General features: G+C 45.8%; 1 protein-coding gene across 1 annotated transcript; it reads right to left on the reverse strand.

The window, feature by feature from the left end:
• Positions 1 to 23094: 23094 nt before the first annotated feature.
• ERH (ERH mRNA splicing and mitosis factor) lies at positions 23095 to 48571 on the reverse strand. The gene is made up of 4 exons (XM_073610231.1): positions 48450 to 48571; positions 37519 to 37606; positions 25205 to 25325; positions 23095 to 23538 (listed from the first exon to the last, which is right to left on the reverse strand). Exons 1-4 carry the CDS (start codon positions 48450 to 48452, stop codon positions 23436 to 23438), a joined length of 315 nt encoding a protein of 104 aa, XP_073466332.1. The 5' UTR covers positions 48453 to 48571; the 3' UTR covers positions 23095 to 23435.
• Between the last annotated feature and the right edge of the window lie 22917 nt (positions 48572 to 71488).

A 71488-nucleotide genomic window follows, 5' to 3' on the forward strand; every position in this document is an offset into this window, starting at 1 on the left:
CCAAATATTACATATGTTTTTTAGCAAAGACCCTAGAGAATACAATGGCGGTCACTGCAACTTTTTATCTTGCAGGGTATTTGCGCAGCAATTTTTCGAACACTTTTTTTTGGAAAAAAAACAGTTTCATGCTTAAAAAAAACCCCAAAACCTTAAAGTTAGCCCAATGTTTTTGCATAATGTGAAAGACGAAGTTACATCGAGTAAATAGATACCTAACATGTCATGCTTCAAAATTGCAGACGCTCGTGGAATGGCGCCAAACATGGGTACTTAAAAAAAACATGGTTACATGTTTTGAGTTACAGAGGAGGTCTAGGGCTAGAATTATTGCTCTCGCTCTAACATTCACAGCGAAGTCTGAAATTAGAAAAAAAAAAAAAAACTATCTCGGCTACCCAGACGAGGCGGCGCCATTTGTTTGAATGCAGAGGCTGGGCGTAACGTCATAACATCGTGCTCGGCCTCCGAACGATTACCATCTGGTCCAACAGAAATCTCTATGGTCACCATCCGGGGGCCGGCGGATCCTGTCTCCGACTCGGTCGGTAGAAGCACCGGAGGGCGGCGGGAGGGGGGGACATCCCCTCTCGCCGCCCATAAGAAAGATCAAGCGGTGGAACAGCCACTATGATCATTCTTATGGTGTAGGGAATCGCCGGCTGAAAAAGACGATATCTGAATCATGCCTGTAGCTGCAGGCATCATTCAGATATACCCGCACAAAGTCAAGGACATCATATGACCTACCTTGGGCGGCAAGAGGTTAATTTATAATCCTGAGTTAATAAATCTCTATGTTTGTGTTTTTCATTGTAATATCTGCGATTGTTTAACCCTTTGTAACGTGCAGTATGCCCGAAAAGCTTTTGGATCTAATAGGTCTCACCTGATTATCTGAGGACTTGAATAGAGATACTATTGAGAACAATAGGTCCCAATGAGGTGAAGGAGATTAATTATTAGCGTTAGCGCTACGTGGAGTCTATTATGATAGATTCGATTTCACTGGATAATAGCCGCTGCTAGGTCATGTTGCTGGCAATCGCATGGTATAAAAGGACGTGAGGTGTACTAATGATGGCACCGCTTCTGATGATGTCTGTGCGACGAAACGTGCAGGGAGGAACTTTCAGCGTCACTACGTCACTTCTGGTTTTGGAGTTTCCGGTCAATTCTGTTTACAGTCGTGTATTACTCTGTAGCACTACTGGTAGTGCTTTTAAAATATTTTTTACCTATATAAACTTTTAATTACGGATTTACACAATGGGATCCCTTCTTTTCTTATCCATCTATATGTGTGTGTATGGAACAATCGTGGATGCCAAGGAGGAAAAGCAGGACAAAGAGCTAACTCTATTGTGAGGCTTTTCACCCCTGCAGGGGTACATCCCTTTGGTGAGTGTGGAGGGGGAGAGCACGTGTGAAGAGTCTCCATATCCGCTGATTATAACTTTTTTTACTTCACCGTCACTTTTTATGAACTTTAAAAATTGAATGATTTTTGTATACATGTCATTTTATGTTTATATTTTTTGTTGATACATTGGAGTTGATTTTTTGCTGATTTATGCACTTTTGAAACTTTGAAGAATTGGACACATATTGGACATATTCATTGATCAGCACTTGAGCACTTTATTTATTGTGTATGCACACAGAACACAGTTTGCACTTTATATGATGATGTTTTAAAGAGACAGCACATTACATTATTTAATTTTTCTAAATAACACAAGTTGCCACGTTGTTACCATTTAGCTGCACCAATTCACCCATATACCTTTCATTAATGTGTTAAATCAGTTACCAGAGGTTCCTGAGCAGCCAGCAAATGTGTCTGAAATACTGTGTCAGCATCAGCTGTTTCGGGTAGGAGCTTTGCTAGGGCTGTGTCAGGACAGGGAAATGCTACTACTGGAAGGGGGCCAGTTGTGGGGCTTTCATTTAAATCATCATCTTCCTTTAACCACTTCAATACAGGGCACTTTCCCCCGTTCCTGCCCAAGCCAATTTTCAGCGCTTTCACTTTTTAAATGAGAATTGCGCAGTCATGCTACACTGTACCCAAACAAATTTTGTTCCCACACATAGAGTTTTCTTTTGGTGGTATTTGATCAGGGATTTTTATTGTTTGCTAAAAAAATAAAAAAAGATGGAAAATTTTGAAAAAAATACGTTTTTCTTTGTTTCTGTTATAAAATGTTGTTAATAAGTACGTTTTCTCCTTCACTGATTGGCACTGATGATGGGCACTAATATGCAGCACTGATGGGCACTGATATGCAGCACTGATGGGCATCACTGATAAGAAGGCACTGGCAGGGATTATGGATGGGCACTGATTGGCATAATTTGTGGGGTACAGATTGGCATCCCTGGTGGCCATGGGTGGCATACCTGTTGGTCAGTGGTGGGCATCCCTGGTGGTCCTATGTGGGCATCCTGGGGGGGGGGGCTGCGCTGATAATCAATCAGCACAGACCCCCTGTCAGGAGAGCAGCCGATCGGCTCTCCTTTAGTCACATCTGTCAGACGCAATAGAGGAAAAGCCAACACACGGCTCTTCCTGTTTACATCGTGATCAGCTGTGATTGGACACAGCTGATCACATGATAAAGAGCCTCAGTCAGAGGCTCTTTACTGAGATCGGTGGTGCGGTGTGTCAGACTGACACACCGCACCACCGATCGCCATGCTGCGCGCCCCCAAGGGGTGCACCAGCTCTTTTTCCTGAAGACGTCATATGACGTCCAGGCAGGAAGTGGTTAAACATAGAAATGTAGTACAGCTCAGATGGGAAGTAGGGGGTATTCCACATATCAGGAGGGTGATTGTGGATAGGATACTAGCCATAGGATTTAAGGCAGAGGATACATATGCTTTAATTAGTCTGGCACATTCTAATGAATACAATCTGTTTTAGGAACAGTATGAGCACAAGTAGAGGAGCCTGCCGGTCTGGTAGGGGTTTGTTTCCAAGGTAATATCACCACAACCCTTGATAAAAAAAAAAACATGACTATCCTGACAAGGAATGAGGCTATTGCCCCAGAGGATCTATGGGTGGAGGTTTTGTGAAACGTGTGTGTGTGTGTGTGTGTGTGTGTGGGGGGGGGGGGGTGCAGATATGGAGAGTCTGCACCTGCTGCTGTGTACCCGCACCTGCCAGTCCACCAGTCTGCCTGCTATCCTGCACCTGCTGTCGTGTATCCACATCTGCCAGTCCACTAGACTGCCTGCTGCTTGGCACCTGCTGCAAGTACCTTTCATCCAGGATCTCCAACCAGGCACCCATGTCACTCAGTGCCCTATTATATCCTGTCACCATCTTCAGGAAAACAGGACAGGATGTGTAAAGGAAAGCCCTCCCATCAGCTTGGCCTCAAACAGATATGTGACAACTCCCTAGTGTCTGTGTTTCATCAGAATTTGTGTCTGTGAGGCCACATCGTTATCCCCCAGTATGTGGTCTCCCAGGTGGTGTTGGAAAGTGTGAAGGTCTGTGTCTGAAACTGTTGTTTCTTCTAGAGTAGTGGGGGCAGTGAAGGGTGTTGGATCAGCATGTATGATTGCACCAACCCGCCCCTTCCTTGGCATCGCAGAAGTGTGACTGGAGGTCAGCAGACACTGAGGGGTGGAGTGGGTGATGCATTGAATGATGATAGGGGAGAGGTGGGAAGGATAAGGGGAAGAGAGTAACTAGTGTAGAATGTGAGGTTAGAGTTGTGGAAGGTGGGATGATCAGTATGGGGAAAGGGGTAAATGGGGGGTGATTTGGTTGAGAATGTCCAGGGGGGCAGGGGGTTTTGCCATCAGGTTTATTAAGTGAGAATATGGAATGGTTGGATGCTAAAAGGAAAATGGGTAGGAGACAGAAGAGGAAAGATGTCAATTTTCTAGAGCTGGTAAGAGTGGAGGTATCAAATACATTTGAGATGTATTCTGACGTGGAGGGTAAGGGTTCGTCGGGTGAGGAGTTGGTGATTTCTATGGAGGAGGAATCACAAAGGACATTGAAACATGCAGGGATTCTGAGTACAGAGGGGGGTTCTGGCCCCATACCTTGTGGAGGTTTTTAATGGCTGTCCGAGAGAGGGTTCGCTCTCTCACTCCATGTGACAATCTGCAGTGATTCTTCTGTCAAAAAGTAAAGATTATTTGAGAGTTGGAGGCCCATCGATGTTGATAAGAAGATACTGGCAAAAATAATTTCCTATGGTAGAAGCTCTTTTTCGGCAGTATTAGCTATCTGGGTGGCTCTGGGGTGGTGCAGGGCTGCAGGTTGGAGAAAGTACCTACTGGCATTGGATAAGGCTAAAGTTTTTGATCGGGACAATCATGAGTGTCTGTGGCTGCTTCTTGGCAAGTATGGCCTGATGGAGGCCTTCATTGACTGGCTGAGGACCTTGTACAGAGGGGCAGAAAGCTTCCTGCTTGTGAATGGTTGGATCAGATGGCCCTTTGAGGTTGGTTCAGGTGTGTGTCAGGGGTGTCCTTTGAGTCCGTCTCTGTGATAGAATGCATGAAGGTAAAACACCTTCAGCCTTTAGAACCACTTTAATACCTTTTGAGATTGCTTTATGTTAATGTGTGATGTTTTGCCCGTAATATCATCTAATTTTGAATCACCACTGCAGGGCCCCCCTCAGGCTCTTTGATTTCTGCCACTGTTGTCATAGTGTCTGTATAACAAAGTAATAAAGGTACAAGTCCATGGGTTTATAAAGATACAACTCTTCTTGATGCTTTTTATATCATTCCCCATAGTCCATGCTGTAATAATGTCCAATTTGCTTTGTACATTTCACAATATTGTTTATTGGATCTCCTTGTCATATGATATGCTGATATTTATTGCATATATCCTCCTTGGATTTCTCATTGTGTTTAATGGTAATGTATGCAATGTTTTATATCCATAAAAACTGGACTTAGACTTACCGGTAACTCTATTTCCAGTAGTCTTCCAGGACAGCCCTTGAGAGAGAGAGAGAGATGGAGCTCCTCCCATCGCCACATTGCCAGTTCAAGGCAGCCCCTCAGGAACATGGCCAGTCATAAGCAAAAACCAAAGGATGGAACTGAAAAATATAATTTAGAAAAGGTAATATCATCAATTCACAATTAATTTTAAGGGTGGGATCGTGCTGTCCTGGAAGACTACCGGAGATAGAGTTATCGGTAAGTCTAACTCTGGTTTTCCCCAGTCATCGTCCAGGACAGCCCTTGAGAGGATCCATAAGTACTCACCAGATTAGGGGGGGCACAGCTTGGAGGACTTTCCTCCCAAAAGCCTGGTCCTGACTAGATAACAGATATAGCCGATAATGTCTTGTAAAGGTGGAAAAGCTTGACCATGTAGCTGCTTTGCATATCTGCTACGGGGTGGCACCAGCCTTTTCCACCCAGGAAGCAGAAAGAGCCCTTGTGGAATGTGCTCTAATACCCTTTAGAGGTTCTCTATTTAGAACTCTGTAACCCTCTGTAATAGCCAATCTGATCCATCTGGCTAGTGTAACTTTAGAGGCCTGCCTGCCTACCCTTACCGCAAACTAAGACGAATAGTGCATCTGACATCCTAAACTGCTTGGTAGTTACTCGATAAGCTATAAGGCATCTCCTAACGTCCAACATATGAAATTATTGTTTGCTGAGCTCCTGTTTGCCTCTGTCCTATTACTTAACCATCCGTTAAACTTTTTCCAGATCTTGCCATAGGATAGCTCTAATGACCGGTTTGTGACTCTGGAGTAAAGTTCGGATAACTCTTTCTGATAAGCCCTTGTTTTTTAAGATCTTTTCTTCAGTAGCCACGCTGCTAATTTTAGTGTGGCGGTTTGTGGATGAACCCTGCGAGAGAAGATCCCTCCTGGGGGGTAACATCAGAGGGGGCTGGTCTGCTGGTTTGAAAAGTGTTGTAAACCATGGTCTCTTGGGCCGGAACAGAGCCACCAAGACTAACTGTGTCTCTTCCAAGAGAAATTTGGCTAGAACCCTTATGATGAGGTGGAGGGATGGACGAGAAAGTTACAGTATAAAAATATAAATTTATTGAAGGTTACAAATACATAAAAGTAAAAATAGATAAAGATTATAACATAAATGCATCTATGAATAATGTGCAGTGAGCCCTTGTATGTCTACTCTTTTCGCCACTAGGCTTCCTCAGGATACGGCCAAGGTTCACAGACGAGACAGATAAGAGAATATGTTTCTCTATCTGAAATGAGATATAATGTCATTAGACACACATAACTTACACATAAACAGACTGTTCAAGATAAAAATCATGTTTATGTATAAGTTATGTGTGTCTAATGACATTATATCTCATTTCAGATAGAGAAACATATTCTCTTATCTGCCTCGTCTGTGAACCTTGGCCGTGTCCTGAGGAAGCCTAGCGGCGAAACGCGTAGACATACAAGGGCTCACTGCACATTATTCATAGATGCATTTATGTTATAATCTTTATCTATTTTTACTTTTATGTATTTGTAACCTTCAATAAACTTATATTTTTATACTGTTACTTTCTCTCCAGTGTTTCTTAGCCATTAAAGTCCGCCCCCCTGGTAATACTTAGTATTACTTATTTGTTTGTCTTCATATATTTACGGACGTGGCCTGTCTTTGCACTTTCTTTTTTTGACTTCCTGAAAGGCTAGCAGTCCTTTGGAGATACCTGTCAGTTCTCTCCAATTGGAGGAGAATCTTCTCTCCCTCTGGGTCCATCTGCCCTGAGCCCAGCGGTTGTTGAGATGGGCTCCCCAGCCCCAACTGCTGGCATCTGTGGTTCTGTATGCAAGATATGGGTAATATCCAGTGTACCCCTTTCTGAAGGTTCTCTCTGTTCCGCCACCATAGGAACCGTTTCAACCTGGAGGGAATTGTTATTTCCTCTTCTAGGTCTTTGTCTTTCAAATCTCCCAGAAGGAAGCTCTGCAGGATCCTTTGGTGGAGGCAGGCCCAAGTATTGAGGCCGTCATTAGGTCCAGGGCTGACATCACTTCTCTTACTGTGCAACCGTGGTAGGATTGGAGGTAGGACATTTTCTGCTTCAGACGGGCGATCTTTTTCTCTGGAAGTACTATCTTCTGTTCCCTGGATTGGATGGATCCCTGTACTATTACAGGTGTGATACTGGTTGAGGCTGCTGATGTGCTTGTATCGGAGATTACCTTCCTGAATGATTTAAATGTAAAAGCCACTTCGTCCTTAAAGGAGCTGAGAAACTTGGCCAGGGGCGAGTCTGACTCAGACTTCAGAAGATTAGTGAAGCATTGTTTGCCTAAGGCTCTATTGTAACTTGAAGAGAGCTTAGTACCACAATTAGGGCATTTCTTCCAACATGATTTGTCGTCCCTGGAGGTTTCTTTTGCCTGGAACAACAGAATGGATGGGGAATTTAAACCGCAAGTCTTGGTGTGCGATGATGACGCCAGTTCCGCCGGAAGTGGCGTGTACAGCGTCTCCAACCCAGAGACGTCCAGCGCGGCTCACCCCCTCCCGTCACCAGGGAAATTGCTGCCATCATGCCACTGGCCTTCACCGGGCACTGGAAGGAGGCGGGATTGGGTCTGGTCTGATCAGCTGGATGGTACCCAGGCCAAGAGTGGGTAAGGATCTACTGAAAGAGCCATTTGCTGGATAGGACCCTGTCCCCCTGCAAGGTTTCCGCTTCCCTTCAGGCAGCCCCTGAGAGATGTAGTCTTCCCAAAAAAAAACTGGTTCCTCAGCAACATGCTCCTCCGACGGAGGAAACACAAATGACTAGCCATGTTCCTGAGGGACCGCCTTTTAAACTATTTTTTTCACCAAAAATATGTAGAAGAATATATATCGGCCTAAACTGATGAATAAACTATTTTTTTTAAATATTTTTTTTTGGATATGTATTATAGCAGAAAGTAAAAAAATAGGTATTTTTTTCAAAATTGTTGGTCTTTTTTTGTTTATAGCGCAAAAAAATAAAGACCACCAAAAGAAAGCTCGGTTTGTGGATAAAAAGGACATAAATTTTGTTTGGGTACAGCGTCGCACGGCCGCGCAATTGTCAGTCAAAGTGATGCAGTGCCGTATCGCAAAAATGGCCCGGTCATTAAGGAGGCAAATCCTTCCGGGGCTGAAGTGGTTAAAGGCACAGAACACTTGTTTGGGTAAAAGGACACTTTTATGTTTTTTTTAAGGGACACAACACTCATACATTTATGCTTTTTTAAGCACTTGCCACTTTTTTTTTTTTTTTTTAAATAAAATTTTCCCCAGTCGTCTTCCAGGACAGCCCTTGAGAGAAAGAGATGAAGCTCCTCCCATCACCACAGGAAACACATTGCCATAGATATACTGTCTGCTTATGTTTTTTATATACCATCCTGCACTCCCACCACCCGAATCGCCTGAATTACTGAATGGGACCCATGCTTGCTGGTGATTTGTTATTGGATTACAAGCTGTTGTCTTGCAGCAGTAAGGTGAGCTGCGTGCAAAAACAGAGGTGTCCCCACTGAAGACTTTTTTCCCTTTCCTGTGGCTTGTGGACTTGCCTTTTTTGGAACTGATGACTCATTGTTTGAGCACTTTGTATTACAAGGTGGTGGGACTGTTCACCAATTATTTTAGTTACTTGAAGTCACTAGTAATAATTTGCTGAGTTACCACATATGTGCTGGTATGATACTAGCCCTTTTGCACTGAGATTCTTTTTTTCTGTTTCAGTATTTACAATATTTTTTATGTGCTAGTATGATACTAGCCCTCATGCAAATGGACTTTTCTTGATTTATATATTTTTATTTGGTTCATTTTTTTTGTACCCACACTGTATTTGTCACTCATGTATAGCTTTTTATACGTTTTAGGTAATTTTGTTTCCTCAGTCTATTCAGATTTAGTGCCCATGAGATAAATGAGATAAAAATAATAAAGATTGGGACTTTAGATGAGACACTAAGTCTCCATCCCTGTGCGTATAAGGAAATAGGAGGTTGGGACTTTGAGTGAGGTGGGCAAATGAGACCAGAGGGACAATCACAATTGCGTAAAACATTTATTGATACATAATAACAATTGGACACAAATAAATTACAAAAAAGATAATAATATCCAATCATGTAACAATCCCATCTTGCCTGTTGAATGGGGAACATAATGAGCAGCCCCCAAATGGTACAGGATAAAACAACTGAGAAAAATTAATTCATAGCAGTAGCATGAGGTCGCAAGATAAACATTAAAAGCTTGTAGATCTATGGACCTAATAAAGTCTATAATTAATATGGTGCTTGTCGTAGGACCGACGCGTTTCGTGTATCAAACACTCTTCAGGGGCAATATAGCACCAAAGTATGTTACAGGAATGCGAACTCCAAGAGGTCCACAAGCAGCTGGCCACCCAATAACTCAGGTCTGGGAGCTGAGGGAGGAGCTTAGAGAAAGGAGCCGGGAGGTGAAGAGGGCCACATACATAGGTGTTCAATGAATGAAGAATCCACACTGGTAACAAGTAAGGTGAAGGTTCTGGGGTAAAAAGAGTAATGTATGTCAAGTATAGCCCCATATAAAGCTGGAGCCCCTAATAGCAGAGAGGTGTATAGTAATCTAAGGAATGTCCCCCTTACCTAAGGGTGGTATGGAGTAGCCAAACATGTCTGACCCAGTGATGGACGTGTCGTATAAGAGCAGGCTAAAACAAATGTATGGGTCCTATCTATACAGCCAATCCCCGCCCCAATCAGAGAAACTCCCCCCAGCATCACGTGGTGCAGACAAAGACTGGCGGGAAACTCCTACCAACGCAGCGGCCACCGCCACTCACAGCTGCTGGAGAAGTCGCCCTACCACGTGTCCGCACAAGAAGGAAAACACAACGTCAGTGCCGGGACGCTCACGCAGAGGTCACGCGCATGACGAGGGGGCGTGATGCCGACGCACAATGGGAAACCCGCCCCGGACACCCGCACCCGCCGTAGCGGACGAGGGGGGAAAGGGGAGGGATCCCAGGTGTGCCTCGCAGCTCCCGGACACTGAACAGAGGGCAGCCAACCAAAAGCAGGCTCTATGGGGACACATACCACATGATCGCTCCAAAATGGAGGGAGGGAGCTGGAAAGAGTGGAAAAAGTATAAAGAAACTGCCAAACGAAAAAAAAAAAAAAGACAGAATAAGTAAATAAACACACATGGGAACAATATAAAAATATTGTAATAATCTTAAGCAATCCCCCTAATACGGGGGGGAAACCTAAGGGTTCAGGGCAAATGCCTTGTAGGGTAAGTACCGTCGTAATAGAGCTTCCAGATGGACTCAAGCCCGACCTCCATCGCTATATCGAGTAAATAAATGAAGTGGGGACTTTAAATGAGACTCTAGGTCTCCATCCCTACACTAGCATCAAACAGGAAAATAGGGACTTTGAATGAGGGGGGCAAATGAGGCCAAAGGAACAATCCAAGAACATGAACCATTAGGTGAAAATAAATGTGAAACTAACACAATGACATAATCATGCAATAATAGTCCCATGGAGATTATAATGGCAACACATATACAGTTTTATGACTACCCCACGGGTCTCAGAGCACACCTCCATCCCTATATCGGATAAATGAGATAAAAATAATAAAGATTGGGACTTTAGATGAGACACTAAGTCTCCATCCCTGTGCGTATAAGGAAATAGGAGGTTGGGACTTTGAGTGAGGTGGGCAAATGAGACCAGAGGGACAATCACAATTGCGTAAAACATTTATTGATACATAATAACAATTGGACACAAATAAATTACAAAAAAGATAATAATATCCAATCATGTAACAATCCCATCTTGCCTGTTGAATGGGGAACATAATGAGCAGCCCCCAAATGGTACAGGATAAAACAACTGAGAAAAATGAATTCATAGCAGTAGCATGAGGTCACAAGATAAACATTAAAAGCTTGTAGATCTATGGACCTAATAAAGTCTATAATTAATATGGTACTTGTCGTAGGCCCGACGCGTTTCGTGTATCAAACACTCTTCAGGGGCAATATAGCACCAAAGTATGTTACAGGAATGCGAACTCCAAGAGGTCCACAAGCAGCTGGCCACCCAATAACTCAGGTCCGGGAGCTGAGGGAGGAGCTTAGAGAAAGGAGCCGGGAGGTGAAGAGGGCCACATACATAGGTGTTCAATGAATGAAGAATCCACACTGGTAACAAGTAAGGTGAAGGTTCTGGGGTAAAAAGAGTAATGTATGTCAAGTATAGCCCCATATAAAGCTGGAGCCCCTAATAGCAGAGAGGTGTATAGTAATCTAAGGGACATTCCTTAGATTACTATACACCTCTCTGCTATTAGGGGCTCCAGCTTTATATGGGGCTATACTTGACATACATTACTCTTTTTACCCCAGAACCTTCACCTTACTTGTTACCAGTGTGGATTCTTCATTCATTGAACACCTATGTATGTGGCCCTCTACACCTCCCGGCTCCTTTCTCTAAGCTCCTCCCTCAGCTCCCGGACCTGAGTTATTGGGTGGCCAGCTGCTTGTGGACCTCTTGGAGTTCGCATTCCTGTAACATACTTTGGTGCTATATTGCCCCTGAAGAGTGTTTGATACACGAAACGCGTCGGGCATACGTCAAGCACCATATTAATTATAGACTTTATTAGGTCCATAGATCTACAAGCTTTTAATGTTTATCTTGCGACCTCATGCTACTGCTATGAATTAATTTTTCTCAGTTGTTTTATCCTGTACCATTTGGGGGCTGCTCATTATGTTCCCCATTCAACAGGCAAGATGGGATTGTTACATGATTGGATATTATTATCTTTTTTGTAATTTATTTGTGTCCAATTGTTATTATGTATCAATAAATGTTTTACGCAATTGTGATTGTCCCTCTGGTCTCATTTGCCCACCTCACTCAAAGTCCCAACCTCCTATTTCCTTATAGTGCCCATGAGATCGCACTTTATTACATTTTATTATACTGTTATATTTTGTATAATTTTTTCATTTTGCCTTTCTGGAACTGATGACTCATTGTTTGAGCACTTTGTACTACAAGGTGGTGGGATTGTTCACCATTTATTTATTTACTTGGAGTCACCAATAAGTATTTGCTGAGTTACCACTAATGTGCTAGTATGATTCTAGCCCTTTTGCACTGAGATTTTCTTTTAATAAGTATTTGCTGAGTTACCACATATGTGCTAGTATGATACTAGCCCTTTTGCACTGATAATTTTCTTTTCTTTCAGTATCTACAATATTTTTCATGTGCTAGTATGATACTAGCCCTCATGCTCATTATACCTTTTGTAAATTTTTTTTTCATTTTTTCACTCACCTCTCTATACATTTGAGTTAGCCCCTTCCTCTTCACCCCTTCCCCTTTTTATCACAGTGCAATCACCACTCACTTTATTCATACCACTTTTGTCTGTTTGGATCAGCCATTTTAGGTGTTGCAGCAGTGCCCCTTAGCATAGGTATTTCTGACAGCGCAGGAGTTTCTTCATTATTCAAAGTTAATTTACTGCTGAGACCAGACCAGGGTTTAAGGGTTCTGGTCTGGGTGTACTGGCCAATATTCAATGGTGCAAAAATCAGCTACCTATGATTTTAACTTATCTTTCTTTTTCAGGTCCAAAGTGAACATGGCAGCCCCTCCAATATGGAAACATAGGACCATAATCCAGTTCCTGTTTCTCCAAGGGAAAGGTGTGAAACAGATCCATGATGAAATGTCACAAACTTTGGGTGACAGTGGCCCTTCATATGCGACAGTTAAACGTTGGGTGATCAATTTTAAAACTGCCCATTTCGGTGTTGACAGTGAGAAACACAGTGGAGGGCCCGTTTCTGTCTCTGTGCCTGCAAACGTCAAAGCCATCCATGACATGATCATGGAGGACCGCCGAATATGAGCCAAAAAGGATTACTACATATCTGGGAATATCACATGAGAGAGTTGGTGCCATTACCCACAACGACTCGGAAATGAGAAAGCTTGCAGAAAAGTGGATCCCGAAACTTGACAACCGAACAAAAGAGGAAACGTGTGGAGACATCGGTCGCTGTTTTGGAACATTTTGCAAGAAATTTGTCAGATTTCCTTGACAAACTGGTAACTGGTGATGAGACATGAATCTATTGTTATTATCCTGAGACAAAGGAACAGTCTAAGGAATGGAGACACAGTAGTTCCCCCAGACCAAAGAAGTTCTGTGTGCAAAGGTCAGTGCAGAAGCAAATGGCAACATTTTTTTAGGATAAGAAGGGAGTTCTGCTGGTGGACTACCTCCAAAAGGGTTTGTGCTTTATTGACGAAGTTAAGGCAAAATATCAAGGAAAAACATTGAGGAAAGCTCTCCAAAGGTGTCATCCTCTTGCATGACAATACCTCGTCACATGCTGCAGGTGAAACAAAGTCAAAACTGACCTCCTTAGGCTTTCAAGTGATGCCTTATCCATCCTATTTGCCCGACCTCGCTCTTTCCGACTCATCTGTTCCCCAATCTCAAAAAACACCTAAAGGGATAATGATTTGAGAGTGTTCCAGAGGCAACTAATGTTGCAAAATTATTTGCAGGGACTTAAGAAGCTGCAGGACAGATGTCGCAAGTGCATTGACTTCCTGGGGGAATATGTAGAATAGTGTGGCAGTTACAGCTTCCCAACTCAATTTTTTTTCTAGGTAAGGCTCAATACTTATCAGCACCCCCTCGTATTAAAAACAGTTCAATGTTAAAATTGCAACACAATTTTTACTGCAGCCCACTCACATTTTTGTGTGCTGCACCAGCACTATTGTATTAGCATTTACAGTATGTATAATCACAATAGCTCACTGCGTTCACCTATTGTTCTAGAAGGGGTGAGAAGGAAATGAGGGGAAGGGGGGAAAAAAGGGGAGGGAAAATGGAGAAGAGGAAAGAAGAACCAGTGAAGGGAAAGTGTGAAAAGATTATTTTTGTCAACCTATTACAGATAATACTCTCCTGATGAAGCTACAAAGCTCCACGAAACATGTTGAGAAAGAGAAATGCAAGATTTGTGAGGATCCACTATACCTCGGTTCTCCTCTATGGATCACATTCGGTAACAGTGACACACATGTAATGTTGGGATATATTTTCAAATGGCATTAGAACGTGTATTTGTATAACTCTATGTTACTTTGGGATGCCTATTCTAAATTTAAATTTTTTGTATTAATAAAACATTTTTATGAATTTTGTGTATTCTGTTCCAAGTTGGTACGCAATAGTCCATCCCCCTCTTTTTTCCCCCTTCCTTGGTGACAGGTTTTCCTTGTTCCAACTTCTTCAATTAATTTTAGACGATGGTACCCATATATATTTATATTATATATGAGGCTTAAAGAGGAACTGCAGTCTGCTCACATAATTTGTAATAAAAACATTGTTGCCATTCTGAAGCTTCCCTCCAACCACTTTATTATTTTATATATACTGTGATTCTGATTCTTGCCAAATACGCTGCAGAAATCTCCCTCCACCAAGTCTGGCTGCAGCCATTTTAACTGTGGGCAGCTGAAGCTGCTGCCTCTTCACTTCCTGGATTTACACAGACACATAGGAGGCACACCTCCAGCTCTGTAGCCCTGATTGGCTCTCTTATGACTCATCCCCTCTCCCTGGCAAACTTTCACGAGAGTAAGAGCGCTGTGCATGTCATAAGCCTAGGCTTTTTAACAGACAAGAAACAGAAAGTGGCCTGTATAGGTTGTTTACTGGTAGAAAAAAACAAATGTTTTACTACTCAAAGTTAAAGTGGCGTTCCACTCATAAAATTAAGTTTGTATTATTCAGCAGCATTAAAAACAATTAACATTTGGAAAAAAAAAATATTTTTTTTTTTACTCACCCTTTTATGTCTGTTGCTAAGGGGTCCCTCGTAATCTGCCTCTTCCTGGTGCTTGACGTAATTTCCCTCAGCGCCTGTGCTCGCTAGTACTCCTGGGAGATGTCCGTCATTTCCCAGGATTTACTGGGCAGCGCCGAGGGCTGCTTCGTTGCCATCACAATGGGGCAGGCATTCCTGATGACGACGCCCGTTGTGATGGCGTACATACAGCGCATGCGCAAGAATGGGTGGTGCATGCTGGTTGCCCAGCTGCACCAGAGCCCGGAAGATAGTGCTTGTGGGCTTCACATGCCCACAAGCAAGATGGCAATAGCCAGGAACAAGGATTAAAATAGATCTTGCTAAATTAAATCGGCAATCGAGCACCGTTTAAACAGACACACGTGAGTGCTGGTAATAAATTTTTAAAAATTAAGTTATTCATTCAAAAACCTAGCTTGCCACACTTCTAAATCTCACTCGTAGTCCATACTTACAGTGCATTCATAAAGTATTCAGAGCCCATTCACTTTCTACAAAATCGTTATGTTGCAGCCTCTTACGACAGTTGTTTAAAATTAATTTTTTCCCCTCACGAACCTACATTCAGTACCACATAATGACAAAGTGAAAACAGAATTTTAGAAATGTCTGCATTTATAAAAAAGTAAAACTGAAATATCACATTGGCATAAGTAATCAAACCCTTTGCAACAACACTTGAAATTTAACTCCGGTCCTTCCCAATTCTCCCAATCGTTGCTTAGATGTTCCTACACCTTGCTTGGAGTCAACCTGTGGTAAGTTAAAATATTGGGAGATGATTTGGAAAGGCACATACCTCTATAAAAGGCCTCACAGCTGACAATGCATACTGTATTAGAGCAAAAGCTATCTGTATTGCAAGACACGCATCTGGGGAAGGCTACAAAAAAAAAATTCTGCTTCACTAAAGGTTTCCAAGAGCAGAGTGGCCTCCATAATTCTCAAATGGAAGAAATTTGGCACAACCAGGACTCTTCCAAGAGCTGGTTGCCCATCAAAACTTAGCAATCAGGGGGAGAAGGGCCTTAGCAAGAGAGGTGATTAGGAACCTGATGGTCAATCTGACTGAGCTTCAGAGATCCTGTTTGGGACAAAGCTCCAGAAGGACAACCATCGCTGTGCAGCCCTACACCGATCTGGGCTTTATGGCAGAGTGGCTAGGCAGAAGCCTCTCCTGTGCAAAACACACAAAAGCCTGCTTGGAGTTTGCAAAAAAAAGCACCTGAAGGACTCAGACTGAGAAACAAGATTCTCTGGTCTGATGAAACCAAGGTTGAACTGCTTGGCCTCAATTCTAAACATTATGTCTGGAGGAAACCAGGCACCGCACATAACCTGCCCAATACCAGCCCAACAGTGAAGCATTGTGGTGGCAGCATCATGCTACATGGGGTATTTTTTAGCAGCAGGGACTGGGAGACTGGTCAGGGTTGAGGGAGCAAACTACTGACAAACTGTCCTCTGAAAAAAGTGAAGGTGGGTCTGAATACTTTATGAATGCACCGTATAATGGGTAGCCTTTATGGTCAGGCCACTGGGGAGGCCCTGAAAGTCTTAGCATTAGGCCAGGCTCCCAAAATGGGATGCTGGTTAAGAACTCTTCTGAATTTAAGCCACTAGGGGTGCTGGTTTGCTTTAATTGCCTTATAATATTATCCATAGCTCAAGTTTTCTTTTGCTATAGCTGGTCTGCATCAACACTGAACAGTTACGATACAAAGCCTTGAAAAAGTATTCATACCCCTTGAAAATTCACATTTTGTCATGTTACAACCAAAAACGTAAATGTATTTGATTGGGATTTTATGTGATGGACCAACACAAAGTGAAACATAATTTTGAAGTGGAAGGAAAATTATATTTAAAAAAAAAAAAATTAAAAACCATTTATTTGAAAAGTGTGGTATGCATTTGTATTCAGCCCCATTTACTCTAAAACCCCTAACTAAAATCTAGTTGCGCCAATTGCCTTCAGAAGTCACCTAATTAGCAAATAGAGTCCACTTGTATGCAATTTAATCTCAGTATAAACACAGCTGGCCTGTGAAGCCCTCAGAAGTTTGTTAAAGAACCTTAAGGAACAAACCGCATCATGAAGGCCCAGGAACACACCAGATAGGTCAGGGATAAAGTTGTGGAGAAGTTTAAAGCAGGGTTAGGTTATTAAAAAAAATATCCCAAGCTTTGAACATCTCACGGAGCACTGCTCAATCCATCATTCAAAAATGGAAAGAGTATGGCACAACTCCAAACCTACCAAGACATGGCCGTCTAACTAAAATGACAGGCTGGACAAGGAGATCATTAATCAGAGAAGCAGCCAAGAGGCCCATGGTAACTCTGGAGGAGCTGCAGAGATCCACCGCTCAGGTGGGAGAATCTATCCACAGGACAACTATTAGTTGTGCACTCCACAAATCTGGCCTTTATGGAAGAGTGGCAAGAAGAAAGCCATTGTTGAAAGAAAGCCATAAGTCATCCTGTTTGTGGGAAGCCATGTGGGGGACACAGCAAACGTGGAAGATGGTGCTCTGGTACGATGAAACCAAAATTGAACTTTCCCAAGGCGTCTTTCAGGACAGCACCTGAGAGATAGTGACTCCTCCCACCGGATCATAGGAAACACCTTCTTCCTCCAGAACTTTAAAGGGAGGCACCTCTCTACCATACCTCAGTTTCTGTGTTTCCTCCAGGCCCGGAGGGAACATCTTTTGAGAGGGGAGTCAATGTCTCTCGGGAGCTCCTGAGAGACGGGGCTTCCTTTTTTTTTCCTCCTCTAGAGACCCGCTGTCCTCCCGGCATACCCAGGCATCAGCAGCGGTAGCAATCGGGCTCCTCTTCCCCTCCTAGTGCTCGGTGAGAGCCGAGGATTCGGTGGCCCGCGCGGCCGTAGGAAGCGGCGGTGCGCGCACCATATTGGCCGGCTGCCGCGCCAGAAATGACAGAGCGGGTCACTGGGTCAAAGACGTCATTTCCGTCGTGGACGCAAGGGAGGGGGGGGGGCCAGGAGCTGGCGCCTATTTCCGCTTCTGCTCCGGTGCAGATGCACTATGAGAGTCTGGAAGCGTATGAAGCCACGAGTAGAAAGCTGCACACCAGACATGGAGGAGTCAGCGTCTGCAGCGGTGGGGACAGGCACAGGCGCCAGCAAAGCTTAGGTAGGAGCAGCGGTTAAAGTCTGCTTTGTTTCCTTTACCTGGTGTTTGGTCTATCTCTTTTTTCTACCCCCTAGTGGCAAGGGGCCTGTCTGGGCACTAGAGGCTGACTGGTTTCTTCTTAGTGCACCTGTGGGTGATCCTTGTGAAGCAGAGACAGGGTCTCACTAAAAGGTCCCCTGTTTATTTTTTCCCCCTTTTTGTCTTTTTCTCACAGGCTAAAAGCTCTGCCCTAAAAAAAGAGATGTCCTTGCAGGGCCAAAATGGCAGAGAATTTGAAAAAAGCCCTGTGCAGTGCTTGCATCACTTTAGTCAGGGAGGAATCAGCTTCAGTTTGTGATGACCTGGTTGCCTCTGTAAAGAAGGTACTATATGCCACGAGTCAAACTTTTTGTGACTCTTTAGTTAATCCAGCTGCTAGTCAGCCATCCACTTCTGAGTCTTCCCAGGGTTCCCTTTCTATCCCGGTGGTGGAAGCTTTACTTGAAGAGCCTTCAACCAGGGAAGAGCAGTCCCCTGCTCCTTCCATTAAAGATTCGCAAGAGGAGGGTGAGGAGGCTGAGGTGGCCCCCTCCAAATTTAGGCTATCCCTAGAAGAGGTAGACTGGCTCCTTAAAGCTATTCATGTTACGCTTGGCTTAAGTGAGGAAAAGAAGGAATTATCTCTTCATGACCGCATGTATGCAGGGTTAAACGAACCTAAGGGACGAACATTCCCGGTCCATTCGGTCATTTCTGACGCCATTGCTAAGGAATGGCAAGATCCAGAGAGAAAACCCTTTTTTTCTAAAGCCCACAAAAGGCGTTTTCCTTTTGAGGACCCTTCTGCGGTGTGGAATAAGGTGCCCAGGTTGGATGCTGCATTTTCCCAGGTCTCAAGATCCACAGACCTGTCTTTTGAAGACATGGGGGTTCTGAAGGATCCAATGGACAAACGTATGGATCTTTTGCTCAAGAGATCGTGGCAATCAATCATGAGCAATTTAAAGCCAGCAATGGCCACAACATGTGTAGCCAGGAATCTGGAATACTGGGTGAACCAACTTAGATCACATATAGTGGCAGATTCCCCTAAACAGGAGATCTTAGATTCCTTTCCTACCCTGATCTCTGCAGTTGCTTATATTGCAGATGCTTCGGCTGAAGCAATCAAAATGTCAGCTAGGTCAGCAGCTTTGACAAATGCTGCAAGTAGAGCTTTATGGTTAAAAACCTGGCCAGGTGATACAGCTTCAAAGAGCAAGCTTTGTGGTATTCCCTTTTCAGGTGACCTTTTTGGCCCTGATCTAGATAATATCCTAGACAGAACTGCCGATAAAAAGAGGTCCTTCCTGGTCAAAAAGAAAAAGCAGGTCCCAAAACGTCTTTTTTCGACCTCAAAAATCTCAAGAGCAGGACAGCAAGTTTGAGGGGAGGAAGAAAAGTTGGTCCGCACAAAAAGCGAGGGGTAAAGGCCGAATTCTCTTCCGTCCTCCTTCACAGGCTGAGAAATCGCAATGACTCGTCCCTGCGGGTTGGCGGAAGATTGCAAGAGTTTCTTCCGCAGTGGTCAGGGATAACTTCAAATCAGTTTATTCTGACCACTCTCTCGCAGAGCTATACTCTCGAGTTTTCCAGAAGACCCCCAAGAAGGCAGGAGGGGTTCTATTCTCAAGTCTTCCTGGTAAAAAAAACCAACAGGAAGATTTTGATTCATTCTCAATCTAAAGCCTCTAAACGTAGCCATCAAATACAGAAAGTTCAAGATAGACTCAATTTTCGATGTCAGAAATCTACTAAATCCAGGTTGCTTCATGGCGTCAGTGGATTTAAAGGATGCATACCTGCATATTCCAATCTCGTCCCATTCCCAGAGGTATCTCAGGTTGGCGGTAAGGATGGAAGGCAGGATTCATCATCTACAATTCAGAGCCTTACCCTTCAGGCTATCATCCACTCCCCGAATTTTCACCAAGGTGATGGCAGAAGCCCTAGCTCAGCTTTGTCTTCAAGGAATCGCAGTAATTCCTTATTTAGACTATCTGCTATTTTTCGCCCCCTCAAGAGAGGAATTGCAGAGCAATTTAGGCAGAGCATGCAGCCATCTGGAGTCTCTCGGATGGATTCTAAATCTCCAAAAATCTTCCCTAGACCCATCTCAGGAGATTCGGTTTCTAGGGTATGTAATAAATTCTGTAGATCAAAAGATCTTTCTTCCTTCAGAGAAGAAGGAAAAAATTCAGGATACAGTGTCTTTACTGCAGACCAACCAGCATCTGACGGTAAGACGGGTCATGTCAGCTCTGGGTGTTCTGACTTCATCAATGCCGGCTGTTCAGTGGGCAAGGCTACACTTCAGACGTCTGCAGGCCTTTCTTCTGAGATCTTGGGATCACAATTTGGAATCCCTAGAATCAGAGGTAAAAATTCCAACTCAGGTAAAGAGGTCACTATGGTGGTGGAAGAGGCAGAATATCCTATCTGAGGGGTTAGTCTGGTCTTTTCCGATCGAGAAAAGACTGACAACTGATGCCAGTTCCTGGTGTTGGGGGGCCCACCTAGGAAAGGGTTTCACTCAGGGAAACTGGTCCAGGAAAGAGGCAACAAAGTCCTCAAACTGGAGAGAGCACAAGGCGATCGACTTGGCTCTGAAGTCGTTTGCTCAGGATCTTCAAACTCAGCATGTTCAGATACTAACAGACAATGCCACGGACGTGGCTTATATAAACAGGCAGGTACAAGGAACAAGTTACTGCAGGTACTAGCCATGAACATTCTTCGGTGGGCAGGAAACTTGCTGTCTCTATCAGCAGTCCACCTAAAGGGGTCTCTGAACAGGGTGGCGTATTTCCTGAGCAGGAACCCCATTCAGGAAGCAGAATGGTCTCTGAACCCAGAAGTTTTCCCTATGCTTGCCGAAAAATGGAGGCTGCCAGGGGTGGACCTGTTCGCCTCAAAGGAGAATGCCCTGGTTCCTAATTTTTTTTCCCCCCTAAACAATCACGACGGGTCACTAGGGACAGATGCTTTGGCGTATCCATGGAAATTCCATCTTTGCTACGCTTTCCCCCCATTCCAGTTAATTCCGTTAATATTAAGGAAAATTCAGAAGGAAATGGTACCAGTCATCCTAATCACGCCCTTTTGGCCAAGAAGGGCCTGTTTTTCAACCGTTCTGAGAATGGCGGTCAAGCCTTATTGGCATCTGCCCCACAGGCACGATTTACTTTTACAAAGTCCCATAAATCATCCAGAGGCAGCCACTTTGGCGCTCACAGCTTGGTATCTGAAGAGCAGCTCCTAAAAAGCAAGGGCTTTGCCAACCGGTTGATTTCAACATTATCAAGTAGGAAAAAGGTTTTTTCCAAGGTCTGGAAGGTTTATAATACATGGTGTAATTCATCTGCCCAGGACCCAGGAGTCTTGTTACCCTTCTAGAATTTTTACAAGTTGGAGCTGACAAGGGGCTAGCAGTTAGTACCCTGAAGGTGCAGGTTGCTGCGCTAGCAGTGTTCTTAGAAAAATCTGTGGCCTTGAATCCGTTGGTAATCAGATTCTTTGGAGCTCTTACAAGATCCAGACCAGCACCACTTAAATCTTTTCCTAAATGGGATCTGTCTGTAGTCCTTCAGTCTCTAACAAAGAGTCCCTTTGAGCCTTTGCAAGAAGCGCCACTCAGGTAACTCACTTTTAAGTCTATGTTTCTGATTGCCATTGTCTCTGCACGCAGGATCAGTGAGCTTAACGCTTTATCAATTAGACCCCTTTCACACTGGGGTGTTTTTCTGGCGCATTAGCGTTAAAAAAAAAAAAAAAGCGCCTGAAAGAAGCCTCATCTGCAATCCCAATGTGAAAGCCTGAGTGCTTTCACACTGAGACCCCTTTCACACTGGGGTGTTTTTCAGGTGCTTTAGTGTTAAAAAAGCACCTGTAAAGCACCTGAAAGAAGCCTCATCTGCAATCTCAATGTGAAAGCCTGAGTGCTTTCACACTGGGGCGCTGCGTTGGCAGGGCATCAAAAAAAGTCCTGCAAGCAGCTTCTTTGCAGATATTGTCTTTAATATGCTATGCTGTGACTAACGTATGTGTCTGTATGTTCCAGCTGGGGCCGGAGGTTTCTCTTCTACAACTGATGTATGGCAGGGAGGTGCCTCCCTTTAAAGTTCTGGAGGAAGGTGTTTCCTATGGTCTGGTGGGAAGAATCACTATCTCTCAGGTGCTGTCCTGAAGGACTTCTGGAAAACAAGTTACCGGTAAGTCTAACTTGTTTTTTTTTGGCCTAAAACCAAAGCGTTGTGTGGCCGAAAACTAGCACTGCACATCATCCTCAATACACCATCCTCACTGTGAAACATGGTGGCAGCTGGTGACAGGTGGAAGCTGGTCAAAGTTGATGGAAAGATGGATGGAGCCAAATACAGGACAATCTTAGAAGAAAACCTATTAGTCTGTAAAAGACTTGAGACTGGGAAGGAGCTTCCAGCAGAACAACCCTAAACATACAGTCAAAGCTACAATGGAATTGTTTAGATCAAAGCATATTCATGTGTTAGAATGGCCCAAAGTCCAGACCTAAAGCCAATTGAAAATCTGTGGCCAGACTTGAAAATTGCTGTTTACAGACGCTCTCCATCCAATCTGAAAGAGCTTGAGTTTTTTTGCAAAGAATGGGCAAAAAGGTCTCTCTAGATGTGCAAAGCAGGTAAAGACATACCCAAAAAGACTTGCAGCTGTAATTGCAGCGGAAGGTGGTTCTACAAAGTATTGACTTAGGGGGGCAGAATACAAATGCACCCCACACTTTTCAGATGTTTGTAAAAAAAAAAAAAAAAATGAACCATTTATCATTTTCCTTCCACTTCACAATTATTTTCCACTTTGTGATGGTCTATCACATAAAATACATTAACGTTGTTGGTTGTAACATGACAAAATGTGGAAAATTTCAAGGGGTGTGAATACTTTCAGGGCACTGTAACCTTTAACATGATAAACAGTTTATGTCATTTATAAATTAACAGCATAAAGAAAAAACACAACACATTTTAACTATCAACTTAGGATTTTATTAATGGTTTCTAAAATAACCGATGTAGGGCATAACTTAACTTGCCAGAACAAGGGGGTGATAAGATCACTGAGCAGTCTAGCTCTACACCGCCAATGCTGCTAAACTGAACAGTGACTGGTAGGGGGGATTGTACAACCAGACAAACTGGTTGGCTCAAACAAGGTTGAATAAAAAAGGAAACGCATTCAACATATGACAAAATTTGATCTAAAACTCTGTCCCCTAAAGCATAAAGAAAACACAAAACCACTATATTACAAAACAAAACACCCTCTGGTGCCCGCTGTACACGTCAGCTCGCCTCACTGCCTCCCTATTTTCCGGCTTGCTGAGCCTGTCGACGGAGCAGAACATAGATCTTCTCTTTGATCCAGTCTTTATTGTAGGGCTGGTATGTCTGAGTGTCTGCACGGTACCTGCAAGAGAACAGAAAATTGGGGAACATATTTAATTTATTATTGCTGCTAGCACTGCAAAGGCTTGGAGCTTGAGGCATGAGCTATCAGAAACATGATAAGTCTGTAAAAATTCAGATATTAGTCAAAGGGAACAAGGATAATAATTTGTCAGATGCTCACTTGTTATGCAAGTGGCATTTTTAACTGAAGACTACTACAGCTACAAAAATGCCAGTGAAGGGATGAAGCCATTATTTTATACCATGCTGCTGTGTTCATGCTACTGAAAGACCGCATCAATTATGATACGTTTTATTTTATTTTGCCCAGTTAACTTGAACATTAAACAAAATACAGAGATACAACTTTTGGGGTCTTCTTTATCCATGTTGCTTTAAAACTGTACAAGTAGTTGCAAAACAACCATCTTAAAAAAAAGTATACAATAAAAAGAATTATTCAGTTCCTGATGGGACAATGTATATGTACTAATCTGTACATTCTCATAGGTGCCCTGCAAGACTTGCTGTGCTGTCAGACGGGGTGCACAGCCACCCTACTTCAAAACTAGCAAGATGACCGTTTTGATAACAAGTGCTTGAGGCAAGAGGAATGGAGAAGGTGGTGAGGCAGGCCAGCCTGCAATTTGTGCCACGAGGAAAGGAATAATATAAAATAACTCTTCTTTTAAGAATTACAGGTTATCAGTTTAGAGTCAGCATGAATGGCCCTGGGTTTATAGCATTTACTCAGTTTCCCCTATGTGACAGCATTTCTCTGTGACAGGTTCTCTTTATTGAGACATCTGGGGTCTTTTAGACCATTGAGGTCTTCCCTGCCACCCGCTGAAGTAGCTTCTCTTCTGGCCACAGCAACCTCCTGGGATAACATCACACTACTCCCTAGTACTGGTAGCTGCTGACTTCATTTTTGTAAAAGACAAGTGAAGTTTTTCTTTAAAGTGATTGTAAAGTCTTGTTTTTCCCATAAAAACAAACATGTTATACTTTCCTACTCTGTTGCAGTGGATTTGCACAGAGCAGCCCAGATCCTTCTCTTATCGGGTCCCTCTTCTGTGATCCTGACCCCTCCCTCCTGTTCAGTGCCCCCATAGCAAGCAGCTTGCTATGGGGGCACCCGAGCCGAGTCACAGCTTCCTGTGTCTATTCAGACACGGAGCCCGACCCCTCTCCCCCTGATTGGCTAGCTGACTGATTGAAAGCAGTGGCACCACTTTGTCTCAGCCAATCAGGTGGGAGAATCTTGGATGGCTGAGACACTCGTGGATATTGCTGGACAGAGAAGGACCTCAGGTAAGTGTTAGGGGGGGCTGCTGCACACAGAAGGCTTTTTATCCTAATGCATTAAGATAAAAAAACCTTCTGCCTTTACAACCATTTTAAGTAAAAAAAAAAAAAGAAATCCTTCCAAACATTACACTACCAATAGGTGTGGAAATCAAGCTATATTTTAACAAAGGTACAATTGTGTAATCTATAGAAAATCTAGTATAGTATTTAGCATATGTTGGACACAATGTGATTCATTTTATATTACTACACACCTGGTAACCTATTTGCATCCTTGTAACATTCATTTTTACCTACTTAAATCTTTCTGTAATCATTTACATACATACCACAAGATTCTCCACAAAAAAAAAAAAAAAATCAAAAATACTTACACCAAACAGCTAAGATCTGCTAAGTCATCAATAAAATCAAACAACTGACTGATGTCATATGTTATGGACGGACTGTTCGGATTCATTCTCTTTAAGTGTTCTTCATACATTTTACAAACCCCTAAAAAAAAAAAAAAAAAAAAAAAAAAGAGAACACACGACATGAGATCAGCACACGTTTGTATTTCACACTTATCTATGCACAAAGTGTAGAGAAAAAAAAAAAAGCAGAACATTTACTTTCAGTGGCGTTGCATTGTATTTTAAGATTAAACAGACAAGCTTCAGCAAATGTCACCATATTTTTAAAGGGTTTACCATTACCAAAAAACTGCCTATACAGATAAAAGGTGTCTTTAGATAACCACAAACAGTGCTGCTCCGATTAAAAGTTTAATGCCCATGCCATTTATATACCACCTGAAGCCTCACTGGAATACTCCTAGGACATTGCCAAGTGAGGCCTAGTGATTACTGCTCGACCTACTCTATCACAGGAGTGAGCTCTCAAATGTTGAACTCAGAGCTACTGCATCAGGGAAAGAAAAAGGGGGTCTGATTTAGAGAAAAGGCTCACTCTTGTGATGGAGGTGGTGAACCGTAATGGTTACGCTTCACTTAGCAATGTCCTGGGAACACTCAGTTTTCGGAAGGTATGCAAACGGCCTATACCTATAGCAGGGGCATTATTCAACTTTCGTCAGAGTTGCATAGTTTGTTTTTATCTACAAACACGCCTTACCTGCATAGGCAATTTTTTTGTAAGGATGAATTAGCCCTTTAAAGAGCCACTAAAGTCAAACACACAAGCAGGTCCCAGAAAAGTAAAATAAAAAATTAAAAACAAAGAGAAGACGCCACTATCAGAGTATATATTTGATCTGCTGGCGGAGGTCCAGGAAGGATGGATAGAGTTGTTGTGTCACCCCTGTGGTCGGACACTGGTCATCACAAGGAGACACTCCACCTGCTCACCTGAGTGCATTCCTTTTTAAACTTGTTTTTTAACAACAAATATATACTCTCAGATGGCGGCGCCTTCTTTTTGTTTTTAATTTACAGTTTACAGAGACACCCAATATCCTCATTCAAGAAGAGCTGCAGCCATTTTTCTTAGAGAGTTTTTTTTTTTAATACAGTTTACTCTCCTTCATTCTCATTGATCCCACACACTAAGGCATACGAGTTTTAAACCCACTCTTTAGCTGCACTTAAGGTTTTATTCATCTTCCCAGAAAAGTAACAAGCTGTGTCCAGTAACACACTGGGCCACTGCTGGTCATGACCTTGTAGACATAACTTCACAAGGGACTTTCAGCATCAGAGCCGACCCACGCAGGCATCACATAACTACCCAAGATGGATAGATCAAGGTTGGTTATAGGGATTTCAGTTAATTCCAAGATGGTTACACAGCATCTTTCAGCAGTTTACCATAGAAAAGCAAGGAACTCTACATGGTGAGCTGAATATACAGCGCAAGCGTGAACAATGTGATGTTCCCTGTTGTACACCGCACTGCAGTTTAAACCCAGCCACAGCAACAAGGCATTTGCGAGCACGGGAGCGTAATTGAAAGATTCCATTGCGATGGTACAATAAAACTGACTGCGCTTTGCTGGCCTTATTTCTCAGCAAAGAGACACTTCATACCTCCATAACAAGAACATATAAGAGACCATAAAAAGGGGGGGGGGGCGCTACATCAATTTCTGGCTGCAGTTCGCACCGATCACTAGAAATTGAGGCTTACAACTTCCAGTCCAATATGTGAACCAGTCTGTGTCAAATTGAACAAATGCTCCCCCAGGACAAAGGCTCCCATGATACCTTTCTGATCACATGGTCGGCCTGAGTGTACTATAAGAGTACTGCAAGTATGACATTTATATGATGTAATCAAGTATGTACTGAAATCCAGGCTCGGACACCTATCCCAGAATTGCAGCCAATTGCTCTGTGTGTGGCTACGTGCGATCAGTAGCGGCCACTGTCAGACCATTAGATTAACCGCTTGGCAACCAGTCGCCACAGTTGTACTGTGGCAGAATAGCATGGACAGGTGAATCGCCATTATGTTACACCGCTCCTTCTGGTGGCCACTAGGGGCGTGCCCGCAGCTCGCTCCCGGCGGTTTCGATCATGTAAACACAGAGATCCCGGTTCTCTGAGGGGAGAAGTGACAGATCGTTTGTTCATACAATGTATGAACAGCGATCTGTCATCTCCCCTATATACACTTATTGCGATTTTTATTACCAAAAATATGAAGAATACATATGGGCCTAAACTGAGAAATTTTTTTTTTTTTTTATAAAGCAAATTTTTTTATAGCAAAAGGTACAAAATATTGTGTTTTTTTCAAAATTGTCGCTCTTTTTGTTTATCGCACAAAAAATAAAAACTGCCGAGATGATCAAATACCACCAAAAGAAAGCTCTACTTGTGGGGAAAAAAAATTTTGTTTGGGTACAACGTCGCACTACAGCGCAATTGTTAATTAAAGCGACGCCGTGCCAAATTGCAAAAATGCTCTGGTCAGGAAGGGGGTAAAAATCTTCCGGGGCTAAAGCGGTTAAATAGCATAACCTGGTCATTCTTGACGCAGAAACCTGGAAACTGCAACAAACAGGCCATATGAAAGGGGCCCAAGCGTTTTGCTGTCCTGTGGTTATTAAAGAGGAACTACAGTCTAAATACATCATTTGTAATAAAAACATATTTGCCATTCTGAAGCTTTCCTCCAACCACTTTGAATATTATTTTATATAGACTGTGATTCTGTACTTGCCAAATATGCTGCAGAAGTCTCCCTGCAGAGTCTGGCTGCAACCATTTTAACTGTGGGCAGCTGAAGCTGCTGCCTGTTCACTTCCTGGATTTACACAGAGGCACACCACCAACTCTGCAGCTCTCACTGGCCTTCCTATGACTCATCCCCCCTCCCTTCCTGGCAGACTCTTAGGGGAGAGGGAAAGTAGGGGAGAGGGAAAAGTGCATGTTATAAGCCTAGGCTTTTTACCAGACAAGAAAAAGTGGGCTGTATAAGGTTCTTACTGGCAAGAGAAAAAATGTTTTATTATCCAAAGTTAAAACAACAAGGGCAGAAGATTTAATAGATGGAAAGTTGAAAAAAATGACTGCAGGTCCGCTTTAAGTCATACGGAACATAATCCTAGGAGTTTATTAACCTCTTTGCGCCTGCACTATAGCCGAAAGACAGCTACAGCGCCGGCTTAAATTGCTGGCAGGGCAAACAGCTGACCGCCTCATCAGTGCCACCTAACAGTGCCCAAAAGTACTGCTAAGCAGTGCCACCTATCAAGGCCGCCATTATCCAACGCTATGCAAACAGCGGAGGGAGGACGTACTTGTCAGATTCTGCCTTGCTGTTGCGGGGTGGGTTTTGCTTGTATTGAACTGCGTGTTTTCTGTCTGTTGCACGACGGGTTCAGTGTGTTAAACAGCGGGTTTTGCCTGTGTCTAAGGGCGGGTTGAAACATACACAAAACCCGCCCTTCAACACACCCACAACCCGCCCCGCAATAGCAAAGCAAAATCTGACAATTACATTCTTCCTTGGCGCTGAAGTGGACTGAAGTTCCGCTTTAAAAACATATCAATGTTTCTGCAATGTTTTTTACATTCTGACAATTCGCTCATGCACAATGTATGCTACATTAGAGGCATACCTCTAGTGATAAAAAAAAAAAGTCAGTTGTCTGTATGCTGATGCTTAAGCCCTCATATGGCTGGTGTCATAGCTGGTCACATGTGTAACATCAAGCTCACTGTATATCTAAATAAAGGCTAACATAGTACAGTCTTTGGAGGATAGGAAGGGACTTTAAAGGTTAGGAACATTAAAAGGGACAATTTTTACTTTGTTTCATCACCTGCTACAAGAATTGGAAAAAAATGAAAGGCTGGATAGCCGCACTCCAAATATTCACCTTTATTGATAAGTAAAATCAAGGCATCAAAAGGTAGGTACAGACTAACTGCACTGCTGCTGACATGTTTCCCACCAGGCACGGTGCTTAGTCATAGCTAGACCCCAGCTATGACTAAGCACCGTGCCTGGTGGGAAACATGTCAGCAGCAGTGCAGTTAGTCTGTACCTACCTTTGATGCCTTGATTTTACTTTTCAATAAAGGTGGATATTTGGAGTGCGGCCATCCAGCCTTTCATTTTTTTCCCATCATCTCTGTTGCAAACAAAGCCAGCACCCGGTTTAACCGTGGAGACAGCTGACCTCAGGAGAGGTAATCATTCTGGAGCAGTGAACACCTACACTGCTACAAGAATTGCTTTGCCAAAAACTAACTTAGGTGTTTTAACTTCAGGATGTTCTAACTTCAGGGTTTTTCCACCATTTAGATATAACAATGTTCTGCAAGCACCATTATTTGTGGAGATAGGGATGTGTGTTAGCCAATAAATTAAAACATTCTGGTATGCAGGCTGCTTACAAGGAGGCAGTTAACACAAAACTGCAGACTTCTATTAACCCTTCCACTGCAAGGAAGAAGTGCAAACTTTTATACACAGTGAGAGCAATGTACCATGAGTGGAGCAGACAGGAGCAGCTGTGCATGGAAACCAATCAGCTTCTAGCTTTCATTTTCAAAGCTTAAACTGGTCAAGCTCAAGTTAGAAGCTGATTGGTTACGGAGTACAGCTGCTCCAGGGTCTGTCCGCTCCAATTTTAGTAAATTCTCCCAAATGTGTTTACATTTATTAAGCCAACTGTTGGCTTTCAGGTGGAAGTAATTCAGGCAACTGCAAAGACCCTGAAAGTAAGCCCCATCCCACATTATGTCTCCGCTGTCCCACCTGTTCGTCCTGGGACTGGCATGGTAGATGTTGCCAGATAAAGCGGAGGGAGATCAGAAAACATTCATTTGCAAATCTTCCCTCCTGTGAATAAATCTGGAAGGGACGTGTATTATGTCACTTTTGGGTTCAGATCTGTCATTCCCCAGCTGATCAAGTATGATTCCAGTGAAGCCTCTTCAATATCAGTGAGCTCTTATCACTTCATTGAGAACTGCAGGATTTGGCAAGCCATTTTTCTATGTCCTTTACTATGCTGAACAGAATCATGAATAATACATAAAGTTTCTGCAGACAGGTGTAAGCTCACTATAATGTATAACACAGGATATTAGGTAGAACTGCAGAGGCTGCTATTTGCCTGGTACACTGGTAGATAACCCATCTGTCAAGAAGTACCAGTAATGAAACCCAATCTATCCGATTTCAGACAGGTGGTGGTATTCATGATTAGAGTAGTGGCACTAAACTCACATTTTTATAACATAAAAAATGCCATATGCTTATAAGTAGAATATATATTCTACTTGTATGAATGTATATCCCTTTGTTTCATCTCTCAATTAAAAGATGTTTTTTTTCGCTGTCAGACTTTCTCTTCTACAGTTCTCCATGTCCCCCTTGTGGATATTAATGTAGCCTCTCCTGCTTGCCTCCAAGATGGACTACACATCTACATGCAGAAACATTAAGCTCTATGAGAATTGCAGTACACAGAGAGTGGCGTATGTGACCAGAAAGAACAGCGATGCTCGCTAGCTGTAAGGTGCATCAGTGGAAAATAGGGAGCGGACACAGGACAAAAAAAACAAAAAACGCATCAGTAAGACTTTTTAAAATAGAAAAAAAATAAAATAAATTGTGTAAGTAAAACTTTTTGGTGTCACTTTAATTTTAAACATATACGGTAACCAACAGTACATATAATTTGTTTTAACATTTTTTTTTAACCACTTGCCACTCCAGCGCAGTAGATCTACTGTGGGGGTCAGCAACCTGTAGATCGTAATCAACCAGTAGATCGCAGACAGGCGATTGGTAGATCTCGGTCTGGGCTTGCTGACCTGCCATTCCAGAGCATCAGAGTGCAATACAGAGGGGACTACTTGAAAAGTTGGAGCTGTAGTAGGGAGCAAAAGCCACATAAGTTGATGCCTCCTCTGTAGTGCTGGCTCCTGTCCCCTGAGGAGTGATAGCAACTGCACTCCACCTCTTATCCCGGCTTCCCGGCTAGCGGTCTCCAGAGTGGTGCCAGCAGCAGAAAAGAAATCTTCAGATCAGTGTGAAGTAATACACTGGGCATAATAGTATAGGGTAGGGCTGAAACGATTAATCGATATTATCGATAATAATCGATAATGAAAATCGTTGTCAACGATTTTCATTATCGATTAGTTGGTCCGCACCTTCCTTCTGTCTGTCCGTCTTAAATCCTCCCTCCCTGTGTCCTCGGCGCCGCCATTTGTGACCAGGCACGTCTGCGCCGCCGCACGTCCACGGCGCGCCTCTCCTCCTCCTTGCTGACGTCACCCCCCCCCTGATCTTCTCAGCCCCGCCCACTGCCTCGAGGGAACAGAGAAAAAATCCTCCCTCCTGTGTCCTCGGCGCCGCCGTTTGTGACCAGGCACGTCCGCGGCGCACCTCTCCCCCTCCTCCTCTTTGCAGACGTCATCCCCACTGATCTCAGCCCTGCCCGCTGCCTCGAGGGAACAGAGAGGCGAGGGCAAGAAGCGAGGAGAGCCGAGCTGCACATTCATAGTGAAAGGTAGCAGCTAATAACACAGTAAAAACAGCACATTTTTATGACCAGGCACCATCCTAACAGTATTACTGGGGAGGGAGGGGGGGGGGAATGCCCCATCATTGGTGTTCCTGGGAGGGAGGGGAATAGACATAGTGCCCCATTGGTGTTCCTGGGAAGGGGGGGAATAGTGCCCCATTGGTTTTCCTGGGAGGGGGGGGAATAGTGCCCCATTGGTGTTCCTGGGGGGGGGGAATAGTGCCCCATTGGTGTTCCTGGGAGGGGGGGGGGAATAGTGCCCCATTGGTGTTCCTGGGAGGGGGGGGGGTGCCTGGAGTAGTAGTTCCCCATCATTGGTTTTCCTGGGTGGGAGGAGAATAGACATAGTGCCCCATTGGTGTTCCTGGGAGGGGGGGGGTAGTGCCCCATTGGTGTTCCTGGGAGGGGTGGGGGGATAGTGCCCCATCATTGGTGTTCCTGGGAGGAATAGTGCCCCGTCATTGGTGACCCCGGGAGGAATAGCGCCCCGTCATTGGTGACCCCGGGAGGAATAGCGCCCCGTCATTGGTGTCCCCGGGAGGAATAGCGCCCCGTCATTGGTGACCCCGGGAGGAATAGCGCCCCGTCATTGGTGACCCCGGGAGGAATAGCGCCCCGTCATTGGTGACCCCGGGAGGAATAGCGCCCCGTCATTGGTGACCCCGGGAGGAATAGCGCCCCGTCATTGGTGACCCCGGGAGGAATAGCGCCCCGTCATTGGTGACCCCGGGAGGAATAGCGCCCCGTCATTGGTGTCCCCGGGAGGAATAGCGCCCCGTCATTGGTGACCCCGGGAGGAATAGCACCCCGTCATTGGTGACCCCGGGAGGAATAGCGCCCCGTCATTGGTGTCCCCGGGAGGAATAGCGCCCCGTCATTGGTGTCCCCGGGAGGAATAGCGCCCCGTCATTGGTGTCCCCGGGAGGAATAGAAAAAAATGGCACATTACGATTTTTTTTATGATTTTATCCGATTAATCGATTAATCGAAAAAATAATCGGCCGATTAATCGATTATGAAAATAATCGTTAGTTGCAGCCCTAGTATAGGGCTGCTTTCACACTGATGCATACACACTGCGCTGCAGGTAAACAGCATCAGTGTGAAAGCAGCCTTATAAGGGGCTCAGAACAGTAAGGGTTCATTTACATTTGCAGTTTTGGGGGGTGGGAAACTCGTAATTAAGACGTGTTTTTATTACCCTCGCCCCAACCGCACCCATTAAGCTGCAGTTGCCAAGGTTGTACACATTGCAGCAGTTCTACATCCTGTCATGGTTGGTGGTTATAGCACCTGCACAGCATGACCCATTTAAGAAAATGAGGGCTCCCCCCCCCCCAACTTTACCTGTGAACGAGCCATAAGGGCGCTGCTGCCAAATGCAACTAAGGGCTCATTCACAAGTGCAGGAGGCACTGCTGCTTCTATGTAAAGTGATCTGAGTGTGTTTGACAGGTGGTAAGGAGATATACTGCCTCCTCACCACCTGATTTAAACCTATGATTGCCATGCAATCCACGCAATTGTGACACGGTAGTACAGCAATTAGAGGTTTAAAACAGGTGCAAGGAGGAAACGCTGAGCGACTGTGCCTGGTGATCTTTGATTTCTCCAATATTGTTCAGATAGATCTCCACCACTTTAAGATTGCCTACCCCTGATCTACTCTAATAGAGCGGCACTTGCAGGCTCAATCACCCATATATATGTGACTGGCTTCTGCTGGGTCTAGGGGCAGGCACCCCCTGCCGAACTGTGCTGTGATGGTCTACAGCTTAAGTTTGTCAGCAGGTCCAAGACAAAGATTTTCTGCCAAGACCTGCTGATTGGCTGTAACCAATCACAGAACGACCGTTTATCCTGTTTGTAAACCTTTTCGGTTCAGGAAGAGAAGAAAGACACTGAGTAAAAGCAGCAAACTTTACACCCACACACCTTAGTTAGGCACAATTAACCCTTTGATCACCTGTCACCCAGACATTAGTACATTGCAAGTGTACAGAATTTATTACAAATCACGGTATTAGTTTCAATATCGACAACAGAGAGCATGAGTTGCACTAGATACCTGTAAAATTAGTGCCCAAAATGACCCAAAAAGGTACATTAGAGAAGAGGCCTAGAGGATTCTGAGCATGACAGATGAGAGTGAAGGGGAACACTCACTGACCCAAACCACCACAGAACACGAACATGTAGAAAGCAGCAGCACCCTGACAGGTAGCTCAGACGATGAAGAAGAGTCCTCTGTTAAGATCAGGTGTACCCGACCGCTGGTAGCTAAAGTGCTAGGAACACATGACTTGTCTCATATGCAGCAGGGTCCAAATACAAGTGCTGCACTACCTTGTGGTGGACTGGCAAGCACCAGCAGCCTTGTACATCCTGACCTTAAACACACCAGCACTGCAGTATCTCATGGTGACGTGGCGAGTCCCAGCAGTGCACTACAAGCTGGTGATGTGGCTAGTACTAAGCCACCAAGAAATTGTGCGCAGGCCCATAGATCCCATAGTGTCCTTCCAGAGGTGCTTGCAAATCCTAATTGGCTGCCCACAGATTCAGCAGAACCTGTATACTTTCCCCATTCCCTGCCAAACCTGGAATTCCAAGTGGAAACAGGAAACCTAAAAACACTCATTGATATTTTTTAGCTGTTTTTCACAGAAGAACTGTACAATTTGATTGTGGAATGTGGCACAAACTAATCTTTATGCCAGCCAGTAAATTGGCGCTAACCAAAATTCATACCTTGCCACGCCATTGGAGTGGAACCGGTCACGGTTTCCGAATTTAAAGCTTTTTCGGGCCTAACCCTTACAATAGACATTATAAAAAGGAATTGCAGTCAAATAAAGCCACAGACCCGATTCATCATATGCCCGTGTTCTCTGCTGCAATGGCCAGGATTAGATACGAGACAATAATGCAGTTTATGCATTTCAGTGATAATACACAGTTGTCCGTGGGGTGACCCAGACTATGATCGGCTCCACAAAATTCAGCACCTCATAAACAACCTCTCTAAGGCTCCCATCAGCTTGCTGAGAGGCTGAGTGGGGTGTCAGTCCAGGCACTTGGCAAATCCAGACTCCGTGGACGGGATGACATGGTGCCTGGACTGACATTGGTGATGTCAGCAGAGAGGGGACTTCAGCCCGCTCTCTGCTGAAAATGGGTAACAGGAGTGCAAAACGAATCGCACTCCTATGAGCCATAGGAGAAGTACAGCCAAACAAGCTTTGGCTATACATCTACTTTAAGCTCTGTGAAAGGGAAAAAGACAAGGAAGAAGGACTGCCAGAATGCCCAGACTACATGGGGAGCAGTAGAAAGATAGAATGGGACTTGGTGTCACCCTTGTTCCAGAAGGGGTATCATTTGTACGTGGACAACTTCTATCCATCCAAACGTGCCACTTTAGACACTTATTTAATCTTAGAATTGGCTGCTGTGGCACCGTGACCTAAGCGCTGGGGCTTCTCCAAACAGCTCGTTAACATCCAGCTTAGAAAGGGGGAGAAAACCTGCTTGTAGAATGATGAAATACTTGCCATGAAGTGGAAGGACAAAACGGGATGTTTTTGTCCTGTCTTCGACATCTGATGTCACTGAAAAGCTTCTCTGTGTTCACGAAAATAAATCTTTTTATGGGGAGACTTCAATGACCAACTGATGAAGCCATATTTAGTTTCCCGGTTAGACAAAAAAAAAAAAAAAAAAAAAAAAAAAGAAGAAGGTGTCTATATATAGATTTATTTCAGTTGGCTATATATAAAGCTTTTGTAATTTACAAAGCCACAGGAAGTAGTGGATCCTTCCTAAAATTTCAGAAAACGACCCTCATAGCCTTTCTTGCATCCAGAAGGTGATGTGGCCCACACCCAAAATCCAGATGCAGTTAGCAAGCTGCATGAGAGACATTTTCCATATGTCCCTCCTGGTACCCCAACCCAAAGGACACCGCAAAAAAAAGATGAGCATGGAATGAGATGTGACACCCGATATTTTTGTCCCTCCTGTCCTGGCCAACATAGTCTCTGTATCAAGGACTACTTCTGTCGCTACCACACACACTAGTGTAGTATTAGTCTTGGGGTACAGCACTGTACAGTCTAGGGCACACTATTCTGCACAAGGGTCTCAAAAGTTGAATAGTAAGGAAACTATCACATTTTGAGACCCTAAAAGCAAAGGCTGGAAATGTTATTGTCCTAAAAAAAAAAAAAAAAAAAGTTTTATTGAGTTAATGTTATATTGTTACTGTGTTTTATGGTTTGCTTTGCAGGAATGCCAATCAGCTGCAGCACTGATCTGTTTATTCTGAGAGCAGCAGGGTGCTGCTCTCAGAATACATATGTCAGTGTCTGCAGTGCTGCAGGAGGACATTTCTCACTGGCAGTTAAAAAAACAAACAAAAATGTGTATGCCCAAGTACAAGGGGTCTGGGGTGGTCAGATCACTCCTATGCGTCGGCATATCATTTTTTTTCACTTTTTTCTGGCAAAGATTTCTTCATCCACATTGATGTGAAATGGAGGAATCAATTACATATATCCCCAACATTAAAAAAGTGGGTGGGTGTATGTCATAAGTTTCTATTGTTAGGCATAAAATGCCAGAACAGTTCAAACACCCCCCAAATAACCCCTTTTTGGAAAGACGACACTCCAAGGTATTTGCTGAGGCAAATTGGGTCCATGGAATGTTCTAATTTTTTGCAACAAAGCAATTCTTTATAAGCAGTTACAGCAATCTTTTTTTTCCTTAAGGGATAAAAGGTTTTACATAAAAAAAAAGCCAATTATTGTAAGCACCCGTCAGTGTTAAATGATTTGTCTAATCTCTGTAACTGATACATTCTGCTGAAAAGCTTATTTTTTTGAAAAGCGACAAATTGACTAGATGGATCACAGATGGAAAAAAAAAAAAGAAATATATTGCAGCCACCACATCCAAGAATTATTAAGTTGCAAGATAATAAAGGTTTGCTTTGGGGTTTAATATCACTTTAAACTAGGTTATGCCAACATTTTTAAATTCCTGTGTGTCTGTTTTACCATGTACTTGTAATGAAAGTATATTGTTCTCTTTGCAGTGCTTCATTTGTATGAAATACGTGGCGACCCTGTCAGTCTCCCTGCTTTTCTATTTCAAACTGACCACACTAGACATAGAAGCACATGCATCCCAATGCAGCCAGTCTTTGTATTCTACTTGGGAGCACAGTATGCCTGCAATCCAATGGTCAGACTTGTGGCGACACCTTCCTAAACAGCTCTTTGTTGCAAAGATCAGTGTACTGCTGTTTCTCTGCTTCCTGCTAACATGTAACATATTTATTTTTTTGCCTTGTATTTCTATTTTAAACAAAATGGGTGGTTTTACAAGGTAAAAGTTTACAAATATTTTAGGAACACCCATGTGAACAAGGCCTAATGAGGTAAAGCTCAGTGTGTCCCTGTCAGTTGGTACAGGATCCCTGTGAAATTGTTCAGACTAGCTTGCTGTCTGCTCCAAACGTCCAAAAGGTAAGAAATATTTAAAATTCTTAGGTTTGCTGTGTAAGCGGTAAATCAAACATAGTGGGGTTTTCCCAAATTTGACTGCAAATTTTGAAATATATTTTAAGGTCAGCTTAACTTAATGTGCATCAACTGCACTATTGCATATCACTTATGAGACTTTACTCCATACCTTCCATGCATTCATTGACAGATTCATAGTCTGCATATGTTCTTCCTTCAGGCCTCTTTGTCGGCTGAACAAGCAAGATTGTGTGAGACTGCAAAACAAACAAAAAAAAAAAAAATAATGAGAGACAGAAGTACAACAAAGTGTAATGTCACAAGGCTGCTCACACAGTTTAATCCTCCTAGTCCCTATAAAAAAAAAAGTGGAACTAAAGTCTGGTATACTAATCTCCCCTCCAGCAATACGAAGTCTGCGCTCCCTCGCTGGCACCACTTTTTTACATTTTGACTGGACAACCCAAGAGTACGTAACTCCCATGTGGACAGGAGTGAATGCATCCCAGCACAACAGTATATCAAGAACATACACCAAGCAGGCAGGTAAGAAGCTTTTACTATAGAAGAGGAGAGGTGTGCGTGCCACTGGAGGATAAACCGGAAGCTGAGACCCGGAAGTGACGTGACCGGGGGCGCCTCGACGTACGTTTCGTATTGCTATGTCATCATGAAGCGTTCCGGTCTCTAGGCAAAAGACTCTCAATAGCCTGAACTGTATCACGATAGGCAGAGAGGTCAATACTCCACCCACCCTAATTTTACAGGCAGACTCCAGCTTATTATGCATCTAGCAGGGCATTTATCAATAAAACAATATACAAAAGAATACAAGTTAACCACTTCAGCCCCGAGCCTCTTTTTTACACTTGTTTACAAGTTAAAATCATTTTTTTTTTTTGGCTAGAAAATTACTTAGAACCCCCAAACATTATATATTTCTTTCTAACACCCTAGAGAATAAAATGGCGGTCATTGCAATACTTTGTCACGCTGTATTTGCGCAGTGGTCTTACAAGTGCGATTTTTTTGGAAAAAATACATTTTTGGAATTAAAAAATAAAACAGTAAAGTTAGCCCAATATTTTTTTTTATATTGTGAAAGATAATGTTACGCCGAGTAAACTGATACCCAACATGTCACGCTTCAAAATTGCACCTGCTCGTTGAATGGCGACAAACTTTTACCCTTAAAAATCTCCATAGGCGATGTTTAAACATTTCTACATGTTACCAGTTGAGTTACAGAGGAAATCTAGAGCTAGAATTATTGCTCTCGCTTTAACGATTGCGGCGATACCTCACGTGTGGTTTGAAAACCATTTTCATATGCTGGCGCTACTTGCATATGCATTCGCTTCTGCGCGCAAGCTTGTCGGGACAGGGTGCTTTCAAAACTTTTTTTTTTTCTTATTTTACTTTATTTTGACAGTTTAAAAAAAAAAAAAAAAAATAGAGTTAGGTACCTGGTAACTCTTTTTCTAAGAAGTCTTCCAGGGCAGCATCTGAGAGATAGGCTCCTCCTCCCTGAAACAGGAAACACATTAGTCCACCATTATAAATTTTAGTCTTACCTGCGTGCCTCAGTTGTATTAAAGCACCGAAGGAAATCTCAGTAAATCTTAAAAGCTCCCCCGTTGTACCTGGTATTTGTCTTTTCAAGGGTGGGAACTAGTGCTGCCCTGGAAGACTTCTTAGAAAAAGAGTTACCAGGTACCTAACTATTTTCTCGAATCGTCTTCCAGGGCAGCATCTGAGAGGATGTATCAAGCAATACTTACTAGGGTGGGGATAGAAGCTGGAGCACCTTGCGACCAAGTGCCTGGTCTTGGTCAGACAGCTGGTCTATGCGGTAGTGCCTTGCGAAGGTACTGAAGCTCGACCATGTCGCTGCCCTGCAGATCTGCTCCGGAGTTGCCCCTGCTTTCTCTGCGACCGAGGTAGCCCAGGCTCTGGTTGTGTGTGCTCTGAGTGAGGCTTTGTGCCTCATAGGTGGTCTGTATGGCCATTCTTATCCATCTGCTGATGGTATTCTTGGAAGCCTGTTTCCCTTTGTTGACTCCTGCATAAAAGGACAAAAAAACGGAGATCGTTCTTCGCCAATCCTTCGTTCTTTCGAAGTATGTTTCCTACATCGCGTTTGTTGTGAGTGTGTCTCTTTTCGCTAGCCATAGTTTTTGGAAGCAAAAGTATGATAATATTTTGGGTTCTATGGAATGTTGAGGGGACCTTGGGCAGAAAGGCCGGGTCTGGAGAGAGAATTATTTTGTCTAAATGTATTAGGCAGTATGGTTCCATTATAGACAGTGCTTGGATTTCGCTCACTCTTCTGGCTGATACTAGGGCCACAAAAAGTACAGTCTTTAAGGTGAGGTTTTTGTCTGAGCTATCTTCCATCGGTACAAATGGAGGGGAAAGAAATCCTCTAAGTACTGTGGGCATGTCCCAAGTTGGAGTTCTATTCATTTTGGCTGGTCTAGCTCTTTTGAGTGACATCAGGAATCGCTTTATCAGCAGGTCCTCTGCTAGTCTTGTGTCTATGAACGAGGAGAGAGTGCTGCAACATGTACCTTCAGCGTACTTGGGGAAATACTTTTGTCTGCTCCATCTTGTAGAAAATCCAGGATTGTTGGGATTATTCCTCTTTTGGAATATGGTTTGTTTCTGTTCCAGGAGACAAACTTTTTTCCCTCACTTCCTCGTAGATCGCCCTAGTTCAGGGCTTCCTGCTGTTTAGGATGGTATCGATCCCATTGTCTGACAATCCTTTGTTCTGAAGTCTCACCCCTTCAGTACCCAGGCCGAAAGCTTCAGGCTTCTGTGGTTCGGGTGGTTGACTGGGCCCTGCGATAGGAGATCTGGCTGGTCCGTCAGTGTCAGCTGAGGCTGGATGCTGAGGTTTTTCAAGTGGCTGAACCATGCCCTTTGTGGCCAGTGCGGTGCTATTAGTATCACCATTGATCTCTCTCTGCCTTTATTTTTTGAATGACCCTTGGTATTATGGCAGTTGGAGGGAATGCATAGCATAGTTGCCATACCCAGCTCTGGTTGAAGGCGTCTACGCCGATGTTGCCATCTATGGGGTCCAGAGAGAAGAATGTTGGTGATTTTGCAATCGCTTTGGAGGCGTATAGATCTACCTCGGGTACTCCCCACTTTTGACTGACTTGTGCGAAGGTCGCTTGGTTCAGAGACCACTCCGTCTGTTTTATGGTCTTCCGGCTCAGGAAGTTTGCCAGCGTATTGTCTTTTCCTTTCAGATAGATACCCGATATTGACTTTGAGTCTGCCCATAGTAGGATTTTCTCCGTCAGTTTCATCAAGCTTTGGGACTTGTCCCACCTTGCCTGTTTAGGTATACCACAGTCGTGACGTTGTCCGATTGTAACTTTACGTTTCTCCCCTGTATTGCTGGTTTGAACGCTTTTAATGCTTCTCCCACGGCTTTTAGCTCTCTCATGCTTGAGGAGGCTTGGGACCATTTGGAGGTCAATTTTCCCTGTGAGCAGAGGCCCTCCAAGTGTGCCCCCCAGCTTAGGGCACTGGCATCGGTGGTGATCCCGATTGCCTTGGATTGGGCTCATTTGCGTCCTTCGATGTATCGAAGTAGATTGAGCCACCATTGTAGTGTTAGTTTGACTGTGGTTGGAACAGGAAAGGACCTGTCTAGGGATGAGTGGCTGCCATCCCACTGGGACAGAATGTAGTTCTGTAGAGGTCTCATGTGAATCTGTGCCCAGGTGATAGCTGGAATAGAAGACGTCATCAGTCCTAGTACAGTAATACCTTGTCTGAATGTTATGGCGTTGGTCCTTATTAGGAAGGTTACTGCCTGTGTGATTTTTTCGTTCCTTTCTTCCATTAGGAAGGTTTTCGTTAGTCTGGAGTCCAGTGTATATAGCCCAAATATACCACTCACTGGCTTGGGGTCATCTGTGATTTTTCTGCATTTATTATCCATCCCCGGTTTTGCAGATAGGCCATACTTGTGCACAGGTTGCTTTCTAGGGCCTCTGCTGAGTCCGCAAAGAACAGTAAATCGTCTAAATATGGTATTATGCCAATACCTAGTTGTCTTAGATCTTTTAACGCTTCTGCCATTATCTTTGTGAAGATTTTTGGTGCAGAGGAGATGCCGAAAAGGAGAGCTGTGTACTGAGGGTGCGGCGTAGATGCTGGCCCTTGTACTGCAAACCTCAGGAATTTTTGGATGACCCTCCTTTATGGGGACATGTAGGTAGGCATCCTATAGGTCTATTGTCGCCATAAATGTCTCCCGTGGAAGGATGTCATGTCTTTGGAGTGTGGGAGGAAACCGGAGTACCTGGAGGAAACCCACGCAGGCACAGGGAGAACATACAAACTCCAGGCAGGTAGTGTCGTGGTTGGGATATGAACCAGTGACCCTTTTTACTGCTAGGTGAGAGTGCTACCCACTACACCACTGTGCTGCCCTCCCTAGGTGTGTCACTCTCCAGAAGTTCTTGAAGCTGGGTTAGCCAGATTGATAAAGTCCGGGCTGTGCAGGTGGAAGCTATTGCCGGATTTCCATGGGGTCACTTAAGGTACCGGCGTCGTCAAAGGCCAAGTCAGATTTATTTGTGACTTTTGCCAGAGAACCATCCACTTTGGGGCATTTAGCCCAGGTTTTGGTGTCCGTCTCTGCAAACGGGTCTGGGTTTGACTGTGGCTGGCATGAAGAGAGTTTCTTCTCTGGGTCTTCGCACTCTTTTTTTAAAGATATCTTTATGAGTTTGGTGTACAGGGAATGTACTAGGCTTTCTGGGTTGTAGCTCTTTATACATCTTGTCATGTATTGTAAGTTCTGCGGATTTATGTTCTTTAATACCTAGCGTGTCCGCTATGGCTTTTAGAAGGCTATTCGTATCTCCTGATAGAAATAATGTTGCCCTCTGAAACCGCATCTTCCTCGTCGGAGTCAGATCAAAGTTCATTCTCCATTTCGGATTCATCCGAATCCTCTTGTTCTGTCTGTTCCCTGAAGGAACGCATATCTGGTGGTAGACAGGGTATTGGTCTGACTGACGCTTGATGGCGCTTCTAACTTTTTAATAGCTGAGCGTAGAGGCGCCATGGTGCTCTGTATTTCTTTCTTGAAAGAGCTGAGCAGATCTTTCAGATACCCTTGCGATTCTTTGGCCACCATTTTGTCTATACATTTTTGATATAGGGGTTTTTTTTTTTTTAATTCTGGGGAAAACTGGTGGCTGCACAAAGCACATGTTTTGTTGCTTTCCACTTCCCTTTCCTCAGGGGTCTTTGCCTGAAATCAAGCACAGAAAAGGTCCCCATGAGGTAGGCGGGTAAAGGCTGCCTGTAAGTAGGCAGTTTTACAGTAAGGTTAAGACAGAGGTGACTCTTGAGTATTCTGGCTTACCTTGGAGCTGCCCTGGCTTGCAGGATCTGCAGGGCAGGGTGGAGAAGCATCAGACATGGTCAGCCACCAGGATCCTCTGCTTAGAGGGGCCTTTTTAACTGCTTCCTGCTTAAGCTCCGGCCCCGCCCCCAGCTGACCCCATACAGGTTGGTGGATATGCACATGCCGCTGCAATTGGTATCCTCCCTTCTGGGCCCAATAGGGAGGGGGACTCTGCTGCAGTATGCATGTATATTGATATATTTGCCATTATTAAAAATCTTTTTTCTTTTTTTTTTTTTATTCCCGCCCCCGGAAGTGATGTAACCTTAGCCCATTCTGTATCCCTGGAAGCAGGCTCCAGGAAAATGGCCGCTAACCCGGAATTGTCTCTGGCGTCATCTTGGTACACCCCACCAAGCCTCCATGAGGAGAGGCTTGTTTTGCGGTGTGTAGAGGACGCCAATCGCGGCAAAAAAACGGCAATCAAGTGGGCGGCGGGTGTGGACATCACGGGGGTAGGAGAGGAACAAAAAATAAGCCGTGAGGCACCTACCGGTCCGGCGCGGCAGCAATCAGGGGGTAAGGCATCCATGCACCCACACCACTGTACGCTCTTCATGTCTGGGAGTATGTTGCCATAGTTTGCACATGGAGTTCCCTGGTGAAAAAACTGCAGCAGGTCCCTTGAGCAGCGGCATGGGGGAAATGTCAGTGCATTATTGCAGCTTGGGGGGATGATTGCAGACCCCTCTGTAGGGGTGAAATCTCAGGCAGAGCAATACTGCTCAAATATGCTGCCCCTGCTCGCCCTCCCAAGGCCCGCTGGGCTGGATGGGATGCTGGCAGGGAGTCTCCTGCAACTAGCACATTGACTGAAGTAAAATAACAAACGTTTCTTTTGCAGCTCCTGTGGGTCCGGAGGAAACACAAACAACTGAGGCACGCAGGTAAGACTTTGAAATTTATAATGGTGGACTAATGTGTTTCCTGTTTCAGGGAGGAGGAGCCCATCTCTCAGATGCTGCCCTGGAAGACGATTCGAGAAAAAAAATTGGGTCACTTTTATACCTATTACAAGGAATGTAAACATCCCTTTTAATAGAAAAAAAAGCATGACAGGTCCTCTTAAATATGAGATCTGGGGTCAAAAAGAGCAGTGATCAGTGATGTGTCACACATTCAGAAATGTCAATGGATGCACAAATAGGATCAGTAGTCAGCGGATCTCACCATCTCCTCCGCAGACTCATCCCATTCGTGCCAGAAGAGGACAAAGCAGCAGTAGTTGGAACAATCATCAATTCCAGACTCGACTACGCAAACTCCCTCTACATAGGACTACCCCAATATCAGCTTGCGCGCTTACAACGCATCCAAAACACAGCGGCAAGACTGTTAACAGGAAAAAAACCCTGGGAATCCATCTCCCCTTCCCTGAGGAGCCTACATTGGCTAACCGTAAAGAATGGGATCACTTTCAAGACCCTCTGCCTCACTCACAAATGTATACACGGAAACGCTCCTCAATACCTATGTGAGAAAATAAAACGCTACACACCCAATCGCAGTCTTCGATCTTCTAACCATAACCTCCTCCTTATTCCAAAAACCCGCTACAAAACAAAGGGAGAACGAAGATTCGCAGTCCAAGGACCACGGCTATGGAACACTCTACCTACTCACATTCGCATGGAAGAAAACCATCAGGCCTTCAGAAAGAAACTCAAGACCTACCTCTTCTAAGAAGCTTGACAACACAGGACGGATCCAGCGCCTTGAGGCGATTCGGTTCGCAACTGCAGCGCTATACAAATCATTCATTCATTCACAGCCCCTCCCCCCAGTTAGAACACATCCCTAGGAGACACTTAACCCCTTCACTGCCAGTGTCATTTTTACAGTAATCAGTGCTATTTAATCACACTTATCCCTGTAAAAATGACAATGGTCCCAAAAATGTGTCAAAATTGTCCGAGGTGTCCGCCATAATGTTGCAGTCACGATAAAAATCACAGATCGCCATTACTAGTAAAAAAAAAAAAAAAAAAAAAAAAAATTAATAAAAATGCCATAAAACTATCCCCTATTTTGTAGACGCTATAACTTTTGCGCAAACCAAACACTTATTGGGATTTTTTTTACCAAAAATATGTAGAAGAATACGTATAGGCCTAAACTGAGGGAAAAAATGTTTAATATATTTTTTGGGGATATTTATTATAGCAAAAGGTAAAAAATAATGCGTTTTTGTCAAAATGGACGCTCTTTTTTTGTTTATAGTGCAAAAAAAAAAAAAAAAAAAAAAAAAAAAAAGCAGAGGTGATCAAATACCCCCAAAAGAAAGCTATATTTATGGGAAAAAAAGGACTTCAATTTTGTTTGGGAGCCGCGTCACACAATTGTCAGTTATAGCGACGCAGTGCCAACTCACAAAAAGTGCTCTGGTCTTTTGCCAGCCAAATGGTCCGGGGGTTAGGTGGTTAATTAACCACTTGCTGACCAGTCAGGCGACTTAAGTCACTGGACTTCAAGTGGTTATACCAGGACGATGCCTAGTGCTGCAGGCATCATGCCGGTACCGGGTTTTTTTTTTTAAACCACTAGCTGACCAGGTTGGTTTGGCAAATCGCAGTGGCTGCATGTCGCTCCTTTAAGACGTTTTTTTTTTTTTTTAATTGGGATATTTATTATAGCAAAAACTACAAAATATTGTGCTTTTTGCAAAATTGTCGCAAAAAATAAAAACCACAGAGGTGATCAAATACCAACAAAAGAAAGCTCTATTTTTGGGGGAAAAAGGACAAAGTTTGGGTATAATGTTGCACGACCGCGCAATTGTCAGTTAAAGCGACCCAGTACCCATTGCAAAAAATGGCCTGGTCAGGAAGAGGGCAAATCCTTCTGGGGCTGAAGTGGTTAAACCCGTTGGTCGACTCTCTTGTAAAAGTAATCCTAGCAGCTAACTAGCCCGGAGGCTTTACCAGTATCTCCTGTCCCACCGGAAATCACAATTGACCAGCCGACGCTTGAGCCAGCTGATAACAGAGCCTACCAAAGACCGGATCGGTTTAGTTGGGCTCTGTGATATAGTAACCAGGATGTACACGGCACCATTTTTAAATCTTAGTGTGATCAAATGCTTTTAAGGGCAGAGGAGGGATTTGGGGTCTTACTGCCCTGCTCCATAGAGAGTACCTGTAACATGCATATTGCTATCACAGGGGAGGTTTACATTTCTTGTAAAAGCAATAAAAAGGGATAAAAAATAATAAACAAAAAAAAATTAAAGCGACAGTGTAAAAATAAACTAATCAATTTAAACAAATTTTTAAAGTGTCCCTGTGCTCGTGCGCAAAGGCAAATGCACGTGTCAGTTTTGCAAACAGCGATCATCCCACACGTGAGGTATCACCGCAAACGTCAGATCATGGGCAGTAATTCTTGCACCAGACCTCTTGTGTAGATCTAAAAAGGTAACCTGTAAAGGCTTTTCAAGTGTCGTCTATAAATAGTAAATTTTACGCCGTTTGTCGCCATTGCATGGGTGTGCACAATTTTAGACGTGACACGTTTGGTATTTATTTACTCGCCATAAAAGCATCGCTGAGGTCTTAAAAAAAATAAAATAAAATTTGGTTAACGCTTTTTTTTTTTTTTTTTTGCAATAAGATTCAAAAAATGTAATTCCACCCCACCCCCCCGAAAAATTTAAAAAACCGTTGCGCAAATACCAAAAAAAAAAAGTTGGGGGGGGGGGTGTTTCTAAGAATTTTCTTTAGCAAAAAATACTGATTGTTACATGGAAACAAAAAGTGCCAGAAAAGGTCTGGTCTTAAAGCGGTAGTAAACCCTGCCAATTTTTCTTTTTTAAACCCTGCAAAGTAAAGGCATAATATACTAGCACATTATGAAATACCCTAAAACGAAGCCCTGCAGCGCCACGCTGCCAGCTCTGCCAGACGCTTCCATCTTCACCCAGTCTTCCTTCTGGTTCTGCGTCCTCTAGCTATCTGATTGGCCGTGCTGCGAGGACGTCACTCCCGCGCATGCGCACAGGAGTCACGGACAGCAGCACAGAGGTCTGAAGGGACGGCATGGGTATATTGTCCCTTCAGAGCCCATGCACCGATGATATCACTAGCTGCATAAAGTGTGAATATCTCCTAAACCGTGCAGGTTTAGGAGATATTCATAGTACCTAGAGGTAAGCCTTATTATAGGCTCACCTGTAGGTACAAGTTTACAGAAAGGGTTTATTTTCACTCTAAAGTTGTTAAATATATCATTGAAAGCTATTTGTTAAAGTAATTCCAAACCTTTTTTTTTTTTTTTTTCTCAATAAACATGTTATACTTACCTGGTCCGTGGAGCCCTGATCCTCCCCTTCTAAGGTCCCCCACTGGTGCTCCTGGCTCCTCCTCTTGAGTGCCCCACAGGAAGCAGCTTCCCATGGGGGCATTCGTGTGTCTGCGTCCTTAGACACAATTTTTTGTTGCCATGGCGACCTGGCGTTTGTCAAACTGTGCTTTATACAGGAGCATTGCCAGTCTAGGGGGGAGGGTTGTGTTAGATGTACTAGGTTTAGATACACCAACAAATTGATGCCAAATTCCAGCGAACACTCTAAAAGCAATTACAGCAAACAATGTTTTTCCTTTTGTGATAAACATTTTGTATTGATAAAAGTAAATTATTGTAAGCACCTCGTCAATGTTGGTCTCAACCCTCTAACTACTACATCGGCAGAAGAGTTTGTTCATTTGAAAAAACAGACCTACTGATAGTATTGTTTTATTTTTAGGCTTATTTATTATTTTCACCAGGTAAAATAATAAATAAAAAAAGCCTAAAAATAAAACAAATTGCAGCATGGTAACTAAGAATTGGAAAGCTGCAATATATACAATTCTGGGGCTACTACTGCTTTAAAGTGACCTACAGGACTACAGGATGAAAACGGTAAATAGCAGTACTGTACCTGAAAAAAAAAAAAAAAAAAAAGGAGGCCCCATACTTAACATTTTGGGGCCCGTGTCGTGAAACGCCATCACACTGCCGCTTCCCACAAGTACTTTGCTGTCCTAATGGGTCAAATACCTTTTCCCTCATTGTGCACAATGGTTCCTCCGGCCTCTCCTATGCCCTGTGACGGTGTATGAGGCTACGGGAGGAACCATTGTGTATGGGAGGGGGAGCAGGGACCAACACACCTGAAACTATTGAACACTTGCAGCAGTTGGGCAGAAGCTTCACAATGGCGTTTTAGAGAAGGAGCAGCAGGGAGGAGAGAAGTATATCATCTCTCCTCTCTGTAGGTATTCGTGGATTTGACTCTGTAAGGCCACTTTAATGTTATCTTCCATCTGATGATAATGGGGGAGGGGGAGTCCATGAGGTCTGTAGTGAGGAGAGATGATGGAGGAGCAAATATATATATACACGGGAGAGACAAGGCCGGCTTACATCATGATCTCATACCGTGCTATGGACGGGACCTGACTGTGCGAGGAGAAAACGATCGTACTAAGACGGAGCCCCGGCCAGACGGAGCCCCGGCCATGTGTACAGCCCTCACCCCCATGCTACGGACCGCCCGGCTCTCTCACACGATGCGGCATTGCTGGAGAGCGCGCTCACAGCCAGGACACACACCCCGTACTCCCCTCCTGCACATGGGAGCGCCATAACACACCGTAATCTACTTCCCATCCCCTACTCACCATCTTCCACTTCGTCACTGAATTCCAATTAACCGTACACTCTACCGGAAGCTCTCATTACAACTTCCGTCGGAAGTGAGGTCACGCGCGCTTCCACTTTTGAGTGTGGCGGAAGTACGTACAGGAATGTGCCGGAAGTGGCTCGGTCTCAGTGCGGCCATGTTTGTTGTTTGAACTGTGTGCAAGTGTTAGGGACAAAGTAATAGAATAAATGTATATCCAATAACATGGAATAATAATAATATTAATTGCATTAATACAATAGAATACATACTGTAGCTTTGCCTGCAGTGAAGGTGGGTTTTATAACCACTTAAGGACCAGGCCTTTTCTGGCACTTTTTGTTTTCAAGTGAAAACCAGTATTCTTTTGCTTGAAAATTACTTAGAACCCCTTAACATTATATTTATATTAGGGCTGTGGAAATGAACAATGAATTCCTTGATTAATCGTTAATTTTTTTGATCGATCCAAATTTTTTTGATCGGTAGGCAGCCTGCCCTGGGGCTGCTTTGGGCCAAGCTGTGGCTGCAGAGCAGCGCTCCGCTCCCTCCTCCTCCTCCGCTATATGTCATACACAGTCTGCGGGCATCTCCCGCTCAGTGTGAAAACTTTGGCCGCGCTGTGAGAAAAGTCCCGCCCTCCTCCTAGATCAGCTCGTGTGATAGACGCAGTGTTCTGTCTATCACACGAGCTGATCTAGGAGGAGGGCGGGACTTTTCTCACAGCGCGGCCAAAGTTTTCACACTCAGCTCCAAGACACACAGCAGGAGATGCCCACAGACTGTGTAATCCAGGCACAGGCACTGACTACAGTGAGGCTGCGATTATGGGCACGGTGAGACTGCATCATGGGCATGGTGAGACTGCATTATGGGCACGGTGAGGCTGCCATTATAGGCATGGCAAGGCTGCGATTATGGGCATGCTGAGACAGCATTATGGGCACGGTGAGGCTGCGATTATGGGCACGGTGAGACAGCAGTATGCATAGTTGCCAACATTGCAAAAAAAGATTTGTGGGACACTTTTTTGGCTGTAGGTGGAGCAGTATAATAATTAGGGGGCGGGGCATGCGTTTGTGGGCGTGGCATAGCAATAAACAAGAAAACTGCATCATGAAAAAATGGGTGTGGTTTACCTGAAAGAGTGGGCGTGGCTTAAATGGCCGTGGCTCAAAGGGGGTGTGGTTAGAGTCTGAGATGAATGAGAGATGGAGAGGGAAAGGGGGAGAGAGGAATGAAGGGACAGCAGCCCCAGATCCTACACAACAATAGAAATATGAGTATTCTAGAAAGTTTAACAATCAGCAGATAAAGATACTCCAAACACCTGGTGTTGGCGCTTCAATCATCCCGGCACCATTAAAGTTATGGTGTCAGGATGATTGAAGCGCATTATTTCTATTATTACATTGTAATATAAAATGAAATCATTCAACTCACCATAATGCCGAATCAGTGGGATCCCTGAGCGTGTCACTAGCCACGTTGCCTGCCACCAGCAGAGTCCTTCCTTGCATCAGGTGCCCCCAGCAGAGTCTGTCCTTGCATCAGGTGTCCCCAGCAGAGTCTGTCCTTGCATCAGGTGTCCCCGCAGAGTCCGTCCTTGCATCAGGTGCCCCCAGCAGAGTCCGTCCTTGCATCAGGTGTCCCCAGCAGAGTCTGTCCTTGTATCAGGTGTCCCCAGCAGAGTCTGTCCTTGCATCAGGTGTCCCCAGCAGAGTCTGTCCTTGCATCAGGTGTCCCCAGCAGAGTCCGTCCTTGCATCAGGTGCCCCCAGCAGAGTCCGTCCTTGCATCAGGTGTCCCCAGCAGAGTCTGTCCTTGTATCAGGTGTCCCCAGCAGAGTGCATCCTCACATCAGGTGCCCACAGCAGAGTCTGTCCTCGTATCAGTTGCCCCCGGCAGAGTCCCTCCTTGCATCAGGTGCCCCCAGCAGAGTCCGTCCTCGCATCAGGTGCCCCCAGCAGAGTCTGTCCTTGCATCAGGTGCCCCCAGCAAAGTCCATCCTTGCATCGGGTGTCCCAAGCAGAGTCTGTCCTTGTATCAGGTGTCCCCAGCAGAGTCTGTCCTCGTATCAGATGCCCCTGGCAGAGTCCCTCCTTGCATCAGGTGCCCAGAGCAGAGTGCATCCTCACATCAGGTGCCCACAGCAGAGTTCCTCCTTGCATCAGGTGCCCCCAGCGAGTCCCTCCTTGCATCAGGTGCCCCCAGCAGAGTCCCTCCTTGCATCAGGTGCCCCCAGCACAGTCAGTCTTTACACCAGTGTTCCCAACCTCAGTCCTTAAATCAGTGTCCCGGGCAGAGCCATAGTTACCCCCCCTGTACATAGTTACCCCCTCCCCCTGTGCATAGTTTCCCCTCTCCCCATAGTTACCCCCTGTGCATAGTTACCCCCCCTGTATATAGTTACCCCCCCTGTACATAGTAACCCCTCCTGTACATAGTTAACCCCCCTGTAAATAGTTAACCCCCTCCTGTAAATAGTTAACCCTCCCCTCTCCTGTACATAGTTAACCCTCCCCTCTCCTGTACATAGTTAACCCTCCCCCTCCTGTATATAGTTAACCCCCCTCCTGTATATAGTTAACCCCTCTCCTGTATAGTTAATCCTCCCCCTCCTGTATATATAGTTAACCCACCCCCTCCTGTATATAGTTAACCGTCCCCCTCCTGTATATAGCTGTAGCACTAACTCACGGTGGAGCTGCTGGTTTAAAGCGGGCTGTTACCATCACCTTGTTACCTGTAATTTCACCAATACCGGGTCTAGGGGTCTCCATTGAGTTTACTATCAGACAATGTAGGCACCAGTCACTTGAGTACTTTTCCAATGCTTTAATGGGAGCTAACTGAAAGAAGTAGCAGGAAAGAGGTAGAAGGAGAGTTGCAGGGAAGTTCAAATACCTTTTCTTGATGTAGCATCAAGGAATTTAAATCTTTAGAATGAATGTATCCTCAGTTTAGGATTAAATCTTTGCCCGCCCGGATGGGTCGCTCTCACTAACCTAGCAGCCGGAACGCAGCACGAACAAAAAGTCTCTGCCACAGACTTGAATGAAACAAACTCATACGATCCTCTGCCACAGGATGTAGTAGTTTCGATGAACAGCAAACACAGTACCAGAACCTTTAATCCGACCCGGCAGTACTTGTGCGACTTGGTAGTTTAGGATACGTCCTCCAATCGAGTCACCAGGCTCTTCTTAAGACCAGCCTAGCATGGTCTCTTCCAAGATGGGTCCTCCCCTGGATCTTCCCGATTGTCCGGCTTCTTCCCGATTGTCCGGCTTCTTCCCGCAGGACAGACAGCACAGGACCATCCCAGCTATTTCAGGCCCCACACAGGCTTCTGGGTCTACCCGCACGGCTGCAGCAATGCAACCCTCCAGGCCGGAGGGCTACGAGGCGAAAAGACCCCGAAACATGGCGTCTGGCCCATAAATACCCTCTCCTAGAATGCAACTCGGAGGACCACCTCCGCCGAGTTATCTCTGGGACAGAAGAGCACTCATACACTTCAGCTTGTTGCTTTCCAACACTGACCCATGGTGACAACGACACCCACAGGCACAATGTGGAACTGTACACAACACAGCCAAGCTGGAACAGAGGCTAATCTAAGATTAGATTGAATCTGAACTATGTACAGAACAGATGACCCACTAAATTTACCTATAAGCGGTAGATTGAAAAATCTACCAGCGCTACATAGCTAACCCCCCCTCCTGTATATATGTAACCCCCCTCCTCCTGTATATAGTTACCCCCCCTCCTCCTGTATATAGTTAACCCCCCTCCTGTATATTAAAGTTAAATTGCTGCAGAGACAAGAGCCAGTGGCGTCACTACAGCTAGTGTCACCCGGTGCGGAAAAAAAATGGTGTCACCCCCCTCCACCAACTATGGTCCCCCTTCAGTACAGACCCTCCTCCCTCAGTAAAGACCCCCCCCCCACTAAGTACAGACTGCCCCTCCAGCAGTATAGATCCTCCTCCCTCAGTACAGACCCCCCCACTAAGTACAGACCCCCTCCATCAGTTTAGACCCCCTCAGTGTAGACCCCCCTCATCAGTATAGACCCCCTCAGTACAGACCCCTCTCCCTCAATACAGACCCCCCTCAGTGCAGTCCCCCATCTATCAGTATAGACCCCCTCAGTGCAGACCCCCCTCCATCAGTGCAGACCCCCTCAGTGCAGACCCCCCTCTATCAGTGCAGACCCCCTCAGTGCAGACCCTCCCTCCATCAGTGCAGACCCCTCAGTGCAGACCCCCCTCAGTGCAGACCCCCTCAGTGCAGACCCCCCTCAGTGCAGACCCCCCTCCATCAGTGCAGACCCCCTCAGTGCAGACCCCCCTCAGTGCAGACCCCCCTCCATTAGTGCAGACCCCCCTTCATCAGTGCAGACCCCCCTCAGCGAAGACCCCCTCAGTGCAGACCCCCCTCAGTGCAGACCTCCTCAGTGCAGACCCCCCTCAGTGCAGACCCCCTTAGTGCAGACCCCCCTCAGTGCAGACCCCCTCAGTGCAGACCCCCCTCTGTGCAGACCCCCTCCCATAACACCCCCCCAGCACATGTCCATTACATTAGAAGTAAGATTGCATGAGTGGCCGCCGGCGCCGTGTGTTCAGTGGAGAGGGGAGGGGCCGATCCGTGCAGCTAACCCTGGCTTCAGTGTGAAGAGAGAAACTGATTCATTGGCTGCACGGATCGAGCCCCCTTCCTTAGTGCAGACCCCCCTCCATTAGTGCAGACCCCCTCAGTGCAGACCCCCTCCATCAGTGCAGACCCCCCTCAGTGCAGACCTCCTCAATGCAGACCCCCCTCAGTGCAGACCTCCTCAGTGCAGACCCCCTCAGTGCAGAGCCCGTTAGTGCAGACCCCCCTCAGTGCAGACCCCCTCAGTGCAGACCCCCCTCAGTGCAGACCCCCCTCCCATAACACCCCCCAGCACATGTCCATTACATTAGAAGTAAGATTGCATGAGTGGCCGCCGGCGCCGTGTGTTCAGTGGAGAGGGGAGGGGCCGATCCGTGCAGCTAACCCTGGCTTCAGTGTGAAGAGAGAAACTGATTCATTGGCTGCACGGATCGAGCCCCCTTCCTTAGTGCAGACCCCCCTCCATTAGTGCAGACCCCCTCAGTGAAGACCCCCTCCATCAGTGCAGACCCCCCTCAGTGCAGACCCCCTCAATGCAGACCCCCCTCAGTGCAGACCTCCTCAGTGCAGACCCCCTCAGTGCAGAGCCCATTAGTGCAGACCCCCCTCAGTGCAGACCCCCTCAGTGCAGACCCCCCTCAGTGCAGACCCCCCTCCCATAACACCCCCCAGCACATGTCCATTACATTAGAAGTAAGATGGCATGAGCAGCCGCCGGCGCCGTGTGTTCAGTGGAGAGGGGAGGGGCCGATCCGTGCAGCCAACCCTGGCTTCAGTGTGATGAGAGAAGCTGATTCATTGGCTGCATGGATCAAGCCCCTTCCTCCCTCCACTGAACACAAGTGGGAACGGCCATTTTGCTGAAGCCAGCTGCCCAAAAAATTAAAATGCAAACATTCCCAATTTCCCTGGGCAAAATCCCGATTCGGGACAGCCTCCGATCGGGATGAGGGTCCCAAAATCGGGGTTGTCCCGGGAAAATCAGGACTGTTGGCAACTATGCACTATGGGCACGGTGAGACAGCATTATGGGCACGGTGAGGCTGGGATTATAGGCACGGCGAGGCTGCGATTATGGGCACAGTGAGACAGCATTATGGGCACGGTGAGGCTGCGATTATGGGCACGGTGAGGCTGCGATTATGGGCACAGTGAGGCTGCGATTATGGGCACGGTGAGCCTGCATTATGGGAACGGTGAGGCTGCGATTATGGGCACAGTAAATCTGAGATTATGGGCACGGTGAGACTGCATTATGGGAACGGTAAGGCTGCGATTATGGGCACGGTGAGGCTGCGATTATGGGCACAGTAAGGCTGAGATTATAGGGCACGGTGAGGCTGAGTTTATGACATGTGACGTCCTAAATTAAATTAAATTAAAGAAAAATTGATTAATCGAACACGAAAATTTTAATCAGTAACAGCCCTAATATAATATAATATAGTTAACCCTCCCCCTCCTGTATATAGTTAACCCCCCCTCCTGTATATAGTTAACCCCTCTCCTGTATAGTTAACCCTCCCCCTCCTGTTAATAGTAAACCTTCCCCTCTTGTATATAGTTAATCCCCCTCCTCCTGTATATAGCTAACCCCCCCTCCTGTATATATGTAACCCCCTCCTCCTGTATATAGTTAACCCCCCCCTGTACATTAAAGTTAAATTGCTGCAGAGGCAAGAGCCAGTGGCGTCACTACAGCTGGTGTCACCCGGTGCGGAAAAAAATTGGTGTCACCCCTCCTCCACCAACTATGGTCCCTCTTCAGTACAGACCCCCCTCCCTCAGTAAAGACCCCCCACTAAGTACAGACCGCCCCTCCAGCAGTATAGATCCTCCTCCCTCAGTACAGACCCCCCCACTAAGTACAGACCCCCTCCATCAGTTTAGACCCCCTCAGTGTAGACCCCCCTCATCAGTATAGACCCCCTCAGTACAGACCCCTCTCCCTTAATACAGACCCTCCTCAGTGCGTTCCCCCCATCTATCAGTATAGACCTCCTCAGTGCAGACCCCCTCAGTGCAGACCCCCCTCCATCAGTGCAGACCCCTCAGTGCAGACCCCCCTCAGTGCAGACCCCCCTCCATCAGTGCAGACCCCCCTCAGTGCAGACCTACTCAGTGCAGACCCCCTCAGTGCAGACCCCCCTCAGTGCAGACTCCCTCCATCAGTGCAGACCCCCTCAGTGCAGACCCCCCTCAGTGCAGAGCTCCTCAGTGCAGACCCCCTCAGTGCAGACTCCCCCAGTGCAGACCCCCCAGTGCAGACCCCCCCAGTGCAGACCCCCCCAGTGCAGACCCCCTCAGTGCAGACCCCCCTCAGTGCAGACCCCCTCAGTGCAGACTCTCCCCTCCCATAACACCCCCCAGCACATGTCCATTACATTAAAAGTAAGATGGCATGAGCGGCTGCCGGCGCCATGTGTTCAGTGGAGAGGGGAGGGGCCGATCCGTGCAGCTAACCCCAGCTTCAGTGTGAAGAGAAAAGCCGATTCATTGGCTGCACGGATCGAGCCCCCTTCCTCCCTCCACTGAACACAAGGGGGAACGATCTAGCAGCGGCACCGGTGGCCATTTTGCTGAAGCCAGCTGCCCAAAAAATTAAAATGCAAAATTCCCGATTTCCCTGGGCAAAATCCCGATTCGGGACAGCCTCCGATCAGGACAAGGGTCCCAAAATCGGGATTTTCCCGGGAAAATCAGGACTGTTGGCAACTATGCATTATGGGCACGGTGAGACAGCATTATGGGCACGGTGAGGCTGGGATTATAGGCACGGCGAGGCTGCGATTATGGGCACGGTGAGACAGCATTATGGGCACGGTGAGGCTGCGATTATGGGCACGGTGAGACTGCATTATGGACACGGTAAGTCTGAGATTATGGGCACGGTGAGACTGCATTATGGGCACGGTAAGGCTGCGATTATGGGACGGTAAGGCTGAGATTATGACATGTGAATTCCTAGCTATGCCCCGCTATGTCCGGTTTGGCCGTTGCCATAACAACGGTGCTAAATCAGCTAAAAGTAAGTGGATCTGTATGTGCGTTATTATTAATCAAAATTAGTTGATTAATCGATTTTAAAAAAATCGACTAATCGAACACGAAAATTTTAATCAGTAACAGCCCTAATATAATATAACATATAACATATATATATATATATATATATATATATATATATATATATATATATATTAGCAGAGTCCCTAGAGAATAAAATGGCAATCGTTGCAATTTTTTATGTTACACGGTATTTGGGCAGCTGTCTTTTAAACGCAATTGTTTTTTTAAAAATACACTTTAACCACTTGCCGTCCAGCCGCCATCATTATACTGCGGCACGTCGGCACGTTCCCAAGAGCCGTCGTAGCTGTACGTTGGCCCTTTAGCCATGTCCAAAAAATTGTATACTAGTGAGAAGGCATATCAAATGATGGATGAGGGAGCGCTCACCTTCCAATTCCGATTCGGAATACGAGCCCATCGAAAGTATTGGATCGGTGACTGAATCCGAGGAGGAAAGGGTCCCTCCTAAAAGAATAAGACTCTTTGAAGACCAGGTAACCACCAGCAGCACCATACATCCCAATGGTCAATCGGCAAACACCAACAGCGCTAGACCCCAGGATGAAAGACCCAGTACCAGCAAAGGAATATCATGCTAGACCTCTAGAATCAGAGCCCAAACATATCTTCCAGACTCCCTGGCAAACCCATTATGGCTGCCTTCCAGCTCAGTATCAGCTACAATCCTCCCTTCCACTGCACAGCCAGGTTTGTAGGTGTCATGGTTATGCAATAGATCAACCATTGTGTGTTAGCCTCCGTGTGTACTTGCTGTTTCCTACGTCTGATTCCTGTTACCGACTTTGGCCTGTTCTCGACTCTTCCTGTCTGCTTGTTACCCTGACCTTTGGCGTGTTATGTTTATCTTTCTCTGCTAGTCGCCCTGACCTTTGGCTTACCCCTACTCCCCTGTCGTTCCAGCCTGCTGCCTCCTTCCTCTTCTCCTGTAGTCTACGGCGAGCGTGAGCTGTGAGACCCTGGGGGCCGCGACCTAGAGCCAGACTGCAGCGCAGTCCATCCTCACCACTAGAGGCTCTGGTGAACACCCGCTGGCTCTTATGCCCCGTACAACTTTCTGTCTCATATGAGCTCTATTGCCCTGTACACACGGTCGGGCATTGATCGGACATTCCGACAACAAAATCCTAGAATTTTTTCCGACGGATGTTGGCTCAAACTTGTCTTGCATACACATGGTCACACAAAGTTGTCGGAAAATCCGATCGTTCTAAACGCGGTGACGTAAAACACGTACGTCGGGTCTATAAACGGGGCAGTGGCCAATAGCTTTAATCTCTTTATTTATTCTGAGCATGCGTGGCACTTTGTCCGTCGGATTTGTGTACACACGATCGGAATTTCCGACAACAAATTTTGTTGTCGGAAAATTTTATATCCTGCTCTCAAACTTTGTGTGTTGGAAAATCCGATGGAAAATGTCCGATGGAGCCCACACACAGTCGGAATTTCTGACAACATGCTCCGATCGGACATTTTCCATCGGAAAATCCGACAGTGTGTACGGGGCATAAGACTCCGCGCCCTGGGGAATCTATGCTCTAGCTCCCACTGTGATCCATGTTAGTTATCCTGTAGACCTGCTTCCTGAACCTTCCAGGGTTCAATCCGCAGCAGTCAGTCCTAGGGTACACTACCTTAGCGGTGCACTTCCGACTCCTACAGAGTGCATCTGTCACCTGGTCCCAGGTGACCTGACAGTTTGATCAGCCATGAACCCGGCTGATGTGCCGCTACCCGCAGATGATTCGTTGCAGGGCTTCGTTCGCAGACTTGAGACCCAGGAATCGCATCAGACCCAAGTGATGCGATTCCTTCAGGATTTGGCATCCCGTTTTGAACAGGTTCAGGCCTCATTAGGACCCCCAGTTCAACAACCTCAACCGCTATCTGCTGCTGCACCTATCGCACCAGTCGCAGCCACACATACATTACAACTGCCAGCTCCAGCCCGTTTCTCTGGGGACTCCAAGGTTTGTAGGGGGTTCCTTAGCCAGTGCACGATTCATTTTGAACTTCAGCCCCAAAACTTCCTGTCCGATCGGGCGAAAGTAGCCTATATTATATCCCTCCTGTCCGGCGAGGCACTAGCTTGGGCTGCCCCTCTGTGGGAACTGAATGATCCAGTGGTTTCTAGCCTGTCTGATTTCTTGAAACTTTTTCGGAATATCTTCAAGGAACCAGGTCGTGTCTCCTCAGCGGCTATCGCTCTTTTACGTCCAAGAGTCCGCTTCTGTGGGACAGTATGCTCTTCAGTTCCGTATCCTCACAGCTGAATTGAGCTGGAATAATGAGGCCCTAGTTGCAACCTTTTTACATGGCCTTTCTCATAGAGTGAAGGATGAATTAGCAGGAAGATCTCTTCCTGCTGATCTGGACGGTGTCATCACCTTGTGTAACCAGATCGATATTCGCTTTCAGGAGAGGGCCCTGGAAAAAAGACGCCAGCACTCCCCGTTCCTTAGGCAGCTTGAGCTCCCAGTCCCTTCTCTTCGATCCGAGGAGCACCCCCTGCCCGCTGAGAAACCTATGCAGCTGGGCTGGACCAAGTTGTCTCCTAAAGAACGCGCTAGGCGCAGAACTCTGGGCCTGTGCCTCTATTGTGGGGCCAAAGGTCATTTTCGTGACACTTGTTCTCTTCGTCCGGAAAAACGATCGGGGCTAATACATCTGGAAGGTGGAGTATTAGACCCTGAAGTATCACCTTCACTTTCTCTTCTTCTTCTTTCTGTGTTCCTTCATGTCGGCGCTTCTTCTCGTTCGGTCTCGGCACATCTGGATTCCGGAGCCGCTGGCAATTTCATGGATTGGGAAACTGCATCTTCCATGAGACTTACCCTTTTGCCCCTTTCCACGTCATTGGTGGTCTTGGCGATTGATGGCACTGTTCTCCCAGGGGGTCCTATTCGCTTCCAGACCCTTCCTGTTAAGATGTCGGTAGGGACACTCCACCAGGAGTGGATATCCTTCCTTGTCTTACCTAAAGCTTCATCTCCTATCATATTAGGTCTTCCTTGGTTACGGTTCCATTCTCCACACATTGACTGGACTGCTGGACGGATCCTGGCTTGGGGTTCCTCCTGTTCCTCTTCCTGCCTACTCAAGGTTACCCCAAGAGAGAAACTTCCTGTTGCCACCATCCCAGTATCTTCTGCTCTTCCCGCTGCATATAGAGATTTCTGGAATGTCTCCTGCAATAGTCGGGCTGAGGCACTCTCTGGGTTATGTGGCACTCTGGATGAGGAACCCACCTGTGAACTTGAGCTGATCATTCACTCCAGTTTGCATGGTCATTTACCTTTGCCTGTCCTGGACCCCCTTGGACGCACACCCAGGCTGACTCGTCTACCAGTTCCACGGTCGCTACGCCCTGTGATTCGATTCTGGTGGTCGCTGCACCTGGCAATGCTGTTCAGTCGGCCTCTGCACCAGTTCAGCCTATGCCCAGTGAAGCTTTCAGGAAGGGCATGCCAGCACCCAAGATGTCTGCCGAAGAAGACGACCTGTTACCTCTGCCTGTCAGGAAGGGCATGCCAGCACCCAAGATGGCTGCCGAAGAAGATGACCTGTTACCTCTGCCCCTGTCAGAATTCCATTGGTGCACACACACCCTGTGACAGCTTTTGACACCCAAACAGGCTACTTAAACTCAGTCAGTTTCCAGACTCAGTGCTGTCTGCTCTACAGCGTTCCCTGTGTATCCTGCAATTACCTACCTGACTTCCGTTCCTGTTGTGACCCGGCTTGCTTCCTGACGTTCCTGTTTCCTGCCTGCATCCGACCACGGCTTGTCCTCTACTCTGCATCTGCCTGCTCCTTCTGCCACTTCGCTAACAGTCTGCTGACGACCCGGCCTGTAATCTGATTCCGCTTCAGCCTCTGTTCCTGACGTGCCCGTTTGTGTATGACCCGGCCTGCCTGTACCTGCCTTCTCTTTAGCCTTGAGGGTGCCACCATCCCTTCTGCTGCACCTGCACTTCTATCTGTGGGGACCAGTTGTCTACTCACTCCAGCTACCTGCCTACCACTGCTCTGGGATTCCCACAGACACCTCTACAGCCCGGCCGAGTGCTCCGATTCAGCTCCAGGTTCAGTGATCCCGCCAGGCACTTGTGCGACTCTGCATCTCGGTGCTTCCTGTCAGCTCTATCAGGGGCTCCAAGTCAGAGTTGTAAGAGAGGCCGTCCTCTGCATATCAGGCTCCATCACCAGGTACGTGACAGTAGCAGACAGCCATGTCTGAGCCTGTGCAAGGACCCTCTCCTATGGAGGAACTCTGCCAACACCTAGCCGGATTAACACAAGCTGTAAAGGACTTACAACAGGGTTATACCCAGCTGGAAGGCCAAATACAGACCTTGTCTGCCTCTGCTGCTCAAGCACCTTCCACTTCTGGGATGCCAGCAGCTCCCGCAGTCGTTATGCTACCACCTGAACCCAGAGTCCCAACTCCTGAAAAGTTCCACGGAGAACGCAACGAGTTCAGAGCCTTCCGCAACGCATGCAAACTCTATTTTTCGCTACAACCACGAACCTTCTCCCTGGAAGCCACCAAGGTCGGGTTTGTCATTTCCTTGCTTCAGGGGAAACCACAGGCCTGGGCTCACCGACTCCTTGAACAAAAGGCCACATCTCTGACGGACTTAGCCTCCTTTTTTGGAGCCATGGCTCAGTTATATGAAGACCCCCAGCAAGCCGCTACTGCGGAAGCCGCCCTTCACATGCTTCAGCAGGGTCACGGGGCCGTGGAGGACTATGTTTCAGAACTCAGGCGCTGGAGTTCCGACACCAACTGGAACGATGCTGCCCTGCGTTACCAGTTCCGCATGGGCCTTTCTGATAATCTCAAGGACGAGCTAGCACGAACAGGTGTCCCCTCCACCTTGGAGACACTTATAAATTTATCAATCCAGATTGACCGTCGCTTAAGGGAACATAGGTCGGAACGAGCCACCGACCAGTCCCGTCCAGTATGGATACTTCCACGAGTGTCTGGTTCTTTCAGTCCCGCTTCACCTGCTCCTGCCGCATCCGCTTCACACGCACCTGAACCCATGAAGCTTGGTCTCCTCCGTCCTTCTCTGACTACAGAAGAACGCCAGCGCAGACGCCAGCTAAATCTTTGCCTGTACTGTGGAGGATCAGGACATTATGTGAGGTCTTGCCCGGTCAAGATCCGCAAGTGCCTCTCAGTTACATCCGCTTCTCCTCCATCTCTACCCAATCACTCTGCTCATCTTACTCTTCCCATTTTGTTACAGCTCCCAGGAGGAACTATCCAGACCCCCGCTATAATTGGCTCTGGAGCTTGCAGCTGTTTCATAGATTTAGCTTTTGCTGCCAAACATCAAATTCTTCTACTACCCAAGGCTCAGAGACTTTCTGTACATCTGGCAGACGGATCCACCATTAAATCTGGATTGGTTACGCATGAAACCATCCCGTTATCTACCACCATTGCCGAGAACCATCAAGAGCTTCTACGCCTAGATGCAATCGCTTCCCCTCTGTTCCCAATCATTCTGGGTATGCCTTGGTTAAAAGCTCATAACCCTCACATTAAGTGGGTTACAGAAGAAATCAAGTTTCTTTCCCCCTATTGCCTTCAGCATTGTTGGCAAGAGAATCATCAGGACCAATCTCCCCTGCTGTGCATCGATTTGGAGTCCGAAGCCCGCCAAGTCCTTCCAGTAGCATATCACGACTTTCTGGATGTTTTCAAAAAAGGGGCAGAAACGCTTCCTCCTCATAGGGCTTATGACTGTCCAATTGAGCTCCTTCCTGGGGTTGAAGTTCCTTTTGGCAGGATCTTTCCTCTATCTGAATCTGAACTTGTTGCTTTGAAAGACTACATTGATGACAACCTTAAAAAGGGGTTTATTCGCCCCTCCACATCTGCCGGTGCGGGGATCTTCTTTGTAGAAAAAAAGGACCACTCATTACGGCCCTGTGTGGACTACCGTGAACTTAATAAGGTCACTGTAAAAAAACGTTACCCTCTTCCACTTGTGCCTGAATTATTCCAGGGACTCGGTACGGCCACCATTTTCACAAAATTGGATCTTCGGGGTGCTTAAAATCTGGTTCGCATATGAGAGGGGGGTGAATGGAAGACGGCGTTCCGCACACGGTTTGGGCATTTTGAATACCTTGTGATGCCCTTTGGACTTTGCAATGCCCCAGCTACCTTTCAGCACTTCATCAACGATGTCTTCCGAGATTTCCTGGATCTATTTGTTGTTGTTTATCTTGATGATATACTAATCTTCTCTCCCTCTCTAGATCACCACCATAGTCACGTCAAGAATGTATTGAGTCGCCTTCGACAACACGGACTTTATGCAAAACCAGAGAAATGTGTATTTGAACGCCAAAGCATCCAATTCTTGGGTTTAATCATTTCTACCGAAGGCATCCAGATGGATCCCCAGAAGGTTACAGCCATCCTGGATTGGCCTGCTCCCAGTGATAAGAAGGGTGTCCAACGTTTCGTGGGGTTTGCAAATTTTATTCGAAAATTCATCAGAAATTTTTCTGCAATCATATCCCCCATTACAAGTTTAACCAAACAAGGTACAAGATTCTCTTGGTCTCTGGAAGCTCAAAAAGCTTTTGACACCCTAAAAAGACTTTTTGCATCTGTCCTGAAACACCCTGACCCAGCTTTGCCCTACGTCTTGGAAGTAGACGCCTCAGAAACAGCGGTCGGAGCAATATTGTCTCAGAGGCGGGGAGCTAAGGCTCTACTGCATCCAGTTGCTTTTTTTTCCCGCAAGCTGTCGAATGCCGAAAGGAACTACGACATCGGGGACCGTGAACTTTTGGCCATCAAAGCCACCCTGGAGGAATGGAGGTACCTTCTAGAGGGGGCCGCACACCCAATCTTGATCTATACTGATCATAAGAACCTCGAGTATTTAAGAACAGCAAAAAGATTGAAACCCCGACAAGCCAGGTGGGCACTATTCTTTTCTAGATTCACCTTTCACTTAACGTTCAGGCCCGGATCCAAGAACGCAAAACCCGATGCGTTATCACGCATGTTCAGCAAACCTGAAGAAATCTCATCTCTGGATACCATTATCCCCTGGGAACTTCCTGTTACTTCAAGGAGAGTTAATAAAACAAATTAAACAAACTCTAGTAAGGAACCCTTCACCAGCCGGGGTTTCTCTACTGGCAAAGGATGGGCTACTTTGGCATGAAGACAAGGTCTTTGTGCCGGAAGACCTCCAAATGGCCATCCTGGTGCGATGCCATGATCATGTGCTGGCAGGTCATTTTGGCATTGGCAAGACAACTGAATTAGTACAACGGACATTTTGGTGGCCTGGGGTGGAAAAAGATTGTAGGAAATATGTGGAATCTTGCATCTGCAATAAAACCAACAGATCCAGAGCCTGGGGTCTGCTAAAACCCTTACCTGTCCCCAGTAGACCTTGGAAGATGATCTCAATAGATTTTTATTGTAGAACTTCCCCCATCTGAGGGCCACAACACCATTTTTGTAGTTGTCGATAGACTATCTAAGATGGCACACTTCCTGCCCATGAAGGGCACACCATCTGCTCGAGAAACAGCTCAAACCTTTGTCAAGGAGATCGTAAGGCTTCACGGGATTCCGGCCAATATTGTGTCCGACCGTGGGGTGCAGTTTACATCCAGATTCTGGAGAGCCTTATGTGATGCACTCGGGATTGAACTTTCATTTTCTTCTGCATATCACCCACAAACGAATGGGCAGACAGAGAGGACTAATCAAACCCTCGAACAGTACCTGAGATGTTTCTCTTCATTTTCTCAAGACGATTGGGCTTCTCTGCTTCCCCTGGCCGAGTTTTCTTATAACAATTCAGTACACTCTGCTACAAAGCAATCTCCATTTTTTGCAAACTATGGTTTCCACCCTTCTTTTTTGACTAATACAATTCCAGATTCCCCTGTACCAGCTGTTTCCGAAACTATACATTTCTTCAACGCCAATAACAAACTGCTACAGGAAACAATGGCCAAGACACAGGCATACAATAAGGAAGTTTATGACAGGAAAAGAAGGGGAGAATTGATCTTGAACCCTGGTGACCAAGTGTGGCTAGCAACTACTAATTTGAAACTGGCCTGTCCCTCGAAGAAACTGGGCCCTAAATTTATAGGACCATTTCCGGTGAAGAGACGGATCAACGAGATTGCGTATGAATTAGAGTCATTTAGAATCCACCCTGTGTTCCACCTTGTTGAAACCTGCCATTCCTGACCCCTTCCCAGGACAAAGTTCCGGCCCGCCTGAACCTGTAATTATTGACGGGGAGGAAGAGTTTGAGGTGGAAACAATCTTAGACTGCAGGAAGAGAAGTAATCAGATCCAGTTCCTGATAAAATGGAAAGGGTATGGGCCAGAGCACAACTCCTGGGAACCTGAAGGTAATATCCATGCCCAAAATTTGGTTCAAGCTTTTAAGAACTCCCATCCTGACAAGTGGGCCAAGTTGGGCATCCAGAGGCTGCCCTTTGGGGGGGGGGGGGGGGGGGGGCAGTGTCAGGAAGGGCATGCCAGCACCCAAGATGGCTGCCGAAGAAGACGACCTGTTACCTCTGCCTGTCAGGAAGGGCATGCCAGCACCCAAGATGGCTGCCGAAGAAGATGACCTGTTACCTCTGCCCCTGTCAGAATTCCATTGGTGCACACACACCCTGTGACAGCTTTTGACACCCAAACAGGCTACTTAAACTCAGTCAGTTTCCAGACTCAGTGCTGTCTGCTCTACAGCGTTCCCTGTGTATCCTGCAATTACCTACCTGACTTCCGTTCCTGTTGTGACCCGGCTTGCTTCCTGACGTTCCTGTTTCCTCCCTGCATCTGACCCCGGCTTGTCCTCTACTCTGCATCTGCCTGCTCCTTCTGCCACTTCGCTGCCAGTCTGCTGATGACCCAGCCTGTAATCTGATTCCGCTTCCGCTTCAGCCTCTGTTCCTGACGTGCCCGTTTGTGTATGACCCGGCTTGCCTGTACCTGCCTTCTCTTCAGCCTTGAGGGTGCCACCATCCCTTCTGCTGCACCTGCACTTCTGCCTGTGGGGACCGGTTGTCTACTCACTCCAGCTACCTGCCTACCACTGCTCTGGGATTCCCACAGACACCTCTACAGCCCGGCCGAGTGCTCCGATTCAGCTCCAGGTTCAGTGATCCCGCCAGGCACTCGTGCGACTCTGCATCTCGGTGCTTCCTGTCAGCTCTATCAGGGGCTCCAAGTCAGAGTTGTAAGAGAAGCCGTCCTCTGCATATCAGGCTCCATCACCAGGTACGTGACAGAAGCTATCCAGCTTGACTTCTGTGACACATCACTTTCTAACCAACCTGGTCTCAGGGATCCACTGACGTCTGCCCAGTCTGATGATCCTGTGTTGGATGTCCAGCTCCTTTTTAAGGGTCTGGGGGACCCTGCTCAGACTCCTGATGGTCTTCTTATGCCTTTACCCATTCCTAAGAAGCCTTTAGCCCTCAATAAGTCCTCTCGTCCGCTCCCTACCTCGGTTTCGGTCTCTGAGGTTAACCTTAAGTACGAGGTTAGTCAAGTTCTCGATTCCCGGCGCCGTAGAGGCATTCTTCAGTACCTCATACATTGGGAAGGGTTTGGTCCTGAGGAGAGGTCTTAGATCACTGCATCTGAGATCTTTGCGCCTCGTCTGTTAAGGAGGTTTCATCTGGAGTTTCCCTTTAAGCCAGGGCCCAGGCGGGGGAGGCCTCATAAGAGGGGGGGTACTGTCATGGTTATGCAATAGAGTGTTCTCTGTCAGCTTACCTGTCTGTGTTCATCTCTAAAGACCAGCTGCCTCTCACCTGACTGGTTTTATAACCTCTCCTCTAAGCATGGCCCCACCCCAGGCTCTATCAGGGAACCCTATATTAACCTGTGCACTGCAAGCCAGCAGTGCTGATCAACCATTGTGTGTTAGCCTCCGTGTGTACTTGCTGTGTTTCCTAGGTCTGATTCCTGTTACCGACTTTGGCCTGTTCTCGACTCTTCCTGTCTGCTTGTTACCCTGACCTTTGGCGTGTTATGTTTATCCTTCTCTGCTAGTCGCCCTGACCTTTGGCTTACCCCTTACTCCCCTGTTGTTCCAGCCTGCTGCCTCCTTCCTCTTCTCCTTTAGTCTATGGTGAGCGTGAGCTGTGAGACCCTGGGGGTCGCGACCTGGAGCCAGACTGCAGCACAGTCCGTCCTCACCACTAGAGGCTCTGGTGAACACCTGCTGGCTCTTAGACTCCGCGCCCTGGGGAATCTATGCTCTAGCTCCCACTGGGATCCATGTTAGTTATCCTGTAGACCTGCTTCCTGAACCTTCCAGGGTTCAATCCGCAGCAGTCAGTCCTAGGGTCCACTATCTTAGCGGTGCACTTCCGACTCCTACAGAGTGCATCTGTCACCTGGTCCCAGGTGACCTGACAGTAGGCCAACACTGTAAACTTTTCAGAAATAGATTTTTAAACATTTTTTTCCCCTGACGATTTACTTCAATTCATTGTGAACCAGACTAACCATTTTGCTAAACGATACAGTACATTGCTAACAACCCCAACTCATGCTATGCCCATCCGTTTGAATGGAGACGTCTAACAGTGGAGGAGTTTAAATTGTTTTTGGGCATTACGATCAACATGGGGCTTACAAAAAAATAAATAAAAAATTACAAGCTTATTGGTCCACCTACCCCATCCATCACATGCCAATTTCTTCAGCTGTGATGGCCAGGTCACGCTGTGACATAATGCGCTTCCTGCTTTTCAGAGATACGTAACTCACAGTGCCCTCCCCAATATTATCCCAACTATGACAAACTATACAAAATTAATTACATTTTTTTTTCCAAGAGATTTGCAGAACTTTATGTCCCTGACCAAAACATTTGTGAGGACAAATCCCCTGTCCACTTCACTGACCAGCTGGGATTCAAGCAATACATTCCAAGTCAAAGGGCCAGGTATAGATTGAAGCTCAAGAAGCTCTGTGAAAGTTCCACAGGCTTTGTGCATGCCTTCCACGTGTACAAAGGCAAAATGTAGGGTATGCAGCAGACGGGGAGTTAGGAGAGATACCAGTATTCATTGTCTCCAATGTCCCTCCCAACCGGGCCTATGCATCGGAGACACATTCCGACGTTATCACACATCACTAAAATATTAGTTCCCCTTATTTTTAACAGCCTGCCATTTCCCCGTTTCTAATATCTGTGCTGATCAGTGGTATTTTTGGCAGCAAATTTCAATTTAGTTTTAATCTTAAGACTAAAATGGCATTTTAGTTTTCGTCCCATTTTAGTCTTCTGCAATTGTTTTAGTTTTAGTCGTATTTAATCGACTTAATCTCCAGGACATTTTAGTTGACTAAAATGTGCTACATTTTAGTCGATTAAACTCATTTGAGTCATCTAAAATCTAATGGGCAGAGTTAAATTGTAATGCATTATTTCTCTACAATTTCCAAACTCATTATATACTGCTGGAGTGAAAAATCTAATATGTTATTTATGGTATTGAGGTATGAACATGCACTACAGACCAGTGTTAATTTTGACGTCAAATTTTAATCTAGTTTTAGTCTTAGCCACGTACACACGATCAGACATTCCGACAACAAATGTTCGATGTAAGCTTGTTGTCGGAAATTCCGACCGTGTGTAGGCTCCATCGGAAATTTTTTGTTGGAATTTCCGACAACAAAAATTTGAGAACGTAACCTCGACAGTTTCGCGGTCAAGCTGCTTCTTCAGGAGGCGTCCAAGTAGATTCTCTATAAATCAGATAACCATGATTACATATACAATATAAGAAGATAACATAAGAATAATCACATAGCATTGGAGTGATTGTTAATTTCAAATAAACATGTACACTCACCAACCACTGCCCAATCTGGGCTTAGACGGCACTGTGAGACGCCCAAAGTGGGCATTCCCCGGGGGCGAGCAAGGGAGGGGTTTTATGGCAGAGTACACTATTATGTAAAGGAAATGAGATATACATTAGGTGTTGGTATGGGGGGTCAACTAAGGATAAGTGGCAGCCACCCAGATGAATAGAGTGGGGAATTAGTGGAGGGAAAAGAAAAAGGGGGAAAAAGGGGGAGGGGAAAAAAAGGGGGAGGAAAAAAAAGGGGGAGGAAAAAAGAAGAGGGAAAGATAAGAAAAAAAGAAGAAGAAAGAGAAAAAGCATAAAAAGAAAAAGATCAGGAAGAGGAGGAGGAAAGGATGACCTGGCCGACCCATCGTATCGGGTAAAGGATCCCTTACAGAGAACGGGAGTAAACTAGTAGATACTTTCCTAATGCCACACGTACAAAGTCTACCCTCGTATATTCGTGATACTACCGATTTATTAAAACACATTGAGGGAGTCCAAGTCCCTCCGGACGCCCTCCTCCTGGCTGTTGATGTCGAGGCTCTCTACTCGAGCATCCCCCACGAGCAGGGCGTCCGGATGGCTGGCTCCTTCCTCATGGAGCAAGACCACAATACATGGCCGGTCAATAATTTCATCTTGCGGCTCCTGGAATTCATCCTCACAAAGAACTATTTTATTTTTATGGACCAACTTTACCTCCAAACCCAAGGTGTTGCAATGGGCACGTCATGTGCCCCTTCTTATGCCAACTTATTCCTGGGAGGTTGGGAGCGCACTATCTTTGGGAATGAACTACTAGAACCCTTTCTAGACCATATCCTCTGCTGGTATAGGTTTATTGACGACCTACTAGTTATATGGACAGGTACTGAACAACTTCTCAACACTTTCATAGAAAGGTTGAATATCAATCAGTTCAATCTACATTTCACTTATACTTATGACACTCAGAGTGTCTCTTTTCTAGATGTCCAGATCATTAAGAACCCTTCAGGGAAACTGATTACGGATTTATTCCGCAAGCCCACAGCGGGCAACATGCTGCTACATGCGTCCAGCTCACATCCCCGTCCTCTAATTCGCAGTATTCCCTGTGCTCAATACCTAAGATTGAGAAGAAACTGCACGGAGGACGGGGACTTTCGCCGACAGGCTGATGCTCTACGCATACGCCTGTTAGCTCGTGGCTACAGCCGCAGTAATTTGAGAAAAACATTTAACAGAGCTTTTGCCCAGGATCGTCAAATGCTCCTGTATGGCCCTCCCCGCATAAGGCGACCTTTCAATGGCAAAATCATTACTAAATATTCCACTCATCATAATCAGTTGCATAATATACTCTCTAAACATTGGCACTTACTGACTGATCATCATACTCTCAAAAAATATATCAGATCTACTCCAGAACTGGTATTCAGACGAGCCACCTCATTAAGAGACAAACTTACTCATAGCCATTATAGAACTCCTAGTATTCACCCCAAAGAGCCCCGGGGTACTTTTAAATGTGGCAATTGCCCACATTGTCCTTGGATCCAAGAAGGACATCAACTTGTTCTCCCTAATGGAGAGTTATTATCTCCGAGACACTCTGCCAACTGTGGCACGAGAGGTATTATTTATTTGATGACCTGTGCCTGCGGGGCGTTTTACGTGGGGAAGACCATTAGGGAGCTAAGGCAGAGACTGGGGGATCATTTGTATGTATCCACTAATGAAAAACTTACTACGGTGGGTCGCCACATTGGGATCCACCACAAATTCAATCCTGAATATGTCAAATTCACTGTACTAGAGGTCATCCCAGAGGACCCTAGAGGAGGTGACTGGGATTGTCAAATCCTTAAACGGGAATCATTCTGGATAGAAGGATTGAATGCTCTTACCCCTCTTGGCTTAAATGAGGCACACACGTATAAACATTTTCTATAGTGAAAATAGTGACACTTGTGATCTGCTCAGCTCTGTCCATGCTCCCTCTCGGTCCTCCCCTAGTCTTCAATCTTTGTGGCTACCATTTAGACCGTGTCATTAATCGAATCAATTTCTCCCCTGATTCTCCCCTTTCCTTTTCCCTTTCCCCCCTTTCTTTTTCCCCCTTTTCCCTTTCTTCCCCCCCCTCCCTCTCTTTCCCCTCCCCCATCATGGGAGTATCCCTTTGCCCTATCATTATTGTGTTAGGTATGTAAGTTTCCCAATCTAGTGCCAAGAAAATTTCTTATTTTGTATTGCCATTGTATGTTATTGAATTTTTCATGGTTGGCTCTGTAAATTAAACTTTCCTTGTAATTTCATGACACTGCATTAGTGTTGTAATGTTGCTTAAATTGGTTACACTGCAAGCTGGGGACGCATACATCCGGGCCGGTCAATTGGATGCTCTACTGCCCTGGCTGGATGCGTCGTTATTCTTGCATTCAACTGTTCTTGCATTTGTTTTTACAATACACTTCCCTTACCACCATAACACGGTGTGAGGAGTTTATTCTCCCCTAGTGGCGGGCATGCGACTTTCTAAGCAGTGGAGGAGCCTCTCCTTCAATCGGCTCCCTCCTTCTGCTTACTAAAGCGACGCTTACATCGTCGATACACAAGAGGGCTAGGCACATGCGCGGAACGATCCTCCACGCATGCGCACTAGTTGAAAGCCAGACCCGGTGACGACACATGACGCATTCAGCACCGTACGTCTTCCGGGTTGGGGCATATAAGGCAGCCGTCATGGCTGCCTGTTGTGGACGGCAGACACCCGGAGGCTTCATATACATTAGCGGACCGCAAGTAAGTGATTCACTGGCCGGACAGTTGCTTTTCCTTTTAAACTTGTCAACTCTTCTACAACGACCATGATGGTCCTCCCTTGTTGGCAGGACCGTCTGGACTACTCCATCGGTTCATGTTAGTTATTAGTCTCTCTTCTTTAAGGGCTCTATTGATTCATTCATGCAACATTGTCATTTCAAACGGTCGCTAGTGACAAACTTCCCATCCTGGGTGCCGGTAACTGATTCCTTATCATTATTAGAATAATGGTGGGTCTTATTTTACTTTGTTATCCTTTTTATCAATAAATTAATATTTAGCTAGGTGCACTATGGGTGGAGGGTTATTTCCTAATTTCTAATCCCCCTCCCTTTTTTACCTTCCGCCTCCTTTCCCCTCCCCCCCTCCCCTCCCCCCCCTCCTCCCCCCCCCTCCTTCCTCCCCCCCTCCCCCTTCTCTCTCTTTTTTTTCCCCCCCTTTCCTTTCCCCTTCCTCCCTCCCCCCCCCACTCTCCCTCCCCTCCTTCCCTCCCCCTTCCCCCTTTTCCTTCACCTGTCCACAATCTCCTCCCTCTCTTCCGTCCCCACCGTCCCCCCCTTTTTTCCCCTTCCCTTCCCCCCCTCCT

This window comes from Aquarana catesbeiana, linkage group LG13 (assembly GCF_042186555.1).
Source record: "Aquarana catesbeiana isolate 2022-GZ linkage group LG13, ASM4218655v1, whole genome shotgun sequence".
In the NCBI taxonomy this organism is placed as follows: Eukaryota; Metazoa; Chordata; class Amphibia; order Anura; family Ranidae; genus Aquarana; species Aquarana catesbeiana.

What these genes read in the sequence shown, in the direction of transcription:
- ERH (XM_073610231.1), bottom strand. An exon ending in TGTCAATGAATGCATGGAAG is followed by an intron (nt 25,326 to 37,518) that starts GTATGGAGTAAA and finishes TTTTTTTTTTAG; the next exon opens with GGGTTTGTAAAATGTATGAA. An exon ending in GCAGATCTTAGCTGTTTGGT is followed by an intron (nt 23,539 to 25,204) that starts GTAAGTATTTTT and finishes GTTCTCTTGCAG; the next exon opens with GTACCGTGCAGACACTCAGA.